We start from the raw sequence: 72089 nt of genomic DNA, 5'->3' as shown, positions 1-72089 counted from the left end.
GTTGATGAAGACGACGTCCACCTCCCGTTCCAGCGGGCAGCGGAAGTAGTAGCTCCTCTTGAATCCGACAGCACGACGGCGTGGTGTCGGTGGCGGTGGAGAACTCCGGCGGAGCTTCGCTAAGCGTGCGGGAGCTTATGGAGGAGAAGGGGGCGGCTAGGGTTTGGGAGGGGGTGGCCGGCCACTTGAGGGGGGCGGCCAGGCTGTGGTCTTGAGGTGGCCGGCCCCCTCCCCTTGTCCCTCATTATATAGGTGGAAGCCCCAAGGGTTGGACTACAAGTCTCCGAATAAGACCCGAACCCAAAACCTTCCATATGATAGGGAAACCTACCCAAGCTAGGACTCCCACTAGAGGTGGGAGTTCCACCTTCCATGGAGGGGGTGGCCGGCCCCCTTTGGGGGAGTCCACTTGGGACTCCTCCCCCTCTAGGGTTGGCCGGCCATGGAGCCGGGACTCCACCTTCCTTGGTGGTTTCTTCCGGACTTTTCTAGAACCTTCTAGAACCTTCCATAGAACCTTCCGCATCATTTTAAATCACATAAAATGACATCCTATATATGAATCTTATTCTCCGGACCATTCCGAAACTCCTCGTGATGTCCGGGATCTCATCCGGGACTCCGAACAAATATTCGAACTCCATTCCATATTCAAGTTCTACCATTTCAACATCCAACTTTAAGTGTGTCACCCTACGGTTAGCGAACTATGCGGACATGGTTGAGTACTCACTCCGACCAATAACCAATAGCGGGATCTGGAGATCCATAATGGCTCCCACATATTCAACGATGACTTTAGTGATCGAATGAACCATTCACATACGATACCAATTCCCTTTGTCACGCGATATTTTACTTGTCCGAGGTTTGATCTTCGGTATCACTCTACACCTTGTTCAACCTCGTCTCCTGACAAGTACTCTTTACTCGTACCGTGGTATGTGGTCTCTTATGAACTTATTCATATGCTTGCAAGACATTAGACGACATTCCACCGAGAGGGCCCAGAGTATATCTATCCGTCATCGGGATGGACAAATCCCACTGTTAATCCATATGCCTCAACTCATACTTTCCGGATACTTAATCTCACCTTTATAACCACCCATTTACGCAGTGGCGTTTGGTGTAATCAAAGTACCTTTCCGGTATAAGTGATTTACATGATCTCATGGTCATAAGGACTAGGTAACTATGTATCGAAAGCTTATAGCAAATAACTTAATGACGAGATCTTATGCTACGCTTAATTGGGTGTGTCCATTACATCATTCATATAATGATATAACCTTGTTATTAATAACATCCAATGTTCATGATTATGAAACTAATCATCCATTAATCAACAAGCTAGTTTAAGAGGCATACTAGGGACTCCTTGTTTGTCTACATATCACACATGTACTAATGTTTCGGTTAATACAATTATAGCATGACATATAAACATTTATCATAAACATAAAGATATAAATAATAACCACTTTATTATTGCCTCTAGGGCATATCTCCTTCAAAGGGGGGCTACATAAAGGGGAGGGGTAACATATTTTATTACACAGTGAACTTACTAATGTGACTAGTCATTACATGTCTCACTGAAACTGGGGCCCATAGTGTGGCACCCCAAATTCACTTGAACCTGCCCCACGGGACGCATTGGCGCGTCAAGAAAACCCCCGAATTGTAGCGGGGAAGTGAATCATTTCACAAAAATTCGAAATTCAAGCACACTGCCACGCGCCAAGCACGCAGGCTGTTCCTTCCTCTTCCTCGGTTCCTCCTCCCCTATCCGAAAAAACCCCAAATCCCAAGCTCAAACAACAACAACAAAAAACCAAATCCCCCGGCCGCCATGCATGTCCTCATTAACCCGCTGGAGATCGTTCCCGGACGAGGCGGACCCCCCGCCCTGAGATCCCAAGTTCGTCCGTCCCAAAAATGTGTAAATGATCTTCCACTACATGGTGAGGCCTCTTCTCACCATTCATACATGTGCAGCGCGGGCAATACACGTCCAGGTTGTGACCTTCGTGAGCTCTAATAAACCCCATAAAGGGTTGAACACCATTTATCCAAGTTCTGTCCATCTGTTTAATTATGAGATACAATGGTTGGTGATTAATTTAAGGCAAAGTAGGAAATGTATATATAGGGTTAGCTAGCTAGGGTTTTAGGGTTAGGGTTAGGGTTAATTAGGGTTTAGGGTCTATATAGGGTTTTTTAGGGTTTGGGGTTTAGTGTTTGGGGTTTATATTAGGGTCTAGCTAGGGTTAGGGTTTAGGGTTTAGTGTTTAGGGTTTAGGGTTTAGGGTGTAGTGTTTAGGGTTTAGGGTCTAGGGTTTAGGGTTTAGTGTTTAGGGTGTTTACGGGATTAGGGTTTTAGGGTTTAAGGTTTAGGGATCATCGATCGAGTGCACACAAACATTATTAGAGGCACCCGCGCCTTTGCGCATAAAGTGCATGCATATATATATAAGTGTGTTTCTTGGCCACCAACGATATATAGATCTAGAGAGAGATTGAAATATATTTAGGGTTTATGGTTTAGGGTTTAGTGTTTAGGGTTATGTTTATTAGGGTATAATTAGGGATTGGGGATTAGGGTTCATTTAGGGTTTAAGGTTTAGGGATCATCGATCGAGTGCGCACACACATTATTAGAGGCACCCGCCTTAATTTGCGCATAAAGTGCATGCGTATATATAAGTGTGTTTCTTGGCCACCAACGATATATAGATCGAGAGATAGAGATTGAAATCCCCAAGAATATGTTCAAATATACGCACACACATGAATTAATTATTAGAGGCACTCGCGCCTTTGCGCATAAAGTGCACGCATATATATAAGTGTGATTTTCTTGGCCACCAACGATATATAGATCGAGAGAGAGAGAGATGGAAATATATATATCCCCAAGAATATGTTCAAATATATATTGAAATATATGCACGAATGATATGCAAGGTATGCCATGCGCGCATGCACACTAATTATATATATATATTATGAGACTACTTAATCAAATGTGTTTTCATTCGAGATCGAGAACTTGTCAAAATTCAAGTTAATTAATTTATCAGCGCTAATTAGTTGGTCGCCTGCTTGATGCACAATTAAGTGTCGTTGGCCTATATATATATGTAGGGTTTAATTAGGGTTTAGGGTTAGCTAGCTAGGGTTTTAGGGTTAGGGTTAATTAGGGTTTAGGGTCTATATAGGGTTTAGGGTTTGGGGTTTAGTGTTTAGGGTTTAGGGTCTAGCTAGGGTTAGGGATTAGGGTTTAGTGTTTAGGGTTTAGGGTTTAGGGTTTAGTGTTTATGGTGTTTAGGGTGTACGTTTAGGGTATAATTAGGGATTAGGGATTAGGGTTTTAAGGTTTAGGGATCATCGATCGAGTGCACACACACATTATTAGAGGCACCCGCGCCTTTGCGCATAAAGTACATGCGTATATATAAGTGTATTTCTTGGCCACCAACGATATATAGATCTAGAGAGAGATTGAAATATATTTAGGGTTTATGGTTTAGGGTTTATGGTCTAGGGTTAGGGTTTAGGGTTTAGGGTTTAGTGTTTAGGGTTTAGGGTGCAGTGTTGAGGGTTTAGGGTCTAGGTTTTAGGGTTTAGTGTTTAGGGTGTACGTTTAGGGTATAATTATGGATTAGGGATTAGGGTTTTAGGGTTTAAGGTTTAGAGATCATCGATCGAGTGCACACACACATTATTAGAGGCACCTGCGCCTTTGCGCATAAAGTGCATGCATATATATATAAGTGTGTTTCTTGGCCACCAATGATATATAGATCGAGAGAGAGAGATTGATATATATACATATCCCCAAGAATATGTTCAAATATATATTGAAATATATGCACGAATGATATGCAAGGTATGCCATGCGCGCATGCACACTAATTATATATATATCATGAGACTACTTAATCAAATGAGTTTTCATTCGAGATCGAGAACTTGTCAAAATTCAAGTTAATTAATTTATCAGCGCTAATTAGATGGTCGCCTACTTCATGCGCAATTAAGTGTCATTGGCCTATATATATATGTAGGGTTTAATTAGGGCTAGGGTTAGGGTTAGTGTTAATTAGGGTATAGGGTCTAGGGTTTAGGGTTTAATGTTTAGGGTTTAGGGTTTAGGGTTTAGGGTTTAGTGTTTAGGGTTTAGGGTTTAGGGTGCAGTGTTGAGGGTTTAGGGTCTAGGGTTTAGGGTTTAGTGTTTAGGGTGTACGTTTAGGGTATAATTAGGGATTAGGGATTAGGGTTTTAGGGTTTAAGGTTTAGAGATCATCGATCGAGTGCACACACACATTATTAGAGGCACCTGCGCCTTTGCGCATAAAGTGCATGTGTATATATATATAAGTGTGTTTCTTGGCCACCAACGATATATAGATCGAGAGAGAGATTGATATATATACATATCCCAAAGAATATGTTCAAATATATATTGAAATATATGCACGAATGATATGCAAGGTATGCCATGCGCGCATGCACACTAATTATATATATATATCATGAGACTACTTAATCAAATGTGTTTTCATTCGAGATTGAGAACTTGTCAAAATTCAAGTTAATTAATTTATCAGCGCTAATTAGTGGTTGGTCGCCTGCTTGATGCGCAATTAAGTGTCATTGGCCTATATATATATGTAGGGTTTAATTAGGGCTAGGGTTAGGGTTAGTGTTAATTAGGGTATAGGGTCTAGGGTTTAGGGTTTAGTGTTTAGGGTTTAGGGTTTAGGGTTTAGTGTTTAGGGTTTAGGGTTTAGGGTGCAGTGTTGAGGGTTTAGGGTCTAGGGTTTAGGGTTTAGTGTTTAGGGTGTTTCGGGTGTACGTTTAGGGTATAATTAAGGATTAGGGATTAGGGTTTTAGGGTTTAAGGTTTAGAGATCATCGATCGAGTGCACACACACATTATTAGAGGCACCTGCGCCTTTGCGCATAAAGTGCATGCGTATATATATAAGTGTGTTTCTTGGCCACCAACGATATATAGATCGAGAGAGAGATTGATATATATACATATCCCCAAGAATATGTTCAAATATATATTAAAATATATGCACGAATGATATGCAAGGTATGCCATGCGCGCATGCACACTAATTATATATATATATATCATGAGACTACTTAATCAAATGTGTTTTCATTCGAGATCGAGAACTTGTCAAAATTCAAGTTAATTAATTTATCCGCGCTAATTAGTTGGTCGCCTGCTTGATGCGCAATTAAGTGTCATTGGCCTATATATATATGTAGGGTTTAATTAGGGCTAGGGTTAGGGTTAGTGTTAATTAGGGTATAGGGTCTAGGGTTTAGGGTTTAGGGTTTAGGGTTTGGGGTTTTTGGGTTTAGGGTTTAGTGTTTAGGGTTTAGGGTGTTTGGGGATTAGGGATTAGGGTGTTAGGGTTTTATGGTTTAAGGTTTAGGGATCATCGATCGAGTGCGCACACACATTATTAGAGGCACCCGCCTTAATTTGCGCATAAAGTGAAGGAGATATGCCCTAGAGGCAATAATAAAGTGGTCATTATTTATATCTTTATGTTTATGATAAATGTTTATATGTCATGCTATAATTGTATTAACCGAAACATTAGTACATGTGTGATATGTAGACAAACAAGGAGTCCCTAGTATGCCTCTTAAACTAGCTTGTTGATTAATGGATGATTAGTTTCATAATCATGAACATTGGATGATATTAATAACAAGGTTATATCATTATATGAATGATGTAATGGACACACCCAATTAAGCGTAGCATAAGATCTCGTCATTAAGTTATTTGCTATAAGCTTTCGATACATGGTTACCTAGTCCTTATGACCATGAGATCCTGTAAATCACTTATACCGGAAAGGTACTTTGATTACACCAAACGCCACTGCGTAAATGGGTAGTTATAAAGGTGGGATTAAGTATCCGGAAAGTATGAGTTGAGGCATATGGATCAACAATGGGATTTGTCCATCCCGATGACGGATAGATATACTCTGGGCCCTCTCGGTGGAATGTCGTCTAATGTCTTGCAAGCATATGAATAAGTTCATAAGAGACCACATACCACGGTACGAGTAAAGAGTACTTGTCAGGAGACGAGGTTGAACAAGGTATAGAGTGATACCGAAGATCAAACCTCGGACAAGTAAAATATCGCGTGACAAAGGGAATTGGTATCGTATGTGAATGGTTCATTCGATCACTAAAGTCATCGTTGAATATGTGGGAGCCATTATGGATCTCCAGATCCCGCTATTGGTTATTGGTCGGAGTGAGTACTCAACCATGTCCGCATAGTTCGCGAATCGTAGGGTGACACACTTAAAGTTGGATGTTGAAATGGTAGAACTTGAATATGGAATGGAGTTCGAATATTTGTTCGGAGTCCCGGATGAGATCCCGGACATCACGAGGAGTTCCGGAATGGTCCGGAGAATAAGATTCATATATAGGATGTCATTTTATGTGATTTAAAATGATGCGGAAGGTTCTAGAAGGTTCTAGAAAAGTCCGGAAGAAACCACCAAGGAAGGTGGAGTCCCGGAGGGACTCCACCTCCATGGCCGGCCAACCCTAGAGGGGGAGGAGTCCCAAGTGGACTCCCCCAAAGGGGGCCGGCCACCCCCTCCATGGAAGGTGGAACTCCCACCTCTAGTGGGAGTCCTAGCTTGGGTAGGTTTCCCTATCATATGGAAGGTTTTGGGTTCGGGTCTTATTCGGAGACTTGTAGTCCAACCCTTGGGGCTTCCACCTATATAATGAGGGACAAGGGGAGGGGGGCGGCCACCTCAAGACCACAGCCTGGCCGCCCCCCTCAAGTGGCCGGCCACCCCCTCCCAAACCCTAGCCGCCCCCCTCTCCTCCATAAGCTCCCGCACGCTTAGCGAAGCTCCGCCGGAGTTCTCCACCGCCACCGACACCACGCCATCGTGCTGTCGGATTCAAGAGGAGCTACTACTTCCGCTGCCCGCTGGAACGGGAGGTGGACGTCGTCTTCATCAACAACCGAACGTGTGACCGAGTACGGAGGTGCTGCCCGTTCGTGGCGCCGGAGGGATCGTGATCAAGATCTTCTACGCGCTTTTGCAAGCGGCAAGTGAACGTCTACCGCAGCAACAAGAGCCTCATCTTGTAGGCTTTGGAATCTCTTCAAGGGTGAGACTCGATAATCCCCTCGTTGCTACCGTCTTCTAGATTGCATCTTGGCTTGGATTGCGTGTTCGCGGTAGGAAATTTTTTGTTTTCTATGCAACGTTATCCTACAGTGGTATCAGAGCCGTGTCTTTGCATAGATGGTTGTACGAGTAGAACACAATGGTTTTGTGGGCGTTGATGCTCTCGTTGTCTTTAGTTTGAGTACTTTGCATCTTTGTGGCATAGTGGGATGAAGCGGCTCGGACTAACTTTACATGACCGCGTTCATGAGACTTGTTCCTCGTTCGACATGCAACTTGTATTGCATAAGAGGCTTTGCGGGTGTCTGTCTCTCCTACTATAGTGAAGATTCAATTTACTCTTCTATTGACAACATTAGTATCAACGTTGTGGTTCATGTTCGTAGGTAGATTAGATCTCTATCGAAAACCCTAAACCACGTAAAATATGCAAACCAAATTAGAGACGTCTAACTTGTTTTTGCAGGGTTTGGTGATGTGATATGGCCATAATGTGATGATGAATATGTATGAGATGATCATTATTGTATTGTGGCAACCGGCAGGAGCCTTATGGTTGTCTTTAAATTTCATGTTGAGTAGTATTTCAAAGTAGTTGTAATAGTTGCTACATGGAGGACAATCATGAAGACGGCGCCATTGACCTTGACGCTACGCCGACGATGATGGAGATCATGCCCGAAGATGATGGAGATCATGTCCGTGCTTTGGAGATGAAGATCAAAGGCGCAAAGACAAAAGGGCCATATCATATCACATATGAAGCGCATGTGATGTTAATCCTTTTATGCATCTTATTTTGCTTAGATCGCGACGGTAGCATTATAAGATGATCCCTCACTAAAATCTCAAGATAATAAAGTGTTCATCCTTAGTAGCACCGTTACCAAGACTTGTCGGTTCGAAGCATCTCGTGATGATCGGGTGTGATAGAATCAACTAGTACTACAACGGGTGCAAGACAGTTTTGCACATGCGGATACTAAGGTGGCCTTGACGAGCCTAGCATGTACAGACATGGTCTCGGAACACGTGATACCGAAAGGTAGAGCATGAATCATATGGTTGATATGATGAACACTTTGAGTGTTCGCCATTGAAATCACACCTTGTCTCGTGATGATCGGACTTAGGTGCGGTGGATTTGGTTCGTGTGATCACTAAGACAATGCGAGGGATATTGTTTTGAGTGGGAGTTCACCTAGATTTTTAATTATGTTGAATTAAAATTTGAACTCAATTTTGTCATAAACTTAGTCTAAACTTTTGCAAATATATGTTGTAGAGATGGCGTCCCCAATCAATTTTAACCAGTTCCTAGAGAAAGAAAAACTTAAGAGCAACGGTAGCAACTTCACCGACTGGTTCCGTCATGTGAGGATCTTCCTCTCTGGCGGAAATCTGCAATATGTGCTTGATGCACCGCTAGGTGACCCTCCTGCAGAAACTGAAACCGATGAAGTAAAAGCTGTTTACGAGACTCGGAAAATTCGGTACTCTCAAGTTCAGTGTGCCATCCTGTGCAGTCTGGAATCCGATCTTCAAAAACGTTTTGAGCACCACGATCCTCATGAGTTGATGAAAGAGCTGAAAGCTATTTTTGAGACTCATGCGGCCGTGGAATGCTATGAAGCATCGAAACAATTCTTCAGCTGCATGATGGAAGAAGGCAGCTCCGTTAGTGAGCACATGCTCGCCTTGACCGGGCATGCGAAGAAACTCAGTGACTTGGGAATAGTGATTCCTAACAGACTGGGGATTAATCGTGTCCTTCAATCACTGCCACCAAGTTACAAGAACTTTGTGATGAACTACAATATGCAGAACATGAACAAGGAGTTACCTGAACTCTTTGGCATGCTAAAAGCTGCTGAGATTGAGATCAAGAAAGAACACCAAGTGTTGATGGTCAACAAGACCACCAGTTTCAAGAAACAGGGCAAGTCTAAGGGAAAATTCAAGAAGGGTGGCAAGAAAGCTGCCACGCCTCCTATGAAACCTAAGAACGGCCCTAAGCACGATCTTGAGTGCTATTACCGCAAGGAGAAGGGACACTGGAAGCGTAATTGCTCCAAGTATCTGGCTGATCTGAAGAGCGGCCTTGTCAAGAAAAAGAAAGAAGGTATATCTGATATACATGTTATAGATGTTTATCTCACTGGTTCTCATTCTAGTACCTGGGTATTTGATACTGGTTCGGTTGCTCATATTTGTAACTCAAAACGGGAACTAAAGAATAAACGAAGACTACTGAAAGATGAAGTGACGATGCGCGTTGGAAATGGATCCAAGGTCAATGTGATCGCAGTCGGCACACTTCCTCTACATCTACCTTCGGGATTAGTTTTAAGCCTAAATAATTGTTATTTTGTACCCGCGTTGAGCATGAACATTATATCTGGATCTTGTTTAATGCAAGACAGTTATTCATTCAAGTCTGAGAATAATGGTTGTTCTATTTTTATGAATAATATCTTTTATGGTCGAGCACCAGAAAAGAATGGCTTATTTCTGTTAGATCTCGATAGTAGTGATACGCATATAAATAACATTGATGCTAAGCGAATTAAATTGAATGATAATTCTACTTATATGTGGCACTGTCGTCTAGTTCATATTGGAGTGAAACGCATGAAGAAACTCCATACTGATGGATTACTTGAATCACTTGACTTTGAGTCACCTGATAGATGCGAAGCATGTCTAATGGGAAAAATGACTAAGACTCCATTTTCTGGTATGATGGAGTGAGCTACTGACTTATTGGAAATCATACATACCGATTGTGCGGACCAATGAGCGTAGCATCGCGCGGTGGTTATCGTTATGTTCTAACCTTCACAGATGATCTGAGTAGATATGGGTATATCTATTTCATGAAACATAAATCCGAAACTTTCGAGAAGTTTAAGGAATTCCAAAGTGAAGTAGAAAATCAACGTAACAAGAAGATTAAATTTCTACGATCTGATCGTGGAGGTGAATATCTGAGTTATGAGTTTGGCATGCATTTAAAGAAATGCGGAATACTTTCACAATTGACACCGCCGGGAACACCACAACGAAACGGTGTGTCCGAACGTCATAATCGAACTCTTTTAGATATGGTTCGTTCTATGATGTCTCTTACTGATTTGCCATTATCATTTTGGAGTTATGCATTAGAGACAGCCGCATTCACTTTAAATAGAGCACCATCAAAATCCGTAGAAACGACACCGTATGAATTATGGTTTAATAAGAAACCTAAGCTGTCGTTCCTTAAAGTTTGGGGTTGCTAAGCCTATGTAAAGAAGTTACAACCGGACAAGCTAGAACCCAAAGCGGAGAAATGCGTCTTCATAGGATACCCTAAGGAAACTATAGGGTACACCTTCTATCACAGATCCGAAGGCAAAATCTTTGTTGCTAAGAACGGAACCTTTCTTGAGAAAGAATTTCTCACTAAAGAAGTGACTGGAAGAAAAGTAGAACTCGATGAGATTGATGAATCTATACTCGTTGATCAGTAGCCCGATCTGGGAAGTTGTACTGTACCGCCTACACCGGCAATAGAGGAAGCTAATGATAATGATCATGAAACTTGAACGAGCAAACTCCGGAACCTCGCAGATCGACAAGGGAACGTGCCACTCCTGATTGGTATGATCCTTGTCTAAATGTCATGATTGTGGATAACAATGATGAGGACCCTGCGACGTATGAAGAAGCGATGATGAGCCCAGATTCCAACAAATGGCAAGAAGCCATGAAATCCGAAATGGGATCCATGTATGATAACAAAGTATGGACTTTGGTAGACTTACCTGATAACCGAAAGGCTATCGAAAATAAATGGATCTTCAAGAGAAAAACAGATGCTGATGGTAATATTACTGTCTATAAAGCTCGACTTGTCGCAAAGGGTTTCCGACAAATTCAAGGAGTTGACTACGATGAGACTTTCTCACCTGTAGCGAAGCTAAAATCTGTGAGGATTTTGTTAGCAATAGCTGCATTTTTTGATTATGAGATTTGGCAGATGGATGTCAAAACGGCGTTCCTTAATGGAGACATTGAGGAAGAGTTGTATATGGTACAACCCAAAGGTTTTGTCGATCCTAAAAATGCTGACAAAGTATGCAAACTTCAGCGTTCAATCTATGGACTGAAGCAAGCATCGAGAAGTTGGAACCGACGCTTTGATAAGGTGATCAAAGACTTCAGGTTTATACAGTGTCATGGAGAGGCCTGTATTTACAAGAAAGTGAGTGGGAGCTCTGTAGCATTTCTGATATTATATGTAGATGACATATTATTGATCGGAAATGATATAGAACTATTAAGCAGTGTAAAAGGTTATTTGAATAATAGTTTTTCAATGAAAGACCTTGGTGAAGCATCGTATATATTAGGCATCAAGATTTATAGAGATAGATCAAGACGCCTAATAGGGCTATCACAGAGTACATATCTGGACAAGATTCTAAAGAAGTTTAGAATGGACGAAAGTAAGAAAGGGTTCTTACCTATGTTACTGGCAAGGTCTTGAGTAAGACTCAAGGACCGGCTACAGCAGAAGAAAGAGAAAGGATGAGTAATATCCCCTATGCCTCGGCGATAGGATCTATCATGTATGCCATGCTATGTACTAGACCGGATGTAGCACATGCTGTTAGTTTGACTAGCAGATATCAAAGTGATCCAGGAATGGAACACTGGACAGCGGTCAAGAATATCCTGAAGTACTTGAAAAGAACTAAGGATATGTTTCTTTGTTATGGAGGCGACCAAGAGCTCGTTGTAAGCGGTTACACCGATGCAAGTTGGAACACTGATCCTGATGACTCTAAGTCACAGTCTGGGTACGTGTTTATATTGAATGGTGCTGCAGTAAGCTGGGCAAGCTCGAAGCAGTGCACGGTGGCGAAGTCTCATGTAATCGAGTACATAGCGGCTTCGCAGGCTTCATCAGAAGCGGTATGGATGAAGAGGTTCATTGTAGAGCTCGGTGTGGTTCCTAGTGCATTGGACCCATTAATCATTTACTGTGATAACATGGGTGCCATCGCCAATGCACAAGAGCCAAGGTCACACAAGAGGCTGAAGCATATCAAGCTGCGTTACCACTCGATTCACGAGTACATCGAAGATGGAGAAGTAAAGATTTGCAAAGTACACACTGATCTAAATGTAGCAGATCCGTTGACTAAAGCTCTCCCTAGGGCAAAGCATGACCAACACCAGAATGCCATGGGTGTTAGGTATATTACAATGTAATCTAGATTATTGACTCTAGTGCAAGTGGGAGACTGAAGGAGATATGCCCTAGAGGCAATAATAAAGTGGTTATTATTTATATCTTTATGTTTATGATAAATGTTTATATGTCATGCTATAATTGTATTAACCGAAACATTAGTACATGTGTGATATGTAGACAAACAAGGAGTCCCTAGTATGCCTCTTAAACTAGCTTGTTGATTAATGGATGATTAGTTTCATAATCATGAACATTGGATGTTATTAATAACAAGGTTATATCATTATATGAATGATGTAATGGACACACCCAATTAAGCGTAGCATAAGATCTCGTCATTAAGTTATTTGCTATAAGCTTTCGATACATAGTTACCTAGTCCTTATGACCATGAGATCATGTAAATCACTTATACCGGAAAGGTACTTTGATTACACCAAACGCCACTGCGTAAATGGGTGGTTATAAAGGTGGGATTAAGTATCCGGAAAGTATGAGTTGAGGCATATGGATCAACAATGGGATTTGTCCATCCCGATGACGGATAGATATACTCTGGGCCCTCTCGGTGGAATGTCGTCTAATGTCTTGCAAGCATATGAATAAGTTCATAAGAGACCACATACCACGGTACAAGTAAAGAGTACTTGTCAGGAGACGAGGTTGAACAAGGTATAGAGTGATACCGAAGATCAAACCTCGGACAAGTAAAATATCGCGTGACAAAGGGAATTGGTATCGTATGTGAATGGTTCATTCGATCACTAAAGTCATCGTTGAATATGTGGGAGCCATTATGGATCTCCAGATCCCGCTATTGGTTATTGGTCGGAGTGAGTACTCAACCATGTCCGCATAGTTCGCGAACCGTAGGGTGACACACTTAAAGTTGGATGTTGAAATGGTAGAACTTGAATATGGAATGGAGTTCGAATATTTGTTCGGAGTCCCGGATGAGATCCCGGACATCACGAGGAGTTCTGGAATGGTCCGGAGAATAAGATTCATATATAGGAAGTCATTTTATGTGATTTAAAATGATGCGGAAGGTTCTAGAAGGTTCTAGAAAAGTCCGGAAGAAACCACCAAGGAAGGTGGAGTCCCGGAGGGACTCCACCTCCATGGCCGGCCAACCCTAGAGGGGGAGGAGTCCCAAGTGGACTCCCCCAAAGGGGGCCGGCCACCCCCTCCATGGAAGGTGGAACTCCCACCTCTAGTGGGAGTCCTAGGTTGGGTAGGTTTCCCTATCATATGGAAGGTTTTGGGTTCGGGTCTTATTCGGAGACTTGTAGTCCAACCCTTGGGGCTTCCACCTATATAATGAGGGACAAGGGGAGGGGGCCGGCCACCTCAAGACCACAGCCTGGCCGCCCCCCTCAAGTGGTCGGCCACCCCCTCCCAAACCCTAGCCGCCCCCCTCTCCTCCATAAGCTCCCGCACGCTTAGCGAAGCTCCACCAGAGTTCTCCACCGCCACCGACACCACGCCGTCGTGCTGTCGGATTCAAGAGGAGCTACTACTTCCGCTGCCCGCTGGAACGGGAGGTGGACGTCGTCTTCATCAACAACCGAACGTGTGACCGAGTACGGAGGTGTGATGACCCACAAGTATAGGGGGTGTATCGTAGTATCTTCGATAAGTAAGAATGTCGATCCCAACGAGGAGCAGAAGGTGTTGACAAGCAGTTTCGATGAAGGATTCACTGTAAATGCTCACAGACAAGTATTCAGGGGGGTTTGATGTAACAGTTGAATAAAGTACGAGTATGTAAAGTGCGAGAGTAATAATTGCAGCGAGTGGCCCAATCCTTTTTAGCACAAAGGACAAGCCGGTTTGTTTACTTATAATGACCAAACGTTCTCGAGGACACACGGGATTTTAGTCTAGTGCTTTCGCTACATACGGCTAAATAATCTTCATTGTTGTGATAAGTGTTGTGTGGGTGAACCTATGCTAATGTACCGCCCTTCCTAGGACTAATACATACTTGTGATTATACCCCTTGCAAGCATCCGCAACTACAAGAAAGTAATTAAGAATTAAATCTAACCACAGCCTTAAACTCTGAGATCCTGCGATCCCTCCTGCATCGATATACCAACGGGGGTTTAGGTTTCTGTCACTCCGGCAACCCCGCAATTGGCAAACGAGTACAAGATGCATTCCCCTAGGCCCATAAATGGTGAAGTGTCATGTAGTCGACGTTCACATGACACCACTAGAAGAATAACACCACAACTTAAATATCACACCATTGAATATTACTCAACCATAGTTCACTACTAACATTTAGACTTCACCCATGTCCTCAAGAACTAAACGAACTACTCACAAGACATCATACGGAACATGATCAGAGGTGATATGATGATGAATAACAATCTGAACATAAACTTGGTTCAATGGTTTCACTCAATAGCATCAACAACAAGTAGAAATCGATACCGGGAGAGTTTCCCCTATCAAACAATCAAGATCAAACCCAAATTGCTACGGCGGTGGCGGTGTCCAGCGGTGATGACGGAGGTGATGATGGTGGAGATGATGATGATGGTGATGGCGATGATGTCCAGCTCGATGACGGTGTCGATGGCGTCGATTTCCCCCTCCCGGAGGAATTTCCCCGGCGGATTCCCGCCCGCCGGAGAGCTCTTTTCTCTCTGGTGTTCTCCGCCCCGCAGAGGCGGTCAGAACTTTTCGCGAGGTACCCTCTCGTGGCTTAGGTCTTCGGGACGAAGGGTTTGGCGAAGAAAAGGAGGCGAAAAGGGTCGTGGGCCCCCAGGACCATAGGCCGGCGCGGCCAGGGGCCTGGGCCGCGCCGCCCTAGGGTGTGGGCCCACCTCGGCTGCTCCCGGCTCCTCCTTCGGCTTCCTTCGTCATCTTGAAAAATAGGATTTTTGGTATAATTTCCTTCCGTAGTTGATCTTCCGAAATATTGCGTTCGACGGTGCTTTTTCCAACAGAATCCTGGCTCCGGTGTTCGATCCTCCAATAATGATGAAACATGCAAAATAGATGAAATAACATAAGTATTGTGTCCCAATATGAAATATATCAATGAATAACAGCAAATTATGATATAAAATAGTGATGCAAATTGGACGTATCAACTCCCCCCAAGCTTAGACTTCGCTTGTCCCCAAGCGAAACTGAGCTCGATAGACATGACCACATGTTTATGGAGTGAAGAGTCGATAAATAAAATACGGACAAGAAGCATCATATTCATTCACACAGGACATTATAGTAAACAACCTCTTATAACTCATATTGAAACAAGTATAAGGTAATCACAAGTAAAGGTGCATGAGAAATCATGATTGGTGATGGCAAACTTCGTTCTTGGTCAGAGAACAATTAACAGATTATATTTATCTCATTGAGCAGCGCTCTCATGTTAGAGTTTATAAGGCACAACTTGCATACTCAATCGTAATGGTCTACTCATAATCATTGATAACTTGCAAAGCTATATTCATTCAAATAAAACTTGTACTAAACAAAGAAGAATAAAAGACATGATGTAGCAAATCACAATATAATGGTTTGATCACAACTACTCAAATGCTTGCTTGAGATGGAGGGAAATAGGTTTACTGACTCAACATAAAGTAAAAGACAGGCCCTTCACAGAGGGAAGCAGGGATTAAATCATGTGCTAGAGCTTTTTCAATTTTTGCAATCATATAAAGAGAATAAAAGTAACATTTTGAGAGGTGTTTGTTGTTGTCAACGACTGGTAGCGGGTACTCTAACCCCCTTGCCAGACAACCTCCTAAGAGCGGCTCCCATATTATTTTCATTTTGTGTGGCACTCCTTCCAACCTTTCTTTCACAAACCATGGCTAACCGAATCCTCGGGTGCCTGCCAACAATCTCATACCATTGTTGATCGCCAAAACCCACCGGCGGGCAGCGGCCTGTCAACACGGTAGAGCCGGGAAGAGCCTAGAGCTGCGGCTGGCTGAGACCCCTCCGAGCGACGGCCCGCAATGCTCTTCTGGTCACACGCGGCGATGCGAAGTGCAAGGGCGTGCCACCTGACCTATACCTGGTCAGGAAGGTGATGGGGATGCCTCGCTTAGTTCCTGCATGGCATACACGTAAACATTAAATCAGAGCCTCGATCGGCTCTCAGGTTATCCTGTGAATCGGCTCAAAGAGCCGATCCACCCAAGATCCGTACGGGGTGCACGAATACTTGGTGATCCTGCTTGATCAAGATAAAGCTAATGAGATCTACGACGATTTAGGGTTTTCACCGCATAATCGGATCATCCTACTCCAGGTTGGGCCTCGCGGCCACGCACGGTGCTCGTAAGCCGATCCTAAACAAGGCCACACAACCAACGTGACGTTGATCATCGGAACATCCTGTTTAGGACTTGCGAACGCCACCCTACGTGCCGCTGGATCCTCCCCCCCTTCGTAAGGCCTAACTATTGCAGATATTAAACTAATCCTTGCGGAGCAAGGAGCAATCGTAACGGATCAGATCTACTAGATGATGAACAAGCAGGGTGCCGCCCCCACGCCTGAGATAGGCGTGAGGGCGGCTAGACATGCGAGGGTTGCACTACGTAAGCATGTTTATACGAAGAGCTATGCTAACCCTAACACATCTATGATAACTACGTTGCCCGCCATCAAATACGCTTCGATGCGGGCAACGCATGAACAACGTGGGGCTTGTGCTGCCTAGATCGCAAGATGCGATCTAGGCAAGCATGTCGCTACTCCGATTGAAACCCTCGAGACGAAGGAGTTGGCGATGCGCCGAGATTGGTTTGTTTTTGGGGTGAACGTTGTGTTGTTGTTTATTCCATAAACCCTAGATACATATTTATAGTCCAGCGGACTTTCTAACGTGGGAATATCCCACCGTGCGCGATACAAATTCTAAACCTTGATCTAAGATATGACCTACTATAATTAAAGATACACGGGCAAACTAGCCCAAATTCTCCGTGCAAGGCCGCTTCGTAGATCTTCCACGTGTAGTCCTCTAAGCCCATCTCTCTTATGGCCCACCTCTGGATTTGTCCAAAATCTGGTGATAACACATGCCCCCCTGGTTTTGGAAATAATTTTTCCAAAATCATTATATTTTCCTCTCGAAGGGTCATGTCGTGGCAGGACAGAGCCATTTGCGCTTCCGTCATCATTACGCCCGTCCTCTCGGCTTCTCTCGCAAAAATTCGATAGCTCCGCGTCATCTCCTTGGAAACCGTAATGACAGAAATTTCCACCAGGCTCCTCATTATTTAACCGTGCCGATCGATTAGCTTTCTTCATCTCCTTCCTCTGTTCCAGCCATCGGCACCCAAAAAAACCCCTCTTCTCCCTCAGCAATGTCTTCCTCTTCCTCCTCCTTTTCAAACCTTTTCCCCCATTCTCGTCGAAGAAGAATGAGGACAAACCTTCTTCCGAAGTGAACCCTCCCCTCCGATGATGAGAAGAAAGAAGGAGAAGCAGCGAAGGCCAAGGCCTTCCTCCATCAAGCTCCCGCCGAAGAAGCGCTCCCGCATGTGGGCGGACAGCGAGGATGACGACGAAGAAGAAGAAGAGGAGGAAGAAGATGAATCTTCCTCTTCCGCCGGGTACCCGCCAACCAAGCGCTTCCGCTCCCGGGCGGACAGCGAGGACGATGATGATGACGAGGAGGAAGAGGCTCCGGCCACGTGCTGGGGTAGCAGCGACGAAGGGTTCCCGGGAGCAGCGCCGACAACATCGACGGCGGTGACGACGAGGACAGCGACGATTAGTAGAAATAGGACTAGCGAGTGGCAGGCGCTAGGCACTAGATCCCTCTTTTGAGAGCTATCGGCTCTTTCTTGTAAAGCCGCTCCTCCGACTTAATGAAATTGTTCTTTTGATTCATCTTTCAACTGCCCCAATTTCATTCCTTCCTCCTGCCATGTCAAGACCGATAGCAACGTATCGATTTTTTCCCTCCTTTTGGCCGCCCATGAAGCTGGATTCTTATGTCGATTAGCTCGAAGGCCAAGAACTTCTCAATTTCAGGCTGCGATTTGGTATCTGACCATATTTTTTCGCAAGCCCAATCCCTTAGCCGATGACTATTCATCGGCTATTTTGAGAATCCAATCCCTGTGCAAATGGCAGACGGTCCAAAACCTGTACAAGCCGACGGCCTCCCTTCCTGATTCCTCTCCATAGCTTCAGCAATCTTCTTTCGCGAACAGAACTGCTTCCAGAGAGGATCACAACGCAGGATCAATCGATGCAATTTCGACGTAGTCCGTTGCCCCCCGAGTCTTCATCAAGGCGAGGACAGTCGTGAGCTAACCACATGTGTCACCATCAGCCTCCGAATCGTAATGCCAGCCGATTCCATCAAAATCGGCTCTCTAAAGAACCTCTAGGGCGAGCTGCCCCCCGAGCCTTCATCAAGGCAAGAATACCGGCGAGGATGCATAAGTCGTTGATCAGCTTTCTTCTACTGAACATCGACGTCACTGTAAACCCTTGAACACATAGCCAGTAGGTCTTGGTCCCGTGCAACTGTACTAGAGTCGATGGCCGCGCATCGGCTTTGCTTCGTGCGAAATTTTGTTTTTATTTGGCCGATTTTTCTCCTTAATCGGCCCCCAATGTTCCACTGCACACAAGTCTGCACATGTTTATCTGCACACGTTCATCTGACTACATGCCCCCCGAGCCGAATCTGCCAAATGATTGCAGATATCGGCTTTCTTGGTAAGCCAGGGCACTGCACTTGCACGTCGTCTTCGCAAAGATTCATGCTGACTTCCATCTGCCGACGTGGCCGCTGCCCAAGAGATCGTTGCGACCATAAACGTAATATGTGCAGAAGATAATTTTGGCCGATTGCGGGAATCGGCCTCCACATTGCTTGCTCGATGAAGGTTTTGTAATGTTCCTCCATAAAATTTTTGGGGCCGATCACAAGGATCAGCCTCGCACGGTTTGCTCATTGGTTTAATCTTGCTACTCGGTTAGGCTGGATAAAACCAACCCAACCTCTGACTTGATGCGCCTGCTGTCATCCACCTTGAGTGCATCGTATAATCGTGGAGCACTAAGCTCTGTCGGCAAGACGAGCACCATGTTTGTGCCAGCCGATGTTTCATCATCGGCTCTCCTTTGTTTGGGGCGCCACTCCATTCTCCGTGGACGACCCTCTTCATTCAGGGCTCGCTGAACCTTTGCAGCCAGATCAGGCCGTGCCTTCCTTAGCGTATGCAAGTATAACCTTTCGGCTTCCTCCAGGCCGCGCAACCGCTGAACCCTGCGTTTCGTGAACGGCTGAGTCCGTCAGGCACCACCTTGGACGGTGGTACCTGTCTTCTTCTTCTTCTAGTCCCTCGCCTTCGAATCCTCAAGATCTGCCCAACGAGGTGACTCAGCGCGTTTGCTTGGTGGTGGGAGAGGCCCTAAGCGCTCAAACACGGACACGTTGGCTGCCTCCTTCTTCTTCTTGTTGCATTACGGGCAATTGCCGATTGTGGGCAATCGGCTCATTCTGAATCCCAGCAGTTGTCCGAAGAAAGGGCAATCCCGGTGTGCAGCGTTGTCATCTTGCTCCCTTGGCCTGTCCGTGGCACGGCGCTCGTGCTCCTCCTCATCGCGATCCCGCCGACGATGTCTTCGGCTTCTCTAGCCGGGCGATCTCCTTCATCATCATAGTTGGACCGTCGGCGTTGGTCATGCCGACTCACATATTTGTTGAGGAGGTGATCGAGAGAGGTCGCTGATATCTTATGTTCTTCACTTCTCCCTCTCGTGACGTAGCGCTTGCCATCATGATGGAGCCGATCGCGTGGAGCGGCCTCTTCGTGTCCTTGCTATGAGAGCAGCTGCCCTCATCTCCATCTTTGCCGAGTGGTTCCCGTGCCCCACCATGTTGATGCTGAACGTGGGACCTGGCTGGCAGCCCTCGGGGTAGATGACTTCTACCATGTTAACGGCGGGGAAGGGCTGGGTGTCTACCTTCATGGCGTATTGGTTGAAAATTAAACGCCCCTTCTCTATCGCCGCTTGGATGTGCCGACGCCACACCTGCGGTCGTTGGTGGCATGGGAAAGCGAGTTGTGGAATTTGCGATGCGGCTTTCCGTTTAGCTCTTGCGCCGTAGGGAACTTGAGACCTTCAGGAATCGTCAACCTGTTTCTCCTTAAGCAGGAGGTCGAAGATTTGTTCAGTCTTGGTCACGTCAAAATCAAATCCCCGGGCGGCCCTGGTGGCTTTACCCATTTGCGGGATACGGGGTTCCTCCCCGAGTCCACTCAGCCACCGCTATTTCTTGGTCTCCCGCAGCACTTCACCTTCCTCTGTATCGACCATGACTACCGCACGCTTGAACTTGTCTTGGTACAGTGTCCGGGTGGCGCCGTTCATATGCCGATAGTTTCGAACCATGTGCGCCGGCGAGGATAATCTGCTTGGGAGGCCATGTCCTTGAGCTGTGTTGCAAGGCCAGCTACCGCCAATTCGATCGCTTCCTTTTCGCTTATACGAACCGAATAACATCGGTTCCTAAGATTCCTGAAGCGCTGGATGTACTCATCACCGTTTCTCCGCGCTTCGACGTAGTTGTGCTAGATCGGCAATGCTAGACTCGGAAGCTTCGAATGGTATTGCGTATGGAACTGTTCTTCCAATTGCTTCCAAGACTGGATGGAATTTGCTTGGCAAAGAGGTATACCATCCAAAAGCTGATCCCGTGAGGGACTGTGAAAAGAGCCTCACGCGTAGCTGATCCGACACCGAAGCCGGTCCTAGTTGCGCCAAATATCGGCCGATGTGCTCGATGGAGTCGAGCCATCCGATCCACCGAATTTGGAGAAGTCGGGGAGCCGATATTTAGGTGGCAGCGGGATCATCTCGTACTCGTCGGGGTACGGCTTGGAATAGCCGATTGCCCTCCTTTTCGGCATAATGCCGAACTGGTCTCTCGATATGGTGCGATCTGATCCACCGTGCTGGCTGCAGGAGATGTATTCGAAGATTCGCCGGGGTGGCGTACTTAGCCAGCCATGTTTGCTTTTCCAGCTACGAGCCAACCGCAGGAGCTGGGCTCGGGAGTTTCGTCGGGGTGGCGTACTTAGTTAGCCACGTCCGCTTCTCAAGCTCTGTTGCCGACGTTCCTCCCGTTTGCGCCGGAGTCCCTGACGTTGTGGCCTGGTTTGAGAGTGGCCAGTTGCCACAATCTGGCACATACGTGCACGCGTATCCTTGAGGGATCTCCTTGGGCGTCTCAGCCAAGAACTGGTAGTCACTAGGGTCACCACCGATCTTGTAAACGACGAATGCCGGTGTAGCCGGCACTTTCAGCTGGTGCTGCCAACGCGTATGGCAGCGGTGGACGGGACTGGAGTGGCAACTCTCCTTGGTGCGTCCCGAGAGCTGGTCCCGACGGCGAGTACCGGTGGCTCATGATCTCCTCGGATCACGCGCAGAGCGAGACGCTCCAACACGTTGACCAAGTTTTCGTAGTGGCGGTGTAGCGAGTGAGCCACCAAGTAGTTGATCTCCTGCCGAAGGGCCCCGGTGCGTTCCTCCGACGGGGCAGAGATCTATCCCATCGAGTGCACCTTGTGGTGAGAACCCCTTCCATCCGATGCCATGGGTACGGGTTCTCTCGAAAAGAGCCGATGAGGTCGGCTTCGAGGGTGGCCTTGATCTCGTCATGTTTCTTCTTGAGCTCAGCAGGCAGCTCCTCGTAGGTGACTCGGCGTGCCGTCCGCCGCCATCTCGTATGTAGATGGCGATGTGGTTGATGTAGATGATGGTCCCACCGGGCGTGCGAGAATGTGTTGATCGCCAAAACCCACCGGCGGGCAGCGGCCTGTCAACACGGTAGAGCCGGAAGAGCCTAGAGCCGCGGCTGGCCGAGACCCCTCCGAGCGACGGCCCGCAATGCTCTTCTGGTCACACGCGGCGATGCGAAGTGCAAGGCGTGCCACCTGACCTATACCTGGTCGAAGGTGATGGGGATGCCTCGCTTAGTTCCTGCATGGCATACACGTAAACATTAAATCAGAGCCTCGATCGGCTCTCAGGTTATCCTGTGAATCGGCTCAAAGAGCCGATCCACCCAAGATCCGTACGGGGTGCACGAATACTTGGTGATCCTGCTTGATCAAGATAAAGCTAATGAGATCTACGACGATTTAGGGTTTTCACCGCATAATCGGATCATCCTACTCCAGGTTGGGCCTCGCGGCCACGCACGGTGCTCGTAAGCCGATCCTAAACAAGGCCACACAACCAACGTGACGTTGATCATCGGAACATCCTGTTTAGGACTTGCGAACGCCACCCTACGTGCCGCTGGATCCTCCCCCCCTTCGTAAGGCCTAACTATTGCAGATATTAAACTAATCCTTGCGGAGCAAGGAGCAATCGTAACGGATCAGATCTACTAGATGATGAACAAGCAGGGTGCCGCCCCCACGCCTGAGATAGGCGTGAGGGCGGCTAGACATGCGAGGGTTGCACTACGTAAGCATGTTTATACGAAGAGCTATGCTAACCCTAACACATCTATGATAACTACGTTGCCCGCCATCAAAGACGCTTCAGTACGGGCAACGCATGAACAACGTGGGGCTTGTGCTGCCTAGATCGCAAGATGCGATCTAGGCAGCATGTCGCTTACCTGATTGAAACCCTCGAGACGAAGGAGTTGGCGATGCGCCGAGATTGGTTTGTTTTTGGGGTGAACGTTGTGTTGTTGTTTATTCCATAAACCCTAGATACATATTTATAGTCCAGCGGACTTTCTAACGTGGGAATATCCCACCGTGCGCGATACAAATTCTAAACCTTGATCTAAGATATGACCTACTATAATTAAAGATACACGGGCAAACTAGCCCAAATTCTCCGTGCAAGGCCGCTTCAGAGATCTTCCACGTGTAGTCCTCTAAGCCCATCTCTCTTATGGCCCACCTCTGGATTTGTCCAAAATCTGGTGATAACAACCATGAAGGAGTGCCTTTTTATTTTAGCTTTATTATGATGATGACACTCCCCCCAACCTTTGCTTACACAAGCCATGGCTAACCGAATCCTTCGGGTGCCGTCCATCAATCACATACCATGGAGGAGTGTCTATTTAGTTTAATCAATTTGGGACTGGGAATCCCATTGCCAGCTCTTTTTGCAAAATTATTGGATAAGCGGGTGAAGCCACTAGTCCATTGGTGGAAGTTGCCCAACAAGATTGAAAGATAAAACACCACATACTTCCTCATGAGCTATGAAACATTGACACAAATAAGAGATACTAAGTTTTGAATTGTTTAAAGGTAGCACATGAAGTATTTACTTGGAATGGCAGAAAATACCATGTAGTAGGTAGGTATGGTGGACACAAATGGCATAGGTTTGGGTTAAGGTTTGGATGCACGAGAAGTATTCCCTCTCAGTACAGATCTTTGGCTAGCAAGGTTAATTAGCAAGCATAAGAGTCGAGGGAAACAAACAAATATACATGTGATAGAAACAATCATGCATCTTCCTTGTAAGTACAAACAATTTTAACTTCAGAATAATAAGCTATGAGCTAACAAGAAAGACAATGAAACATCTACATGTATTTCTCTTTTCTATTTAAACCTCAAAGTGTTGTTGCTATTGACCAATGCTAAGTTTGCCAAAACCAAATAGATTTATTCAATGCTCCCAAAGTGATACCAATACTAACAACAAGGTGAATCATATAGTAGAGATTGCAAACTAAAATAAGATGTGCAATATGTAAATGATAAGACTTCTCATTAATATTCCATAACGATAACTCACACCAAGGGATACATAGATAACCAACTAAAGGAGAGATACTTCCAAACGCAACCCATCTTATATGATAACTTCCCTACACATGATATGATACTACTCGACAATAAAAGTAAAAGGTAGTGATAATGTGATACCGCGGCACTCCCCCAAGCTTGGAACAAACCAAGGGGATGCCAATACCGATGATGAATTACTCCTTTGGCGATGATGGTGATGAACTCCTCCCGAGCTTCTTAATAAGCTCCTTCGTCTTCGCTCAGCTTGACAATTCTGCACTAAGATTCGAAGAGATTCATTGTTATCCGAAGTTGGCGATGACGACCTTGTGACGCGAATCGAGTGGTATTCAATCATTCTTCGGAGACGGCAATTCTCCTCCTGGAGTATCTCCACTTCTCTTCGTAGAGCCCGATATTGATCACAAAACTCATCGGTAATCCGTATGACTTCTTCCATCATGGGGAAAGAGTCGAGGCTAAGAGCGGGTGGTAAAGGTCCCTGCAGGTTATGAGAAAAAGAACGTCGAGTGTCAACAGATCCCACCAAGATTTGCTTGCTTCCTCCGGCTTGCTGCTCTTGTCTTGATGGCACCTCCTTCTCTTCCTCCAAAAGCCCCTTGCCCTTGTTGTTGGAGGCCATGGTGCTTCTAAACCGAAAACAGATCCTGGCAGAAACAGCTCGAAACAAAACACGTCGAGAAAACGATATACGGACCTCCAGGGGTCCGGGGGATTATATAGCAAAATTTTTCTCGTCAAAAGGAAAGCACCAGATCGAACCAGAGTCGGAAAGGGGCGACGAGGCGGCCAAACCATAGGCCGGCGCGGGCCCAGGTCAGGCCGCGCCGCCCTATGGTGGCACCCCCTCGTGCGTCCTTTCCACTCCGTTTCGAACTCGTAATTTCTCATATTTTCCAAAAACAGCAAAAATATAGTTCGGAAAGTAAATTGCGTACTTTTCATTACCAGTACTGTTACCTATTCGAAGTCGAGTTCTGGCGGACTGTCAATTTGCCCTTTGATGTAGGCCTCCGGTGCTTCCACTTGAATAATATCAACATCAACATTATAAGAATCACCCGAGATATAATGCTTGAGTCTTTGTCCATTCACCACTTGCGTAGCATTGCCTTGGAGAGAGCTAATTTTGATTGCTCCTGAACGATACACCTCCTCGACAACATATGGTCCTTCCCATTTCGAGAGTAATTTCCCTGCAAAGAATCTGAGACGAGACCGATACAATAGGACTTTATCCCCAATATTAAATTCTCTTTTGATAATCCTCCTATCATGCCATTTTTTAACTTTCTCTTTAAAGAGTTTAGCATTTTCATATGCTTCACTTCTCCATTCATCTAGAGAACTCAATTGCAACAACCTCTTATCACCGGCAAGTTTAGGATCTTTATTTAATTCTCTAACAGCCCAATAAGCTTTGTGCTCTAGTTCTAGAGGTAAATGACAAGCTTTCCCATAAACCATTTTATAAGGTGACATTCCCATGGGATTTTTATAAGCAGTTCTATAAGCCCAAAGTGCATCCTTCAATTTACTAGCCCAATTCTTTCTAGTTTTATTAACGGTCTTTCCCAAAATAGATTTAATCTCTCTATTTGATAATTCTACTTGACCACTAGTTTGAGGATGATAAGCAGAAGCAATTCTATGATTAATACCATACTTAGCAAGAGTTTTTCTAAAACCTCCATGAATAAAATGAGAACCTCCATCAGTCATAATATATCTAGGTACTCCAAATCTAGGAAAAATAATATCTAAGAGCATTCTTAAAGAGGTCTCACCATCAGCACTTTTTGTAGGTATAGCTTCCACCCATTTAGTAACATAATCAACAGCAACAAGTATATGAGTGTTACCTTCCGAAGACGGAAAAGGTCCCATAAAGTCAAATCCCCAACAATCAAACGGTTCAATAACAAGAGTATAATTCATAGGCATTTCATTGCGTCTGGAGATATTACCAACCCTTTGGCATTCATCACAAGATAAAATAAACTTTCTCGCATCCTTGAAGAGAGTTGGCCAATAAAAACCTGATTGTAGAACCTTTTGTGCGGTTCTTTCTCCGGCGTGATGTCCTCCATAAGCACTACCATGACATTTACTCAATATCTCCTGTTGTTCATATTCAGGGACACATCTTCGCATAATACCATCCACTCCTTCTTTATATAAGTGTGGGTCATCCCAGAAATAATGCCTCAAGTCATAAAAGAATTTCCTCCTTTGCTGAGCTGAAAAGGTTGGAGGCAAGTACTTGGAAACAATAAAGTTAGCATAATCGGCATACCAAGGACTGTCTCGCGAGTTCACCTTTATTATAGCCAATTGTTCATTTGGAAAACTATCATTAACAGGAACAGGATCATAAGCAATATTTTCCAATCTAGACAAATTATCAAGAACAGGATTATCAAGCACCTTTCCTATCTACAATATGTAAATCAAATTCTTGCAAAAGAAGTACCCATCTAATAAGCCTCGGCTTAGCATCTTTCTTTGTCATTAGGTATCTAATTGCAGGCATGATCAAGATGAATAGTAACTTTTGAATCAACAATATAAGATCTAAATTTATCACAAGCAAAGACTACAGCTAATAATTCTTTTTCAGTTGTAGCATAATTTCTTTGAGCAGCATCAAGAGTTTTACTAGCATAATGAATAACATTCAGTTTTTTATCTACTCGCTGTCCAAGAACAGCGCCTACAAAGAAAATCACTAGCATCACACATAATTTCAAAGGGTAAGTTCCAATCAGGGGGTTCAACTATAGGAGCAGTTGTTAAGGCTTTTTTAAGAGTTTCAAAAGCTTCCTTACAATCGTCATCAAAAACAAATGGTACATCTTTTTGAAGAAGATTAGTAAGAGGCTTTGAAATCTTGGAGAAATCTTTAATAAATCTCCTATAAAACCCAGCATGACCAAGAACACTACGAATACCTTTAACATCCCTCGGATAGGGCATCTTCTCAATTGCTTCAACTTTAGCTCTATCAACTTCAATACCTCTCTCGTAAATTTTATGTCCCAATACAATTCCTTCATTAACCATAAAGTGGCATTTCTCCCAATTAAGAACAAGGTTAGTTTCTTCACATCTCTCGCAAAACTTTATCAAGGTTTCAAGCAACTATCAAAAGAATTCCCATAGACGGAAAAATCATCCATGAATACCTCTACAATACTTTCACAAAAACCATGAAAAATAGCAGACATGCATCTTTGAAAAGTAGCAGAGCATTACATAAACCAAAAGGCATGCGTCTATAAGCATAAGTTCCATAAGGACAAGTAAAGGTGGTTTTCTCTTGATCTTTAGCTTTAACAAGAATTTGTGAAAACCAGAATAACCATCAAGAAAGCAAAAATGAGTATTTTTAGACAATCTTTCTAGCATTTGATCAATAAATGGTAAAGGGTAATGATCTTTCTTAGTAACTTTATTAACTTTTCGAAAATCAATGCACATTCTATACCCTACAACTACTCTTTGAGGAATGAGCTCATCATTATCATTAGGCACAAATCATACCTCCTTTCTTGGGAACGCAATGCACAGGACTAACCCATCTACTATCAGCAATAGGATATATAATACCAGCTTCAAGAAGTCGTAATACCTCATTCCTTACCACTTCCTTCATCTTCGGAATTAGACGACGCTGAGGTTCAACAACAGGCTTTGCATCATCTTCCATATTAATAGCATGTTGGCATATAGACGGAGAAATCCCCTTCAAATCATCAAGAGTGTAGCCAATAGCGCCTCGATGCTTCTTCAATATTTCCAATAACCTTTCTTCCTCAATCTCTGAAAGCTTAGAACTAATAATAACAGGATATATTTTCTTATCATCAATATGAGCATATTTAAGATTATCAGGTAAAGGCTTTAAATCAAAAACAAGATCTTCCTTTGGTGGCGGTGTTGTACCCAAATCTTCCACCGGTAAATCATGCTTGAGAATAGGTTGGCGAAGAAAAATTTCCTCAAGCTCATCTCTTTCTTTCCTAAAAATTTCGCTCTCGCTATCCTCCAAATGTTGCTGCAAAGGATTATTAGGAACAAGAACAATAGATGCACATTGCTCCATTTTAAAATCATTACTAGGCAAATCAGCTTTATAAGGAGTTTTAGTAAATTTAGAGAAGTTAAACTCATAAGATTCACCAGTGAATTTAGTCAAAATTTTCTCTTTCTTGCAATCTATAATAGCTCCACAAGTATTTAGAAAAGGTCTACCAAAAATAATAGGACAATAATCACTAGCAGCAGAACCAAGTACCAAAAAGTCAGCAGGATATTTAATCTTACCGCATAAAACTTCCACATCTCGAACAATACCAATTGGAGAAATAGTTTCTCTATTAGCCAGCTGAATAACCACATCAATATCTTCAAGTTCACAAGAATCAATTTCGTGCATAATCTCCGTGTAAAGCTCATACGGAATAGCACTAACACTTGCACCAATATCACATAATCCATAATAACAATGATCACCAATTTTAACAGATATCATAGGAACACTAGCTTGTTTGGGTTTATTAGGATGTGAAACAATATTAGAAGCATCTTCACGAGAAAATAATATGACCATCCTCCACATTTTCAGTCACAAGATCTTTAACTATTGCAACTTGCAGGTTCAACTTTTATTTGTTCTTCAGGTTCTACAGGTTTCTTTTCACTTTTATGAACCGCACTATTTATAACAGAGTACTCTTTCATTTTAGCAGGGAAAGGAGTTTTTTCAATATAAGCTTCAGGAATAACACGATCAGCAGTTTCAACTACAACGCATTTATTAATAGATGAATCAATTTTATCTTTATACGGTTCATGATACTTATCAAAATTCTTCTTTGGCAATTCATAATGAGAGGCAAAAGCTTTATAAAGATTTACAAGAACTTGAGAATCAAGACCATATATAGCACTCATATTACGAAATTTATCAGTATCCATAAAAGCTTCAATGCATTTATAATCATAAATTATACCTGATTCTCTATCCTTGTCGTTCTCCCAACCTTCAGTATTTTTTTGGATCCGATCAAGAAGGTCCCTTTTAAACTCTTCTTTGTTGCGTGTAAATGATCCAGAACAAGAAGTATCCTGCAAGGTCTTGTCTTGAAAAGAAAGTCTTGCATAGAAATTATCAATAATAACATTACCAGGAAGCTCATGAATGGGGCATTTGAGCATTAAAGACTTCAATCTCCCCCAAGCTTGGGCGATGCTCTCTCCATCATGAGGCCAAAAATTATATATGCGATTCCGATCCTTATGAATTTCACTTGGAGGATAGAACTTAGAATAAAACCGGGGCACAATATCATTCCATTCAAGAGAATCCCCATTATCCAAGAATTTATACCAATGCGCCGCCTTACCGGACAGCGACAAAGAGAATAGTTTCTTCCTCACTTCATCCATAGCAATACCTGCACATTTGAATAACCCGCATAATTCATGCAAAAACAAGAATGATCACCAGGATGGACAGTTCCATCCCCTTCATAGCGGTTATCCATAACACGTTCAATAATTTTCATAGGTATTTTATATGGTATCACTTCCTCACCTGGCGCCTCATCCACTACCGTTGCAGTAGTAGTAGATTTCCCAAATAGAAATTGAAGAGAAGATCTCTCCATAATGACTTATAGCAGCAGAAAATCAGCACAACAGTAAAGGTTTTCCTTACCAATTCCACTTACCAATAGCGCTTCACTCCCCGGCAACGGCGCCAGAAAATAGTCTTGATGACCCACAAGTATAGGGGGTGTATCGTAGTATCTTCGATAAGTAAGAATGTCGATCCCAACGAGGAGCAGAAGGTGTTGACAAGCAGTTTCGATGAAGGATTCACCGTAAATGCTCACGTACAAGTATTCGTGGGGTTTGATGTAAGAGTTGAATAAAGTACGAGTATGTAAAGTGCGAGAGTAATAATTGCAGCGAGTGGCCCAATCCTTTTTAGCACAAAGGACAAGCCGGTTTGTTTACTTATAATGACCAAACGTTCTCGAGGACACACGGGATTTTAGTCTAGTGCTTTCGCTACATACGGCTAAATAATCTTCATTGTTGTGATAAGTGTTGTGTGGGTGAACCTATGCTAATGTACCGCCCTTCCTAGGACTAATACATACTTGTGATTATACCCCTTGCAAGCATCCGCAACTACAAGAAAGTAATTAAGAATTAAATCTAACCACAGCCTTAAACTCGAGATCCTGCGATCCCTCCTGCATCGATATACCAACGGGGTTTAGGTTTCTGTCACTCCGGCAACCCCGCAATTGGCAAACGAGTACAAGATGCATTCCCCTAGGCCCATAAATGGTGAAGTGTCATGTAGTCGACGTTCACATGACACCACTAGAAGAATAACACCACAACTTAAATATCACACCATTGAATATTACTCAACCATAGTTCACTACTAACATTTAGACTTCACCCATGTCCTCAAGAACTAAACGAACTACTCACAAGACATCATACGGAACATGATCAGAGGTGATATGATGATGAATAACAATCTGAACATAAACTTGGTTCAATGGTTTCACTCAATAGCATCAACAACAAGTAGAAATCGATACCGGGAGAGTTTCCCCTATCAAACAATCAAGATCAAACCCAAATTGCTACGGCGGTGGCGGTGTCCAGCGGTGATGACGGCGGTGATGATGGTGGAGATGATGATGATGGTGATGGCGATGATGTCCAGCTCGATGACGGTGTCGATGGCGTCGATTTCCCCCTCCCGGAGGGAATTTCCCCAGCGGATTCCTGCCCGCCGGAGAGCTCTTTTCTCTCTGGTGTTCTCCGCCCCGCAGAGGCGGCTGTAACTTTTCGCGAGGTACCCTCTGTGGCTTAGGTCTTCGGGACGAAGGGTTTGGCGAAGAAAAGGAGGCGAAAAGGGTCGTGGGCCCCCCAGACCATAGGCCGGCGCGGCCAGGGCCTGGGCCGCGCCGCCCTAGGGTGTGGGCCCACCCTGGCTGCTCCTGGCTCCTCCTTCTGGCTTCCTTCATCATCTTGAAAAATAGGATTTTTGGTATAATTTCCTTCCAGAGTTGATCTTCCGAAATATTGCGTTCTGACGGTGCTTTTTCCAGCAGAATCCTGGCTCCGGTGTTCGATCCTCCAATAATGATGAAACATGCAAAATAGATGAAATAACATAAGTATTGTGTCCCAATATGAAATATATCAATGAATAACAGCAAATTATGATATAAAATAGTGATGCAAATTGGACGTATCAAGGTGCTGCCCGTTCGTGGCGCTGGAGGGATCGTGATCAAGATCTTCTACGCGCTTTTGCAAGCGGCAAGTGAACGTCTACCGCAGCAACAAGAGCCTCATCTTGTAGGCTTTGGAATCTCTTCAAGGGTGAGACTCGATAATCCCCTCGTTGCTACCGTCTTCTAGATTGCATCTTGGCTTGGATTGCGTGTTCGCGGTAGGAAAATTTTTGTTTTCTATGCAACGTTATCCTACATAAAGTACGTGCATGCGTATATATAAGTGTGTTTCTTGGCCACCAACGATATATAGATCGAGAGATAGCGATTGAAATCCCCAAGAATATGTTCAAATATACGCACACACATGAATTATTAGACGCACCCGCGCCTTTGCGCATAAAGTGCATGTGTATATATATAAGTGTGCTTCTTGGCCACCAATGATATATAGATCGAGAGAGAGAGATTGATATATATACATATCCCCAAGAATATGTTCAAATATATATTGAAATATATGCACGAATGATATGCAAGGTATGCCATGCGCGCATGCACACTAATTATATATATATATATTATGAGACTACTTAATCAAATGTGTTTTCATTCGAGATCGAGAACTTGTCAAAATTCAAGTTAATTAATTTATCAGCGCTAATTAGTTGGTCGCCTGCTTGATGCGTAATTAAGTGTCGTTGGCCTATATATGTAGGGTTTAATTAGGGCTAGGGTTAGGGTTAGTGTTAATTAGGGTATAGCTAGGGTCTAGGGTTTAGGGTTTAATGTTTAGGGTTTGATACGTCTCCGACGTATCGATAATTTCTTATGTTCCATGCCACATTATTGATGATATCTACATGTTTTATGCACACTTTATGTCATATTCGTGCATTTTCTGGAACTAACTGATGCGTGTGGTTGGCACGTCCGTTGGGAACCCCAAGAGGAAGGTGTGATGCGCACAGCGGCAAGTTTCCCTCAGTAAGAAACCAAGGTTTAATCGGACCAGTAGGAGTCAAGAAGCACGTTGAAGGTTGATGGCAGCGGGATGTAGTGCGGCGCAACACCAGGGATTCCGGCGCCAACGTGGAACCTGCACAACACAACCAAAGTACTTTGCCCCAACGAAATAGTGAGGTTGTCAATCTCACCGGCTTGCTGTAACAAAGGATTAACCGTATTGTGTGGAAGATGATTGTTTGCAGAAAACAGTAGAACAAGTATTGCAGTAGATTGTATTTCAGTAAAGAGAATTGGACCGGGGTCCACAGTTCACTAGAGGTGTCTCTCCCATAAGACAAGCAGCATGTTGGGTGAACAAATTACAGTTGGGCAATTGACAAATAAAGAGAGCATGACCATGCACATACATATCATGATGAGTATAGTGAGATTTAATTGGGCATTACGACAAAGTACATAGACCGCCATCCAACTGCATCTATGCCTAAAAAGTCCACCTTCAGGTTATCATCCGAACCCCCTCCAGTATTAAGTTGCAAAGCAACAGACAATTGCATTAAGTATGGTGCGTAATGTAATCAACAACTACATCCTTAGACATAGCATCAATGTTTTATCCCTAGTGGCAACAGCACAACACAACCTTAGAACTTTATGTCACTGTCCCAGGTGTCAATGCAGGCATGAACCCACTATCGAGCATAAGTACTCCCTCTTGGAGTTACAAGCATCTACTTGGCCAGAGCATCTACTAGTAACGGAAAGCATGCAAGATCATAAACAACACGTAGATATAACTTTGATAATCAACATAACAAGTATTCTCTATTCATCGGATCCCAACAAACGCAACATATAGAATTACAGATAGATGATCTTGATCATGTTAGGCAGCTCACAAGATCCGACAATGATAGCACAATGGGGAGAAGACAACCATCTAGCTACTGCTATGGACCCATAGTCCAGGGGTAGACTACTCACACATCACACCGGAGGCGACCATGGCGGCGTAGAGTCCTCCGGGAGATGATTCCCCTCTCCGGCAGGGTGCCGGAGGCGATCTCCTGGATCCCCCGAGATGGGATCAGCGTTGGCGGCGTCTCTGGAAGGTTTTCCGGATCGTGGCTCTCGGTGCGGGGGTTTCGTCACGGAGGCTTTAAGTAGGCGGACGGGTAGGTCAAGAGGCGGCGCGAGGGGCCCAGACCATAGGGCCGCGCGGCCAGGGCAGGGGCCGCGCCGCCCTATGCTCTGGCTGCCTCGTGGCCCCTCTTCGTTTCGTCTTCGGACTTCTGGAAGCTTCGTGGCCCCTGGGCTTTGATTTCGTCCAATTCCGAGAATATTTCCTTACTAGGATTTCTGAAACCAAAAACAGCAGAAAACAGCAACTGGCACTTCGGCATCTTGTTAATAGGTTAGTTCCAGAAAATGCACGAATATGACATAAAGTGTGCATAAAACATGTAGATAACATCAATAATGTGGCATGGAACATAAGAAATTTTCGATACGTCGGAGACGTATCACTAACCTATTAACAAGATGCCGAAGAGCCAGTTGCTGTTTTCTGCTATTTTTGGTTTCAGAAATCCTAGTAACGAAATATTCTCGGAATTGGACGAAATCAACGCCCAGGGTCCTATTTTGCCACGAAGCTTCCAGAAGACCGAAGAGGAGATGAAGTGGGGCCACGAGGTGGCCAGACTACAGGGCGGCGCGGCCCAAGCCCTGGCCGCGCCGGCCTGTGGTGTGGGCCCCTCGTGCCGCCTCTTGACCTACCCTTCCGCCTACTTAAAGCCTCCGTCGCGAAACCCCCAGTACCGAGAGCCACGATACGAAAAACCTTCCAGAGACGCCGCCGCCGCCAATCCCATCTCGGGGGATTCAGGAGATCGCCTCCGGCACCCTGCCGGAGAGGGGAATCATCTCCCGGAGGACTCTACGCCGCCATGGTCGCCTCCGGAGTGATGTGTGAGTAGTCTACCCCTGGACTATGGGTCCATAGCAGTAGCTAGATGGTTGTCTTCTCCCCATTGTGCTTAATTGTCGGGTCTTGTGAGCTGCCTAACATGATCAAGATCATCTATCTGTAATTCTATATGTTGCGTTTGTTGGGATCCGATGAATAGAGAATACTATATTATGTTGATTATCAAAGTTATGCCTATGTGTTGTTTATGATCTTGCATGCTCTCCGTTATTAGTAGATGCTTTGGCCAAGTTGATGCTAGTAACTCCAAGAGGGAGTATTTATGCTCGATAGTGGGTTCATGTCTCCGTGAATCTGGAGGAGTGACAAGAACCTCTAAGGTTATGGATGTGCTGTTGCCACTAGGGATAAAACATTGGTGCTATGTTCGAGGATGTAGTCACTGATTACATTACGCGCAATACTTAATGCAATTGTCTGTTGTTAGCAACTTAATACTGGAGGGGGTTCGGATGATAACCTGAAGGTGGACTTTTTAGGCATAGATGCATGCTGGATAGCGGTCTATGTACTTTGTCGTAATGCCCAATTAAATCTCACAATACTCATCATATCATGTATGTGCATTGTCATGCCCTCTTTATTTGTCAATTGCCCAACTGTAATTTGTTCACCCAACATGCTGTTTATCTTATGGGAGAGACACCTCTAGTGAACTGTGGACCCCGGTCCAATTCTCTATACTGAAATACAATCTACTGCAATCGTTTCTACGTTTTCTGCAAACAATCATCTTCCACACAATACGGTTAATCCTTTGTTACAGCAAGCCGGTGAGATTGACAACCTCACTATTTCGTTGGGGCAAAGTACTTTGGTTGTGTTGTGCAGGTTCCACGTTGGCGCCGGAATCTCTGGTGTTGCGCCGCACTACATCCCGCCGCCATCAACCTTCAACGTGCTTCTTGACTCCTACTGGTTCGATTAAACCTTGGTTTCTTACTGAGGGAAACTTGCCGCTGTGCGCATCACACCTTCCTCTTGGGGTTCCCAACGGACGTGTCAACTGCACGCATCAAGCAAATTTCTGGCGCCGTTGCCGGGGAGATCAAGACACGCTGCAAGGGGAGTCTCCACATCCCAATCTCTTTACTTTGTTTTTGTCTTGCTTAGTTTTATTTACTACTTTGTTTGCTGCACTAAATCAAAATACAAAAAAATTAGTTGCTAGTTTTACTTTATTTGCTATCTTGTTTGCTATATCAAAAACACAAAAAAATTAGTTACTTGCATTTACTTTATCTAGTTTGCTTTATTTACTACTGCTAAAATGGCCACCCCTGAAAACACTAAGTTGTGTGACTTCACAACCACAAATAATAATGATTTCTTATGCACACCTATTGCTCCACCTGCTACTACAGCAGAATTCTTTGAAATTAAACCTGCTTTACTGAATCTTGTTATGCGAGAGCAATTTTCTGGTGTTAGTTCTGATGATGCTGCTGCCCATCTTAATAATTTTGTTGAATTGTGTGAAATGCAAAAATATAAAGATGGAGATGGTGACATTATAAAATTAAAATTGTTCCCTTTCTCATTAAGAGGAAGAGCTAAAGATTGGTTGCTATCTCTGCCTAAGAATAGTATTGATTCATGGACTAAATGCAAGGATGCTTTTATTGGTAGATATTATCCCCCTGCTAAAATTATATCTTTGAGGAGTAGCATAATGAATTTTAAACAATTAGATACTGAGCATGTTGCACAAGCATGGGAAAGAATGAAATCTTTGGTTAAAAATTGCCCAACCCATGGACTGACTACTTGGATGATCATCCAAACCTTTTATGCAGGACTGAATTTTTCTTCACGGAACCTATTGGATTCAGCTGCTAGAGGTACCTTTATGTCCATCACTCTTGGAGAGGCAACAAAGCTTCTCGATAATATGATGATCAACTACTCTGAATGGCACACGAAAAGAGCTCCACAAGGTAAGAAGGTAAATTCTGTCGAAGAAACCTCTTCCTTGAATGATAAGATTGATGCTATTATGTCTATGCTTGTGAATGATAGGACTAATATTGATCCTAATAATGTTCCATTAGCTTCATTGGTTGCACAAGAAGAACATGTTGATGTAAACTTCATTAAAAATAATAATTTCAACAACAATGCTTACCGGAACAATTCTAGTAATAACTATAGGCCATATCCTTCTGCTAATGGTAATGGTTATGGTAATTCTTATGGGAATTCTTACAACAATAATAGGAGTGTACCCCCTGGACTTGAAGCCATGCTTAAAGAATTTATTAGTACACAAACTGCTTTTAACAAATCTGTTGAAGAAAAGCTTGGGAAAATTGATATACTTGCTTCTAAAGTTGATAGTCTTGCCTCTGATGTTGATCTTCTGAAATCGAAAGTTATGCCTAATAGGGATATTGAAAATAAAATTGTTACTACAGCAAATGCCATCCAAGTTAGAATTAATGAGAATATAAGATTGATGGCCGAATTGCGTGCTAGGTGGGATAGAGAAAAAAATGAAAAACTAGCTAAAGAGAAAAATGTAGCTAAAGTTTGGACTATTACCACCACAAGTAATGTTGATTCTTCACATGTTGCTGCACCTCCTACTATTAATGGTAAAATAATTGGTGTTGGCAATGTTTCTACTCCTAGTGCAAAGCGTACAAAACTGCCTGAAACTGCTAAAACTGCTGAAACTGCCTGTGATAAAACTGCTGAAATTTTCTCCAACATGGGGGATGATGATCCCATTGCTTTAGATTATAATGGTTTGAATTTTGATGATTGCCACATCTCTGAAGTTATAAAGTTCTTGCAAAAACTTGCTAAAAGTCCTAATGCTAGTGCTATAAATTTGGCTTTCACGCAACATATTACAAATGCTCTCATAAAAGCTAGAGAAGAGAAACTAGAGCGCGAAGCCTCTATTCCTAGAAAGCTAGAGGATGGTTGGGAGCCCATCATTAAGATGAAGGTTAAAGATTTTGATTGTAATGCTTTATGTGATCTTGGTGCAAGTATTTCCGTTATGCCTAAGAAAATCTATAATATGCTTGACTTGCCACCGCTGAAAAATTGTTATTTGGATGTTAATCTTGCTGATCATTCTACAAAGAAACCTTTGGGGAAATTGATAATGTTCATATTATGGTTAACAATAACCTTGTCCCCATTGATTTTGTTGTCTTGGATATTGAATGCAATGCATCTTGTCCCATTATATTGGGAAGACCTTTTCTTCGAACTGTTGGTGCTATCATTGATATGAAGGAAGGTAATATAAAATATCAATTTCCTCTCAAGAAAGGTATGGAACACTTCCCTAGAAAGAGAATGAAGTTACCTTTTGATTCTATTATTAGAACAAATTATGATGTTGACACTTCGTCTCTTGATAATACTTGATACACACTTTCTGCGCCTAGCTGAAAGGCGTTAAAGAAAAGCGCTTATGGGAGACAACCCATGGTTTTTACTACAGTACTTTGTTTTTATTTTGTGTCTTGGAAGTTGTTTACTACTGTAGCAACCTCTCCTTATCTTAGTTTAGTGTTTTATTGTGCCAAGTAAAGTCGTTGATAGTAAAGTTCATACTAGATTTGGATTACTGCGCAGAAACAGATTTCTTTGCTGTCACGAATCTGGGCTGTTTTCTCTGTAGGTAACTCAGAAAATTATGCCAATTTACGTGAGTGATCCTCAGATATGTACGCAACTTTCATTCAATTTGAGCATTTTCATTTGAGCAAGTCTGGTGCCTCGATAAAATTCGTCAATACAAACTTTTCTGTTTTGACAGATTCTGCCTTTATTTCGCATTGCCTCTTTTGCTATGTTGGATGAATTCCTTTGATCCATTAATGTCCAGTAGCTTTATGCAATGTCCAGAAGTGTTAAGAATGATTATGTCACCTCTGAACATGTTAATTTTTATTGTCCACTAACCCTCTAATGAGTTGTTCTAAGTTTGGTGTGGAGGAAGTTTTCAAGGATCAAGAGAGGAGTATGATGCAACATGATCAAGGAGAGTGAAAGCTCTAAGCTTGGGGATGCCCCGGTGGTTCACCCCTGCATATATCAAGAAGACTCAAGCGTCTAAGCTTGGGGATGCCCAAGGCATCCCCTTCTTCATCGACAACATTATCAGGTTCCTCCCCTGAAACTATATTTTTATTCCATCACATCTTATGTGCTTTGCTTGGAGCGTCGGTTTGTTTTTGTTTTTGTTTTGTTTGAATAAAATGGATCCTAGCATTCACTTTGTGGGAGAGAGACACGCTCCACTGTAGCATATGGACAAGTATGTCCTTAGGCTCTACTCATAGTATTCATGGCGAAGTTTCTTCTTCGTTAAATTGTTATATGGTTGGAATTGGAAAATGATACATGTAGTAAATTGCTAAAATGTCTTGGATAATGTGATACTTGGCAATTGTTGTGCTCATGTTTAAGCTCTTGCATCATATACTTTGCACCCATTAATGAAGAATTACATAGAGCATGCTAAAATTTGGTTTGCATATTTGGTTTCTCTAAGGTCTAGATAATTTCTAGTATTGAGTTTGAACAACAAGGAAGACGGTGTAGAGTCTTATAATGTTTACAATATGTCTTTTATGTGAGTTTTGCTGCACCGGTTCATCCTTGTGTTTGTTTCAAATAAGCCTTGCTAGCCTAAACCTTGTATCGAGAGGGAATACCTCTGATGCATCCAAAATACTTGAGCCAACCACTATGCCATTTGTGTCCACCATATCTACCTACTACATGGTATTTCTCCGCCATTCCAAAGTAAATTGCTTGAGTGCTACCTTTAAAATTCCATCATTCACCTTTGCAATATATAGCTCATGGGACAAATAGCTTAAAAACTATTGTGGTATTGAATATGTACTTATGCACTTTATCTCTTATTAAGTTGCTTATTGTGCGATAACCATGTTTCTGGGGACGCCATCAACTATTCTTTGTTGAATATCATGTGAGTTGCTATGCATGTTCGTCTTGTCTGAAGTAAGGGAGATCTACCACCATATGGTTAAGCATGCATATTGTTAGAGAAGAACATTGGGCCGCTAACTAAAGCCATGATCCATGGTGGAAGTTTCAGTTTTGGACATATATCCTCAATCTCATATGAGAATAATAATTGTTGCCACATGCTTATGCATTAAAGAGGAGTCCATTATCTGTTGTCCATGTTGTCCCGGTATGGATGTCTAAGTTGAGAATAATCAATAGCGAGAAATCCAAAATGCGAGCTTTCTCCTTAGACCTTTGTACAGGCGGCATGGAGGTACCCCATTGTGACACTTGGTTAAAACATGTGTATTGCGATGATCCGGTAGTCCAAGCTAATTAGGACAAGGTGCGGGCACTATTAGTATACTATGCATGAGGCTTGCAACTTGTAAGATATAATTTACATGATACATATGCTTTATTACTACCGTTGACAAAATTGTTTCATGTTTTCAAAATAAAAGCTCTAGCACAAATATAGCAATCGATGCTTTCCTCTATGGAGGACCATTCTTTTACTTTTATGTTGAGTCAGTTCACCTATTTCTCTCCACCTCAAGAAGCAAACACTTGTGTGAACTGTGCATTGATTCCTACATACTTGCATATTGCACTTATTATATTACTCTATGTTGACAATTATCCATGAGATATACATGTTACAAGTTGAAAGCAACCGCTGAAACTTAATCTTCCTTTGTGTTGCTTCAATGCCTTTACTTTGAATTATTGCTTTATGAGTTAACTCTTATGCAAGACTTATTGATGCTTGTCTTGAAGTGCTATTCATGAAAAGGCTTTGCTTTATGATTCACTTGTTTACTCATGTCATTTACATTGTTTTGATCGCTGCATTCACCGCATATGCTTTACAAATAGTATGATCATGGTTATGATGGCATGTCACTCCAGAAATTATCTTTGTTATCGTTTTACCTGCTCGGGACGAGCAGAATTAAGCTTGGGGATGCTGATACGTCTCCGACGTATCGATAATTTCTTATGTTCCATGCCACATTATTGATGATATCTACATGTTTTATGCACACTTTATGTCATATTCGTGCATTTTCTGGAACTAACCTATTAACAAGATGCCGAAGAGCCGATTCTTTGTTTCTTGCTGTTTTTGGTTTCAGAAATCCTAGTAACGAAATATTCTCGGAATTGGACGAAATCAACGCCCAGGGTCCTATTTTGCCACGAAGCTTCCAGAAGACCGAAGAGGAGACGAAGTGGGGCCACGAGGTGGCCAGACTACAGGGCGGCGCGGCCCAAGCCCTGGCCACGCCGGCCTGTGGTGTGGGCCCCTCGTGTCGCCTCTTGACCTGCCCTTCCGCCTACTTAAAGCCTCCATCGCGAAACCCCCAGTACCGAGAGCCACGATACGGAAAACCTTCCAGAGACGCCGCCGCCGCCAATCCCATCTCAGGGGATTTAGGAGATCGCCTCCGGCACCCTGCCGGAGAGGGGAATCATCTCCCGGAGGACTCTACGCTGCCATGGTCGCCTCCGGAGTGATGTGTGAGTAGTCTACCCCTGGACTATGGGTCCATAGCAGTAGCTAGATGGTTGTCTTCTCCCCATTGTGCTTAATTGTCGGGTCTTGTGAGCTGCCTAACATGATCAAGATCATCTATCTGTAATTCTATATGTTGCATTTGTTGGGATCCGATGAATAGAGAATACTATATTATGTTGATTATCAAAGTTATGCCTATGTGTTGTTTATAATCTTGCATGCTCTCCGTTATTAGTAGATCCTTTGGCCAAGTTGATGCTAGTAACTCCAAGAGGGAGTATTTATGCTCGATAGTGGGTTCATGTCTCCGTGAATCTGGAGGAGTGACAAGAACCTCTAAGGTTATGGATGTGCTGTTGCCACTAGGGATAAAACATTGGTGCTATGTTCGAGGATGTAGTCACTGATTACATTACGCGCAATACTTAATGCAATTGTCAATTGTTAGCAACTTAATACTGGAGGGGGTTCGGATGATAACCTGAAGGTGGACTTTTTAGGCATAGATGCATGCTGGATAGCGGTCTATGTACTTTGTCGTAATGCCCAATTAAATCTCACAATACTCATCATAATATGTATGTGCATGGTCATGCCCTCTTTATTTGTCATTTGCCCAACTGTAATTTGTTCACCCAACATGCTGTTTATCTTATGGGAGAGACACCTCTAGTGAACTGTGGACCCCAGTCCAATTCTCTATACTAAAATACAATCTACTGCCAATCGTTCTCTTGTTTCTGCAAACAATCATCTTCCACACAATACGGTTAATCCTTTGTTACAGCAAGCTGGTGAGACTGACAACCTCACTGTTTCGTTGGGGCAAAGTACTTTGGTTGTGTTGTGCAGGTTCCACGTTGGCGCCGGAATCTCTGGTGTTGCGCCGCACTACATCCCGCCGCCATCAACCTTCAACATGCTTCTTGACTCCTACTGGTTCGATTAAACCTTGGTTTCTTACTGAGGGAAACTTGCCGCTGTGCACATCACACCTTCCTCTTGGGGTTCCCAACGGACGTGTCAACTGCACGCATCAGGGTTTAGTGTTTAGTTTTTAGGGTTTAGGGTTTAGTGTTTAGGGTTTTTGGGTTTATGGTTTAGTGTTTAGGGTGATTAGGGATTAGGGTTTTAGGGTTTTATGGTTTAAGGTTTAGGGATCATCGATCGAGTGCGCACACACATTATTAGAGGCACTGATACGTCTCCGACGTATCGATAATTTCTTATGTTCCATGCCACATTATTGATGTTATCTACATGTTTTATGCACACTTTATGCATTTTCTGGAACTAACCTATTAACAAGATGCCGAAGTGCCAGTTGCTGTTTTCTGCTGTTTTTGGTTTCAGAAATCCTAGTAAGGAAATATTCTCGGAATTGGACGAAATCAAAGCCCAGGGGCCTATTTTCTCACGAAGCTTCCAGAAGTCCGAAGGAGAGACGAAGAGGGGCCACGGAGGGGCCACACCCTAGGGCGGCGCGGCCCCCCCGTGGCCGCGCGGCCCTGTGGTGTGGGGCCCCCGTGCCGCCTCTTGACCTGCCCGTCCGCCTATAAAAAGTCTCCGTGACGAAACCCCCAGTACCGAGAACCACGATACGGAAAACCTTCCAGAGACGCCGCCGCCGCCGATCCCATCTCGGGGGATCCATGAGATCGCCTCCGGCACCCTGCCGGAGAGGGGAATCATCTCCCGGAGGACTCTACGCCGCCATGGTCGCCTCCGGTGTGATGTGTGAGTAGTCTACCCCTGGACTATGGGTCCATAGCAGTAGCTAGATGGTTGTCTTCTCCCCATTGTGCTATCATTGTCGGATCTTGTGAGCTGCCTAACATGATCAAGATCATCTATCTGTAATTCTATATGTTGCGTTTGTTGGGATCCGATGAATAGAGAATACTTGTTATGTTGATTATCAAAGTTATGCTTATGTGTTGTTTATGATCTTGCATGCTCTCCGTTACTAGTAGATGCTCTGGCCAAGTAGATGCTTGTAACTCCAAGAGGGAGTACTTATGCTCGATAGTGGGTTCATGCCTGCATTGACACCTGGGACAGTGACAGAAAGTTCTAAGGTTGTGTTGTGCTGTTGCCACTAGGGATAAAACATTAGTGCTATGTTCAAGGATGTAGTCACTAGTTACATTACGCACCATACTTAATGCAATTGTCTGTTGTTTGCAACTTAATACTGGAGGGGGTTCGGATGATAACCTGAAGGTGGACTTTTTAGGCATAGATGCAGTTGGATGACGGTCTATGTACTTTGTCGTAATGCCCAATTAAATCTCACTATATTCATCATGATATGTATATGCATGGTCATGCCCTCTCTATTTGTCAATTGCCCAACTGTAATTTGTTCACCCAACATGCTGTTCGTCTTATGGGAGAGACACCTCTAGTGAACTGTGGACCCCGGTCCAATTCTCTTTACTGAAATACAATCTACTGCAATACTTGTTTTACTGTTTTCTGCAAACAATCATCTTCCACACAATACGGTTAACTCTTTGTTACAGCAAGCCGGTGAGATTGACAACCTCACTGTTTCGTTGGGGCAAAGTACTTTGGTTGTGTTGTGCAGGTTCCACGTTGGCGCTGGAATCACTGGTGTTGCGCCGCACTACATCCCGCCGCCATCAACCTTCAACGTGCTTCTTGGCTCCTCCTGGTTCGATAAACCTTGGTTTCTTTCTGAGGGAAAACTTGCTGCTGTGCGCATCATACCTTCCTCTTGGGGTTGCCCAACGAACGTGTGAAATACACGCCATCAAGCATAGATTTCTGGCGCCGTTGCCGGGGAGATCAAGACACGCTGCAAGGGGAGTCTCCACTTCTCAATCTCTTTACTTTGTTTTTGTCTTGCTTAGTTTTATTTACTACTTTGTTTGCTGCACTAAATCAAAATACAAAAAAATTAGTTGCTAGTTTTACTTTATTTGCTATCTTGTTTGCTATATCGAAAACACAAAAAAATTAGTTTACTTGCATTTACTTTATCTAGTTTGCTTTATTTACTGTTGCTAAAATGGCCAACCCTGAAAATACTAAGTTGTGTGACTTCACAACCACAAATAATAATGATTTCTTATGCACACCTATTGCTCCACCTGCTACTACAGCAGAATTCTTTGAAATTAAACCTGCTTTACTGAATCTTGTTATGCGAGAGCAATTTTCTGGTGTTAGTTCTGATGATGCTGCTACCCATCTTAATAATTTTGTTGAACTATGTGAAATGCAAAAATATAAAGATGTAGATGGTGATATTATTAAACTAAAATTGTTCCCTTTCTCATTAAGAGGAAGAGCTAAAGATTGGTTGCTATCTCTGCCTAAGAATAGTATTGATTCATGGACTAAATGCAAGGATGCTTTTATTGGTAGATATTATCCCCCTGCTAAAATTATATCTTTGAGGAGTAGCATAATGAATTTTAAATAATTAGATACTGAACATGTTGCTCAAGCTTGGGAAAGAATGAAATCTCTGGTTAAAAATTGCCCAACCCATGGACTGACTACTTGGATGATCATCCAAACCTTCTATGTAGGACTAAATTTTTCTTCACGGAATTTATTGGATTCAGCTGCTGGAGGTACCTTTATGTCCATCACTCTTGGTGAAGCAACAAAGCTTCTTGATAATATGATGATCAACTACTCTGAATGGCACACGGAAAGGGCTCCACAAGGTAAGAAGGTAAATTCTGTCGAAGAAACCTCTTCCTTGAGTGATAAGATTGATGCTATTATGTCTATGCTTGTGAATGATAGGACTAATATTGATCCTAATAATGTTCCGTTAGCTTCATTGGTTGCACAAGAAGAACATGTTGATGTAAACTTCATTAAAAATAATAATTTCAACAACAATGCTTACCGGAACAATTCTAGTAACAACTATAGGCCATATCCTTATAATAATGGCAACGGCTATGGTAATTCTTATGGGAATTCTTACAACAATAATAGGAATTCACCCCCTGGACTTGAAGCCATGCTTAAAGAATTTATTAGTACACAAACTGCTTTTAACAAATCTGTTGAAGAAAAGCTTGGGAAAATTGATATACTTGCTTCTAAAGTCGATAGTCTTGCTGCTGATGTTGATCTTTTGAAATCAAAAGTTTTGCCTAATGAGAATCATCATAATAAAATTACTACTACAGCAAATGCCATTCAAGTTAGAATTAATGAGAATATAAGATTAATGGCTGAACTGCGTGCTAGGTGGGATAGAGAAGAAAATGAAAAACTAGCTAAAAAAAAGAATATAGCTAAAGTTTGGACTATTACCACCACTAGTAATGCTAATGCTACACATGTTGCTGCACCTCCTACTAATACTAATAAAAGAATTGGTGTTAGCAATGTTTCCACTTCTAATGCAAAGCGAAAAACTGCCCGAAATCGCTAAAAGCTGAAACTGCTCGTGATAAAGCTGCTGAAATTTTTTCCAACATTGGGGATGATGATCCCATTGCTTTAGATTATAATGATTTGAATTTTGATGATTGCCACATCTCTGAAGTTATAAAGTTCTTGCAAAAACTTGCTAAAAGTCCTAATGCTAGTGCTATAAATTTGGCTTTTACACATCATATTACAAATGCTCTTATAAAAGCTAGAGAAGAGAAACTAGAGCGCGAAGCCTCTATTCCTAAAAAGTTAGAGGATGGTTGGGAGCCCATCATTAAGATGAAGATTAAAGATTTTGATTGTAATGCTTTATGTGATCTTGGTGCAAATATTTCTGTTATGCCTAAGAAAATTTATAATATGCTTGACTTGCCACCGCTGAAAAATTGTTATTTGGATGTTAATCTTGCTGATCATTCTACAAAGAAACCTTTGGGGAAAGTTGATAATGTTCGCATTACCGTTAACAATAACCTTGTTACCGTTGATTTTGTTGTCTTGGATATTGAATGCAATGCATCTTGTCCCATTATATTGGGAAGACCTTTTCTTCGAACTGTTGGTGCTGTTATTGATATGAAGGAAGGTAATATAAAATATCAATTTCCTCTCAAGAAAGGTATGGAACACTTCCCTAGAAAGAGAATGAAGGTACCTTTTGACTCTATTATGAGAACAAATTATGATGTTGACACTTCGTCTCTTGATAATACTTGATACACACTTTCTGCGCCTAGCTGAAAGGCGTTAAAGAAAAGCGCTTATGGGAGACAACCCATATTTTTACCTACAGTACTTTGTTTTTATTTTGTGTCTTGGAAGTTGTTTACTACTGTAGCAACCTCTCCTTATCTTAGTTTTGTGTTTTGTTGTGCCAAGTTAAGCCGTTGATAGAAAAGTAAGTACTAGATTTGGATTACTGCACAGTTCCAGATTTCTTTGCTGTCACGAATCTGAGTCCACCTCCCTGTAGGTAGCTCAGAAAATTAAGCCAATTTACGTGCATGATCCTCAGATATGTACGCAACTTTCATTCAATTTGAGCATTTTCATTTGAGCAAGTCTGGTGCCATTTTAAAATTCGTCAATACGAACTGTTCTGTTTTGACAGATTCTGCCTTTTATTTCGCATTGCCTCTTTCGCTATGTTGGATGAATTTCTTTGATCCATTAATGTCCAGTAGCATTATGCAATGTACAGAAGTGTTAAGAATGATTGTGTCACCTCTGAATATGTCAATTTATATTGTGCACTAACCCTCTAATGAGTTGTTTCGAGTTTGGTGTGGAGGAAGTTTTCAAGGATCAAGAGAGGAGTATGATGCAACATGATCAAGGAGAGTGAAAGCTCTAAGCTTGGGGATGCACCCGGTGGTTCACCCCTGCATATATCAAGAAGACTCAAGCATCTAAGCTTGGGGATGCCCAAGGCATCCCCTTCTTCATCGACAACATTATCAGGTTCCTCCCCTGAAACTATATTTTTATTCCATCACATCTTATGTGCTTTTTCTTGGAGCGTCGGTTTGTTGTTGTTTTTTGTTTTGTTTGAATAAAATGGATCCTAGCATTCACTTTATGGGAGAGAGACACGCTCCGCTGTAGCATATGGACAAGTATGTCCTTGGTTTCTACTCATAGTATTCATGGCGAAGTTTCTCCTTCGTTAAATTGTTATATGGTTGGAATTGGAAAATGATACATGTAGTAATTGCTATAAATGTCTTGGGTAATGTGATACTTGGCAATTGTTGTGCTCATGTTTAAGCTCTTGCATCATATGCTTTGCACCCATTAATGAAGAAATACATAGAGCATGCTAAAATTTGGTTTGCATATTTGGTTTCTCTAAGGTCTAGATAATTTCTAGTATTGAGTTTGAACAACAAGGAAGACGGTGTAGAGTCTTATAATGTTTTCAATATGTCTTTTATGTGAGTTTTGCTGCACCGGTTCATCCTTGTGTTTGTTTCAAATAAGCCTTGCTAGCCTAAACCTTGTATCGAGAGGGAATACTTCTCATGCATCCAAAATACTTGAGCCAACCACTATGCCATTTGTGTCCACCATACCTACCTACTACATGGTATTTTCCGCCATTCCAAAGTAAATTGCTTGAGTGCTACCTTTAAAATTCCATCATTCACCTTTGCAATATATAGCTCATGGGACAAATAGCTTAAAAACTATTGTGGTATTGAATATGTAATTATGCACTTTATCTCTTATTAAGTTGCTTGTTGTGCGATAACCATGTTCACTGGGGACGCCATCAACTTTTCATTGTTGAATTTCATGTGAGTTGCTATGCATGTTCGTCTTGTCTCAAGTAAGAGAGATCTACCACCATATGGTTAAGCATGCATATGTTAGAGAAGAACATTGGGCCGCTAACTAAAGCCATGATCCATGGTGGAAGTTTCAGTTTTGGACAACAATCCTCAAATCTCAAATGAGAAAATTATTAATTGTTGTTATATGCTTATGCATAAAAGAGGAGTCCATTATCTCGTTGTCTATGTTGTCCCGGTATGGATGTCTAAGTTGAAGAATAATCAATAGCGAGAAATCCAATGCGAGCTTTCTCCTTAGACCTTTGTACAAAGTGCATAGAGGTACCCCTTTGTGACACTTGGTAAAAACAATGCATTGTGATGACCCGGTAGTCCAAGCTAATTAGGACAAGGTGCGGGCACTATTAGTACACTATGCATGAGGCTTGCAACTTATAAGATATAATTTACATGATGCATATGCTTTATTACTACCGTTGACAAAATTGTTTCATGTTTTCAAAATCAAAGCTCTAGCACAAATATAGCAATCGATGCTTTTCCTCTATGGAGGACCATTCTTTTACTTTCAATGTTGAGTCAGTTCACCTATTTCTCTCCACCTCAAGAAGCAAACACTTGTGTGAACTGTGCATTGATTCCTACATACTTGCTTATTGCACTTATTATATTACTCTATGTTGACAATATCCATGAGATATACATGTTACAAGTTGAAAGCAACCGCTGAAACTTAATCTTCTTTTGTGTTGCTTCAATATCTCTACTTTGAATTATTGCTTTATGAGTTAACTCTTATGCAAGACTTATTGATGCTTGTCTTGAAGTGCTATTCATGAAAAGTCTTTGCTATATGATTCACTTGTTTACTCATGTCATATACATTGTTTCGATCGCTGCATTCACTACATATGCTTTACAAATAGTATGATCAAGATTATGATGGCATGTCACTCCAGAAATTATCTGTGTTATCGTTTTACCTGCTCGGGACGAGCAGAACTAAGCTTGGGGATGCTGATACGTCTCCGACGTATCGATAATTTCTTATGTTCCATGCCACATTATTGATGTTATCTACATGTTTTATGCACACTTTATGCATTTTCTGGAACTAACCTATTAACAAGATGCCGAAGTGCCAGTTGCTATTTTCTGCTGTTTTTGGTTTCAGAAATCCTAGTAAGGAAATATTCTCGGAATTGGACGAAATCAAAGCCCAGGGGCCTATTTTCTCACGAAGCTTCCGTAAGTCCGAAGGAGAGACGAAGAGGGGCCACGGAGGGGCCACACCCTAGGGCGGCGCGCCCCCTTGGCCGCGCGGCCCGTGGTGTGGGGCCCCGTGCCGCCTCTTGACCTGCCCTTCCGCCTATAAAAAGTCTCCGTGACGAAACCCCCGCACCGAGAACCACGATACGGAAAACCTTCCCGGAGACGCCGCCGCCGATCCCATCTCGGGGGATCCAGAGATCGCCTCCGCACCCTGCCGGAGAGGGGAATCATCTCCCGGAGGACTCTACGCCGCCATGGTCGCCTCCGGTGTGATGTGTGAGTAGTCTACCCCTGGACTATGGGTCCATAGCAGTAGCTAGATGGTTGTCTTCTCCCCATTGTGCTATCATTGTCGGATCTTGTGAGCTGCCTAACATGATCAAGATCATCTATCTGTAATTCTATATGTTGCGTTTGTTGGGATCCGATGAATAGAGAATACTTGTTATGTTGATTATCAAAGTTATGCTTATGTGTTGTTTATGATCTTGCATGCTCTCCGTTACTAGTAGATGCTCTGGCCAAGTAGATGCTTGTAACTCCAAGAGGGAGTACTTATGCTCGATAGTGGGTTCATGCCTCGCATTGACACCGGGACAAGGATGTAAAGTTCTAAGGTTGTGTTGTGCTGTTGCCACTAGGGATAAAACATTAGTGCTATGTTCAAGGATGTAGTCACTAGTTACATTACGCACCATACTTAATGCAATTGTCTGTTGTTTGCAACTTAATACTGGAGGGGGTTCGGATGATAACCTGAAGGTGGACTTTTTAGGCATAGATGCAGTTGGATGACGGTCTATGTACTTTGTCGTAATGCCCAATTAAATCTCACTATATTCATCATGATATGTATGTGCATGGTCATGCCCTCTCTATTTGTCAATTGCCCAACTGTAATTTGTTCACCCAACATGCTGTTCGTCTTATGGGAGAGACACCTCTAGTGAACTGTGGACCCCGGTCCAATTCTCTTTACTGAAATACACCCATCACTGCAATACTTGTTTTATCGTTTTCGCAAACAATCATCTTCCACACAATACGGTTAACTCTTTGTTACAGCAAGCCGGTGAGATTGACAACCTCACTGTTTCGTTGGGGCAAAGTACTTTGGTTGTGTTGTGCAGGTTCCACGTTGGCGCTGGAATCACTGGTGTTGCGCCGCACTACATCCCGCCGCCATCAACCTTCAACGTGCTTCTTGGCTCCTCCTGGTTCGATAAACCTTGGTTTCTTTCTGAGGGAAAACTTGCTGCTGTGCGCATCATACCTTCCTCTTGGGGTTGCCCAACGAACGTGTGAAATACACGCCATCAGGCACCCACCTTAATTTGCGCGTAAAGTGCATGCGTATATATATAAGTGTGTTTCTTGGCCACCAACGATATATAGATCGAGAGATAGAGATTGAAATCCCCAAGAATATGTTCAATATACGCACATACATGAATTATTAGAGGCACCCGCGCCTTTGCTCATAAAGTGCATGCATATGTGTGTTGTTCTGGCCACCAACGATAGATCGAGAGAGAGAGAGAGAGAGATTGAAATCCCCAAGAATTAGAGGACCCCCTTGCACAAGTGTTGGCCATCTATATATAATATGAATCCCAATAATGTTCATACATGATAGGGCATATGTGTGAAGCAATTTTATTTCGAGAACTTGTAAAGATTCAAATTTATCAGTGCTAATGGAAACTAGTGCACATTAGAGGGACCCCCTTGCACACGTGTTGGCCATCTATGTATAGTTTGAATCCCAATAATGTTCATACATGATAGGCTATATGTGAATCAATTTTTTCTTCAAAGAACTTGTCAAGATTCAAATTTATCGGTGCTAATGGAAACTAGTGCGCACTAGACGAGCCCCTTGCGCAAGTGCTGGCCATTACATATAGTTTAAATCTCAAGAATGATCATACATGATAGTCCATATGTGCAAAGGAATTTTTTTCCCCATGAACTTGTCAAAATTCAAGTTTATCGGTGCAAATGGACACTAGTCCAAAAAATTACATAGAGGTCCAAAAGAACTAGACAACTAATAGGACCTGCAACTTTACAAAAAGGACCCCAAAACATATAGAAGAAAATCAATCGAGTCCTTCTAGACCGCACATCAGATCTCTGCTCCGCATCCTTTCCAGCAACTACGTCACCGGGGACGCACCACTTGGGACGGTGTCGCCGGTAGTCGCCAGGACGAAGGAGAAGAAGGGCCTCAGCAACGGCATATTGGCTCTGAGAAGGGCCGCTGAAAGGCCAAGATGTTCACGGGCAAGACGGATGACGCCGTCGTATGCCCCGAGCTTGTGAACGTTAGCAGCTTGACTTCCCCATTGGCCAGATCTGAAGCACTAACCAAAGCAAGCCTCACCGTTAGCGCCATCACCTTGATGGCACCAGATCGGGGTTTGGCCGGCAAGATCCGCCAGATCTGATCCGCCAGATTCACCATAGTCCAGATCTGAAGCCGATGACGAGATCCCCGACTCCATTGCGCCATTCTGCTCATGGGAAACACTGGATCTAAGCTTACAACAACACTAACTCCCTCGGATCCAAATTAGCTGACTCAACTTTGCTTATTTAAATATGGGTGTATCCACACATGTTTTTACTCTAGATACATACACGTCTAAGGATAGTTGAATCAATTAATTTAGTTCGGAGGGTGTGCGATATACAGAGAGAAGTCGGCCTCGTCTCCGGCCGGTGAGACCGCCGGAGAGAAGGGGGAGAGGAGCCGGGGGAGTGGGAGACACTCGAGAGAGAAAGAGAAGAGGTAGAAATGAGAGCTCCCTGGGGAAGAACATTATTTTTGTCGTTCTGCTCGTAGCTTGAAACTAAAAATTTCGGCCGCGCGCCAAATCATCCCGCCGCATCCATTCGAAAATCGCGTGACCAGTTTTACCCTTTTAACCCTGGTCCGGAAGCTACAACCCACCGACCATGGAGGGCTCTTTCGGTAACAATGAAATATCTTGCCTAGATCCCGAACCCTCCCCACAGGCCAACACCCACCCACCAACCATTCGCCCCATTAGCTCAAAAATACTCTCACACACCAAAGCTCTGACTCTCTACAGTACTATATCTGCTTCGCCGTCGGCATACTCCTCCATAGCGTAGCCTTGATCGTGTTGGCTGTCCACCCACCTGATCCGCTCCCCCGCCGCCCTCGCCACCGAAGGTTCTGCTTCACCGCCGACCTCGCCACCGACGGATCTGCTTCACCACCGACCTCGCCACCGACGGATCTGCTTCACCGCCGACCTCGCCACCGACAGATCTGCTTCACCGCCGACCTCATCCACAGCGTAGCAATCAACGCCTTTCATGTCGACGCACCGGATCCTCTCCAACGGAACCTGGTCTACTTCACCGCCCCCCCCCCCCCTCCATAGAAGCCGATCTATTCCACCGACTACCTCGGCGCAGCGGCTGTATCAACTTCACCGAATCCCTTGCCAGCCAACCAGATCTGCTTCACTAACGCGTACTTCTACTGAAACAGGGTCGACTCATCGTCTCCCGCGTTCGCCGCCACTGGAATGCAAGTTGCCGCCCCCGTCCACCCCGCCACAGCTTGGTTAGTACGCTGGCCCGTTAGATCGCCATGTTTTGTGTAGTTATTTGCAGATCTCATTGCCATTAACTTTCTTGATGTGTTACTTCGCATGAAGTTCGTTTAAATATTGTACAGTACAAAAGCATTATCCGGTCGCTACCATCCTGTTCATTCTACTGACACCTGTGTGCATCCACATATTTATAGCCTTATACCCATTCATTTGCTGCCAACTGTTTTTATACTGCATGCTATTCCTTTTATAGTCATGCTATGGGCATTTCCAATCTGGTTGTTCTTATACCACGTCATTAGCTCACCGCTAGCCGCTAGCTGTTTTCCCGTGCCTGCTATTCTCACACTGCTTTTATAATCATGCTATGTGCATTTCCAATCTGCTTGCTCTTATACCTCGTCTTTAGCTTATAGATATTTTTTTCCATGAATGCTCCTGTCGTACAGCTTGTATAGTTATTGCTGCGTGCATGTCTTGTCTTTGTATTATCGTTCACAAACTTGTCAATGTTATTTTTCCTAGGGATTGATCATGTGAACCACTTATTAGAAGATCCAACATTAACAGCGGCGACGCTAGGGAAGGTTGGAATCTGAGTTCTTGGTTGGTAACTCGCGCTTACTTCATATTATCTATAACCTATATGCATTGTTCCTTATGCAAGAGATTAACACTTGGAACCCCGCCATAGCAATGCCATCCATGCTTTACTATGTTTCGCCTATTTGATATGCTTGTCTTGGAGCAAGCTGCGAAGGTGATTTGAACTCGACATTTGGTCATTCTTAATGCCAGTTTACTTTATGTGGAAAACCTTGGCATTACCCTACTCTAAATCTGAATGTCTGAAATTCGTATCTCATGCAAAGCAACATCTAGTTGGTTTTAATCTGATATCTGGTAAATATTGGCTTATTCATTTGGCAGCTCAAGTTTTTTGTTATTTGAAACCAGCTGACTTGGTCTTAAAATTGATATCTAAACACAGATTAAGGACAATGGAGCAGGAGGATTAGCATTTCACTTGATGGCTGAACCTAAAATGACAGGCATGTCGACCACGACTAGTGCACGCAAGAGAAGGACCTGGAGCGAGCCAGTATGTGCTTAGTACATGCATCTTATCTTATCTTGTGCTTATTTCTGCTACATGCTGTTATCTGATCTCTACATTGCGTAATACATTTTTGAATAGTTAATTGTTGTAACTATGTTTGCAATATTACCAGAATGCAGTTTTAGTGAAGCAGTCATCATTAGAAGATACTCGCCAAAGCGACCCTGTGCAACATTATGATGTAAGTCTGCTTAGTACAAGTTCCATACATTGTCTTATTTATGCAACTTGTTATTATCTTTTATCTACATTGCATAATAAATGTTTGAATAGTTCACTGTTGTAACTATGTTTGCAATATTACTAGAATGCAGTTGTAATGAAGAAGTCCTTAGTAGAAGATAGAGCGCAAAAAAGGTTCCGGGGTGAGCCTATGCAACGATATAATGTAAGTCTGTGCTTAGTACTTGTGACTATCTCATATCGACAATGCTTAATACATGTTTGCATAGTTCATCGTTTAACTCTTTTTGCATTATTATTAGAATGCAGTTGTGATGAAGCAATCTTCATCAGAGAGAGGCCCACAAAAAGTTCTGATCTTTCTTCTGATGCATCCTCTCATAGCCGTCAACCTAGACCGTTCTTTTCATCAAACAGTAAATATCTCAAGGCTGTACTTTATAAAAGACATGGTATTGCTGCTTTAAGATCTGTAGCTGATATGTTGACCAAGAGTACACAAGATTCAATCAAGCCGATTGCCAAATGTCAACGTGTTATTGATGATGCTAATAGAAGTCTTCAATGATTCTATGTATTTTTTTTATTTGGGCACATTAATTGCCTTGTAATTTTCCTGTTATTTTATTTGTGTATGTAATTGTGTGTATCATTGATATCAGATTGTAGGCTCATGAAATTTAATGCAATTTGACTAGTCAAACAACCAGGGCCCTACAACAGATTGGGCCGGCCTATTCACAGTAGTGTGGGACCCACTTTCATTTTGGGCCGACTCACTTACTTATTGGGCCGCCCCGTTAACACGATAGTGGGCCCACCTGCTTGTTGGGCCGGCCCACTTGTTATATGGTGGACCCCACATACAAAATGGGCCGGCCCTTTAACAGGAAAGTGGGACCCACCTGTGTTTTTGGCCCGGCCTACTATCTTGCTGGGCCGGCCCACTGGCTATATGGTGGACCCCACATACTAAATGGGCCGGCCCTTTAACAGGAAAGTGGGACCCACCCGTATTTTTGGCCTGGCCTACTATCTTGCTGGGCCGGCCCACTGGCTATGTGGTGGGCCCCACATACTAAATGGGCCGGCCCTTTAACAGGGAAGTGGGACCCACCCCTGTTTTTGGCCCGGCCCACTATCTTGCTGGGACGGCCCACTTGCTATATGGTGGACCCCACAAACTAAATGGGCCGGCCCTTTAACAGGAAAGTGGGACCCACCCATGTTTTTGGCCCGGCCCACTTTTTTTGTTGGGCCAGCCCATTTGATCTATTGTGGACCCCACGTACTAAATGGGCCGGCCCGGTAGCAGGAAAGTGGGACCCACAGGCTAATTGGGCCGGCCCAATAACTTCTTGGGCTGGCCCACTTGCTTTAAGGTGGACCCCACTTGTAAAATGGGCCGGCCCGATAACAGGAAAGTGGGTCCCACATGTCTTGTGGGCCGGCCTTTTTGCCTGTTGACCGGTCAACGAGTACATTCGGCCCGGCCCACATGCTTAGTGGGCCGGCCCATTAATGTTTTGACCAGTCAACCTTAGAGGTTAGGCCCGGCCCACGTAACTAATGGTCCAGCCCAGCTATATAGTTGACCGGTCAAACTAAGTCAGCTGGCCCAGCCCGCAAACTTAATGGGCCGGCCCGCTTAAGATTTGGCAGGCCTCGTGTGGGCCTACCATCTACCACGGGGTTTCAGCCGGTTAACGCCGTTAACTGACAGTTAACGGCGTCTGCCACGTGGCAGTTTGCATGACGTCAGCAGTCAACGGGCTCCCGGAAACACTTCTGCAACGGTCCGATTTTCCGTGGCGGAAGGGCGCCCAAGCGCGACGGACCGAAAAAAACGTGGTAGGACTTTGCCTGACGCAGTTTCGACAACAGAACCCATATCGTCGGGTTAGGCCCATAGGCGACGAAAAATACCCCTTAGCGGACGATTTTGAGACGTTGCCTATCAGAACTTTTCTTGTAGTGTCTATTGAATCATATCTATCATGCCTATGTTAGACTACTTAGATCACAGCTCACAATGCTTTACATGTTTGATCAAGACTGTGTTGGCTTCATGTCACCTTAAAAATTATTTTTGTTACCACTTACCTACTCGAGGACGAGAAGGAGTTAAGCTTGGGGATGCTGATACGTCTCAAACGTATCTATAATTTTTGATGCTCCATGCTTGTTTTACACCAATTCATATGTGTTTTGTTTATACTTCGTTGCACTTTTACATGATTTCTGGCACTAACCTATTAACAAGATGTCGCAGTGCCATTCCCTGTTTCTGCTGTTTTTGTATTTCAGAAAAGTTGTACAGAAAATATTCTTGGATTTTTACAAAACAAAAGGCGAAGTCAATATTTTACCGAAACGAAGATGAAGTCCAGAGGGGGACGGAGAGGCGCACCAGGGCGCCCACACCACCCCTAGGCGCGGCCTAGGGCTGGTCCGCGCCTAGGGTACGTGTGGGGCCACCAGGCCTCCACCGACCTCGTCCTTCCTCCTATATAAAGCTCCCGACGCAAAAATCCTAAATATACAAGCCTCCGTCCACGAAATTTCCGTAGCTCCACCGTCGCCGCAGACAAGATCTGGGGGACAAAAGTCTCTGTTCCGGCATCCTGCCGGGACAGGGAATTGCCCCCGGAGGCATCTCCATCGACTCCACTGCCATCTCCACCGTCGTGTTGACTCCCATGATGAGGAGGGAGTAGTTCTCCCCCGGGGCTGAGGGCTCTACCGGTAGCTATGTGGTCTGGCTCTCTCTCCCATGGTGTGATCTTTATGTGACCATGAGCTTTGTAATCTAGATGTCGTTATGCTACTCAAGTGGATTTTACTTATGTGATCTCCGGAGAATCCTTGTCCCACGTGTGTAAAGGTGGAGTGTGTGCACCGTGTGGATCTCTTAGGCGTCAACGCACGCTTCTATTCCTGTAGACAGTGTTGGGCCTCCAAGAGCAGAGGTTTGTAGAACAGCAGCAAGTTTCCTTAAGTGAATCACCCAAGGTTTATCGAACTCAGGGAGGTAGAGGTCAAAGATATCCCTCTCAAGCAACCCTGCAATTACGATACAAGAAGTCTCTTGTGTCCCCAACACACCTAATACACTTGTCAGATGTATAGGTGCACTAGTTCGGCGAAGAGATAGTAAAATACAAGTAATATGGATGAATATGAGTGGTAATAGCAATCTGAAATAAATATGGCAGCAAGTAAACATGCAACAGAACAGTAAATAAACGGAGATTCAATGTTCGGAAACAAGGCCTAGGGATCATACTTTCACTAGTGGACACTCTCAACATTGATCACATAACTGAAACTACTCTACACTCTCTTGTTGGATAACAAACACCATTCATTGTGTAGGGCTACAAGAGCTCCCTCAAGCCGGAGTTAACAAGCTCCACAACATCCGGAGTTCATATTTAAGTAACCTTTAGAGTGCATGATAGACCATTGCAATTTAAACCGAGTACTAACATATCATGCACACCGTCACCGTCAGGCTATGAAAGGGGGAATAGATCACATCAATACTATCATAGTAATAGTTAACTTCATAATCTACAAGAGATCACAATCATAGCTTATACCAAGTACTACATGATGCACACACTGTCAACATTACATCATGGAGGAGGAATAGACTACTTTAATAACATCACTAGAGTAGCACATAGATGATATTCAACTAGATCACAAAGAGAGAGAGATGAACCACATAGCTACGGTAGAGCCCTCAGCCTCGGGGGAGAACTACTCCCTCCTCATCATGGGAGACAGCCGCGGCGATGAAGATGGCGGTGGTGTCGATGGAGATGCCTTCCGGGGCACTTCCCCGTCCCGGCGGCGTGCCGGAACAGAGACTTCTGTCCCCCGAATCTTGGCTTCGCGATGCCGGCGGCTCTGGAAGGTTTTCCGTATCGTGGCTTATTGGCCTCGAAGTTTTAGGTCACGGGGGGTCTTATAGGCGAAGAGGCGGAGTCGGAGGGGTCCTGGGGGGCCCACACACTAGCGGGGCGCGCCCCCCCTTGGCCGCGCCGCCATGTGGGGTGGGGCCCCCTGGCTCCCCTATGGTCCCTCTTCGGTGCTCTGGAAGCTTCCGGGAAAAATAAGATATTGGGCGTTGATTTCGTCCGATTCCGAGAATATTTCCTTTGTAGGATTTCTGAAACCAAAAACAGCAGAAAACAGCAACTGGCTCTTCGGCATCTCGTTAATAGGTTAGTGCCGGAAAATGCATAATAATGACATAAAGTGTGTATAAAACATGTGAGTATCATCATAAAAGTAGCATGGAACATAAGAAATTATAGATACGTTGGAGACGTATCATGGACCTAAACATATGACAAGTGTATTGGGTGTGTGGGGACACAAGAGACTTCTTGTATCGTAATTGCTGGGTTGCTTGAGAGGGATACCTTTGACCTCTACCTCCCTGAGTTCGATAAACCTTGGGTGATCCACTTAAGGGAAACTTGATGTTGTTCTACAAACCTCTGCACTTGGAGGCCCAACACTATCTACAAAGAATAGAAGCGTGTGTAGACATAAAACGGGCCAACCGACCCCAGATGTAGAAGGGGAATAAAGAGGTGGCAGAGGGGGGAGCGGTGTGGAGAAAGGTGACAAGCGTACAACACGCGTCCGTTGGGAACCCCAAGAGAAAGGTGTGATGCGTACAGCAGCAAGTTTTCCCTCAGTAAGAAACCAAGGTTTATCGAACCAGTAGGAGTCAAGAAGCACGTTGAAGGTTGATGGCGGCGGAGTGTAGTGCGGCGGAACACCAGGGATTCCGGCGCCAACGTGGAACCTGCACAACACAACCAAAATACTTTATCCCAACGTAACAGTGAGGTTGTTAATCTCACCGGCTTGCTGTAACAAAGGATTAGATGTATAGTGTGGATGATGATGTTTGCAGAGAACAGTAAGAACAAGTATTGCAGTAGATTGTATTCGATGTAAAAGAATGGACCGGGGTCCACAGTTCACTAGTGGTGTCTCTCCAATAAGAAATAGCATGTTGGGTGAACAAATTACAGTTGGGCAATTGACAAATAGAGATGGCATGACAATGCACATACATATTATGATGAGTAGTGTGAGATTTAATTGGGCATTACGACAAAGTACATAGACCGCTATCCAGCATGCATCTATGCCTAAAAAGTCCACCTTCGGGTTAGCATATGCACCCCTTCCAGTATTAAGTTGCAAACAACAGAAAATTGTATTAAGTATGGTGCGTAATGTAATCAACACAAATATCCTTAGACATAGCATTGATGTTTTATCCTTAGTTACAACAGCACATCCACAACCTTAGAACTTTCTGTCACTGTCCCAGATTTAATGGAGCCATGAACCCACTATCGAGCATAAATACTCCCTCTTGGAGTTACAAGTAACGACTTGGCCAGAGCCTCTACTAGCAACGGAGAGCATGCAAGATCATAAACAACACATAGATGATAGATTGATAATCAACATAACATAGTATTCCATATTCATCGGTGAAGGAGATATGCCCTAGAGGCAATAATAAAGTGGTTATTATTTATATCTTTATGTTTATGATAAATGTTTATATATCATGCTATAATTGTATTAACCGAAACATTAGTACATGTATGATATGTAGACAACAAGAAGTCCCTAGTATGCCTCTTAAACTAGCTTGTTGATTAATAGATGATTAGTTTCATAATCATGAACATTGGATGTTATTAATAACAAGGTTATATCATTATATGAATGATGTAATGGACACACCCAATTAAGCGTAGCATAAGATCTCGTCATTAAGTTATTTGCTATAAGCTTTCGATACATAGTTACCTAGTCCTTATGACCATGAGATCATGTAAATCACTTATACCGGAAAGGTACTTTGATTACACCAAACACCACTGCGTAAATGGGTGGCTATAAAGGTGGGATTAAGTATCCGGAAAGTATGAGTTGAGGCATATGGATCAACAGTGGGATTTGTCCATCCCGATGACGGATAGATATACTCTGGGCCCTCTCGGTGGAATGTCGTCTAATGTCTTGCAAGCATATGAATGAGTTCATAAGAGACCACATACCACGGTACGAGTAAAGAGTACTTGTCAGGAGACGAGGTTGAACAAGGTATAGAGTGATTGACATGGGCATACCCTTCGGGTACCCATTATTAGTATACCTGGCTCGGCCCAATATGGAGAAGACCAAATATGGAGAAGGCCCAACAAGGCAACCCGAAGAAGTAGTCGACTAGAACTCTTGTAAAACCCTAGGCTGGTTGCATATATAAAGCTAGCCAGGGCACCCGAAATAGGGGGGGACAACAGATAGACAGAATATAGACAACATAGCTCCGCTACGGCGGCACCCTGTAAACACATCTATGATCATATACTGGATTGCTAGCAGCATGTAGGGATCCTCCACCGAGGGGACCCGAAGCTGGGTACGTCGTGTGCCTAATCTCGTCCCCGGAATCTCCATCGTCGCTCTTCCCGAAACCCAAGTCTACAATATGTAGGCATTGCCGAGGTGTTCCCTCGTCAATTGGCGCCGTCTGTGGGAATTGGCGACAGCTGGATTTTGTCATCCGGGCGAGATCCATCAAATTCATCATCAACAATCGCCAGATTTGGTGGACAGCGGTCACGGCAACTCAACAAGAACAAGGTACACGAGCCTGTTTCCTTAAGCCAGCACAAGTACGGAGGCCTAGCGGCAAGCATATGCAGGCAACAGATCAACAACCGTCATGATTTTTTTTGATAAGATCGGTAACCTGCACCTTCCTTACATTTTTTATTCCGTATTCCATGACTAATCCATGGAGTGCACGAATCTGCACATATTTCTTTTTCTTCGTTTGAGGTATCTTTTGATACCAATCCCTTTGAAACTAAACTATATACGATGGAATCGACTGTTTGAGGCGTAGCATGGTATCTAGAAGAATTTCACGATGGATTGATTTAGTACAGGTTCTCTTGAAAACGCGAGTGAGCTGCGTCGCGGACTGCTTACTACTCTTTGCAAATTTAATTTGGATAAATATTTTTTCGGCCCGTACTATTACTTGCGCCCTATTTTTTGCGCGGCAATATAACTGCAGATTGAAACAAAGCTTCGACTACTCTGCTCGGTCGACCACGCCCGCTATCATGAACTCGTCATACTCGGGGGCACGCCTGTCGATATACTCGGGTGTTCGCCAGTTGCGGATCCGCCAAATCAACTACGTCTTCTTCATTGACTACTTCCAGCCAGGCGCCACACGACCATCTCGGTTGTGTCCACCGCTTCGACTGCGTCTGCCGGATGACCTACTCGGCCACACCCGATAAAGAGCTAAGTGTTCCTCTTCCGAGAATTAGTTATTATTTATTTTTGCCACACCAGAATACCCGGGGGTTGCACCACTACAATATTACAGTTAATACACCCGACACTCGGGGAGGCGCCATTACATCATCACCGCAAATACATTATATTACTCGGTGGATTTAACTTCTTCGGCTATGGATATATCTTCTCCGGCTTAGTAGATTTACTTTCTTCGGATCAGTGGATTTATCTTCTTCGGCTTGCTGGATTATTTCTCTTCGGGTTATTATTGGTTCACTCTTATACAATATTACCCGATGCGTTTCCGGGTCAATGGATTCATCTTCTATGGTTATTACTGGAACTATTTTCTTCGGGTCAATGGATTCATCCTCTATGATATCAATGGATTCATCTTCTATGGTTATTACTGGAACTATTTCTTCGGGTCAATGGATTCATCCTCTATTATATCAGCGGATTATCTTCTATGGTTATTACTGGAACTATTTTCTTTCAATGAATTCATCCTCTATGATATCAACGGATTCATCTTCTATGGTTATTACTGGATTCTTCGGGTCAACGGATTCATCCTCTAAGATATCGGTGGATTCGTATACTTCATATTTAATGGCGTAATATCCAATGTCGATTCATCTCAAATACCTCATCTTGGCTTCCTCTTCATGGATTTATAGTATATTATTGTCTATGGCTTCATCTTAAATGGCTTCACCAAATATGACGCCGCGACTCCATCAACTTATTTCGACGTCACGCCTAACGCTCGGGGGCTCGACAACGATTTCGCCTCGGGTCAAGACTGCGACACAACAATCATGACATCACCTCAGCAACGCTCGGGGGCTCGGCTATTTCTTCATCAACAATTTCGCGGCATCCACTTTTTCTATTTGGTGGTTTATACTTTGGCTAGACTTCTTATCTACACTCGAAGACTTCATCTTCCATCGACTTCGTCGTGTTTAAAAAGCTAAGTGTTCCTTTATTTCACATAAAGTTGATTATCATTTAATTTCGCCGCACCCGACGCTCGGGGGCTGTGCGGCATATATTCACTTTACATATCATCGAATCTGAGCATCTGACACCACATGCGAAAAAGAGAGTCAAGGAAAAGATAGAAAAAGTTTGTTTATTTGTGCAGGAGAAAGCAAAATTCAAAGTATATAAGAGAGAACCCGACGAAATTGTTTTCAAAAGAGAACTCGACAAATTCCCGAGAACCCGACGAAATCTTCTTCAGGGAGGAACCCGACGAAATTTTGAGAGAACCCGACGAAATTGTCTTCAAGAGAGGACAGGACCCGACGAAATTTTTCCTCAAGGAGAATCCGAAAAAATTTCCTGAAGGAGGAACCCGAAGTATTTTCCTGAAGGAGGAACCCGAAGAATTATCTTCAAGGAGGTGCCGAAGAATTATCTTCAAGGAGGTGCCGAAAAATTATCTTCAAGGAGGTCCCGAAGAATTATCTTTAAGGAGGTCCCGAAAAATTATCTTCAAGGAGGTCCCGAAGAATTATCTTCAAGGAGGTCCCGAAAAATTATCTTCAAGGAGGTCCCGAAGAATTATCCTCAGGGAGGTCTCGAAGAATTATCTTCAAAGAGGACCCAAAGAATTGTCCTCAAAGAGGACCCGAAGAATTGTCCTCAAAGAGGACCCGAAGAAATTTTCCTGAAGGAGGAACTCGACGAAATTTTCATCAAGGAGGAACCCCCCCCCCAAAAAAAAGAGAGGTGGACAAATCTTCGGGTTCATTGACTCGCCATATTGTTCCGAGCAAGAGCATCGGTGATGTACCCGACAATATAGAAGAACCCAATATATTTGGCTGTCTCATCAAGCCCGAGAGAAAAATAGAAGAACCCGCAAAATGGGTCATTGCATCAGCCGAATAAGGCACTTGACAAAATATTCTCAGAGCGCCAAAGTCGCGAACAATCTCTGAATGCCGCAAAACTCTGCGAAGGTAAGACCCCAGATCCGTTCTGTGTGGAGTGGCATCGCCAAAGACTGCGCTCTGCTACTTCTATCCGTATCAACAGATACGAAGAAAAATCCTAACGGACGCGTTAGGTACCCGATAAAATATGACTGGGACTCGACAGAATGGTAAGACCTTAAGCGGCACCTGTCGAGTTTACACCAGTATCCCGAGATCATGTCCGGGGACGTGATCTTGAAGTAGGTTTTTGCGGATTGCCACTAGAGCAGTTAACTAGTACCTGATCCGTCAGATGAACTAGCCCCAACTACCATTATCCCTGTACAATATAGATATGGATGTCAAATAAAAATAGCAACGGCTTGGAGTCGATAAAAAGAGGGGCTGCGCCAAGTTCTTTATTGAGTAGTACAACTTGAGCCTATGCCAGGTGCAAGCACCTGCTCATAGGCTCGGGGGCTACTCTTATCGAGAGCATTGTTTACCCTCTTGATAAGATACAAGAAAGAGAAAAATTGTGGAGTCGATTAAAAGCAAGTTGAGCCTACACCCAAGTGCAAACACCTGGCTGTAGCCTCGGGGGCTACTCCCATCGGGAGCGCTGATCGCGCACCCGATAAATGTGAAAAGCTCAAGAAAGAATGACAATATAGCGGCATAAAGCGTTGAGCCTACAACCAAGCACAAGTCCTTGGCTGTAGCCTCGGGGGCTACTCCCATCGGGAGCGCTGGTCGCGCACCCGATAGAAAAAAAAAACTTCGACTGCATCTACGACAATCAAGGTTTGTAGACTCAACTCGATTCTTCGACTCGAGTGGAGCCTACTCCCATCGGGAGTGTTGGATTTCATTAAGTCCTGTAACAGGAGTCGATAAAAAAAGGGGGCTGCGCCCAGAAGTACAGTCAAATTCTTCATCGAGTAGTACAACTTGAGTCTATGCCCAAGTACAAGCACTTGCCCATAGACTCGGGGGCTACTCCCATCGGGAGCGCTGCCGCGCACCCGATAATTTCAAGAATCGTCGACATCATCTACGCTACACATGATCTATGACATGGACCTCGCCTTGTATTTCTTCGACTTCGGAGATGGTTATGCTTGGAGTTTCTACGCAAGTCTTCGACTTCCCTATAAACTCGGGGGCTACTGACATGGGCATACCCTTCGGGTACCCATTATTAGTATACCTGGCTTGGCCCAATATGGAGAAGACCAAATATGGAGAAGGCCCAACAAGGCAACCCGAAGAAGTAGTCGACTAGGACTCTTGTAAAACCCTAGGCTGGTTGCATATATAAAGCTAGCCAGGGCACCCGAAATAGGGGGGGACAACAGATAGACAGAATATAGACAACATAGCTCCGCTACGGCGGCACCCTGTAAACACATCTATGATCATATACTGGATTGCTAGCAGCATGTAGGGATCCTCCACCGAGGGGACCCGAAGCTGGGTACGTCGTGTGCCTAATCTCGTCCCCAGAATCTCCATCGTCGCTCTTCCCGAAACCCAAGTCTACAATATGTAGGCATTGCCGAGGTGTTCCCTCGTCAGTGATACCGAAGATCAAACCTCGGACAAGTAAAATATCACGTGACAAAGGGAATTGGTATTGTATGTGAATGGTTCATTCGATCACTAAAGTCATCGTTGAATATGTGGGAGCCATTATGGATCTCCAGATCCCGCTATTGGTTATTGGTCGGAGTGAGTACTCAACCATGTCCGCATAGTTCACGAACCGTAGGATGACACACTTAAAGTTGGATGTTGAAATGGTAGAACTTGAATATGGAATGGAGTTCGAATATTTGTTCGGAGTCCCGGATAAGATCCCGGACATCACGAGGAGTTCCGGAATGGTCCGGAGAATAAGATTCATATATAGGATGTCATTTTATGTGAATTAAAATGTCGCGGAAGGTTCTATGGAAGGTTCTAGAAGGTTCTAGAAAAGTCCGGAAGAAACCACCAAGGAAGGTGGAGTCCACATGGGACTCCACCTCCATGGCCGGCCAACCCTAGTGGGGGAGGAGTCCCAAGTGGACTCCCCCTTAGGGGGCCGGCCACCCCCCCATATGGGAGGTGGAACTCCCACCTCTAGTGGGAGTCCTAGCTTGGCTAGGTTTCCCCTCCATATGGAAGGTTTTTGGTTCGGGTCTTATTCGAAGACTTGGAGACCAACTCTTGGGGATCCACCTATATAATGAGGGGCCAAGGGAGGGGGCCGACCACCCCAAGACCACAAGCTGGCCGCCCCCCTTGAAGTGGCCGGCCACCCCCTCCCAAACCCTAGCCGCCCCCTCTCCTCCATATCTCCCGTGTAGCTTTAGCGAATCTCCGCCGGAGTTCTCCACCACCACCGACACCACGCCGTCGTGCTGTCGGATTCAAGAGGAGCTACTACTTCTGCTGCCCACTGGAACGGGAGGTGGACGTCGTCTTCATCAACAACCGAACGTGTGACCGAGTACGGAGGTGCTGCCCGTTCGTGGCGCCGGAACCGATCGTGATCAAGATCTTCTACGCGCTTTTGCAAGCGGCAAGTGAACGTCTACCGCAGCAACAAGAGCCTCCTCTTGTAGCCTTTGGAATCTCTTCAAGGGTGAGACTCGATACCCCCTCGTTGCTACCGTCTTCTAGATTGCTGTTATCACCAGATTTTGGCCAAATCAGGAAGTGGGCCGTAAAGGAGATGGGCTTGAAAGATTACATGTGGAGGATCTCTGAAACGGCCTTGCACGAAGAGTTTGGGCTAGATTGCCCGTGTATCTTTAATTATAGTAGATTGTATCGTAGATTAAAAGTTAGAGTTTGTCTCGTGCACGGTGGGATTATTCCCTCGTTAGAAAGTCCCTTGGACTATAAATATGTATCTAGGGTTTATGGAATAAACAACAACACAACGTTCACCCAAACAAACCAATCTCGGCGCATCGCCAACTCCTTCGTCTCGAGGGTTTCTATCCGGTAAGCGACATGCTGCCTAGATCGCATCTTGCGATCTAGGCAGCACAAGCTCCACGTTGTTCATGCGTTGCTCGTACTGAAGCCTTGTTGATGGCGAGCAACGTAGTTATCATAGATGTGTTAGGGTTAGCATAGTGCTTCGTATAACATGCTTACGTAGTGCAACCCTTGCATGTCTAGCCGCCCTCACACCTATCTCAGGTGTGGGGGCGGCACCCCGCTTGATCTTTATTTAGTAGATCTGATCCGTTACGATTGCTCCTTGTTCTACACGGATTAGTTTAATATCTGCAATAGTTAGGCCTTACAAAGGGGGGAGGATCCAGCGGCACGTAGGGTGGCGTTCGCAAGTCCTAAACAGGATGTTCCGGGGATCAACTTCGTGTTGGTTTTTAGGCCTTGTTTAGGATCGGCTTACGAGCACCGTGCGTGGTCGCGAGGCCCAACCTGGAGTAGGATGATCCGATTATGCGGTGAAAACCCTAAATCGTCGTAGATCTCATTAGCTTTATCTTGATCAAGCAGGACCACCATATATTCGTGCACCCCGTACGAATCATGGGTGGATCGGCTCCTTGAGCCGATTCACAGGATAACCTGAGAGCCGATCGAGGCTCGTATTTAATGTTTACGTGTATGCCATGCAGGAAATTAAGCGAGGCATCTCCATCACCTTCCTGGCCAGGTATAGGTCAGGTGGCACGCCCTTGCACCCAGCATCGGACGTGTGACCAGAAGTGCTTTGCGGGCCGTCGCTCGGAGGGGTCTCAGCCAGCCGCAGCTCTAGGCTCTTCCCGGCTCTACGGTGTTGACCCGTCGCTGCCCGTCGGTGGGTTTCTGACGTCAACACATTCTGGCACGCCCGGTGGGACAATCGTCTACATCAACCACATCGCCATCTACATCCGAGATGGCGGACGGCACGCCAGTCACCTACGAGGAGCTGCCTGACGAACTCAAGAAGAGATATGACGAGATCAAGGCCACCCTCGAAGCCGACCTCATCGGCTCTTTTCAGAGAACCCGTTCCCATGGCATCAGATGGAAGGGATTCTCACCAGAAGGTGCACTCGATGGGATAGACCTCTCTGCCCCGTCGGAGGAACGCACTAGGGGCCTGCGGCAGGAGATCAACTACTTGGTGGCTCATTCGCTACACCGCCACTCTGAGAACCTGGTCAACACGTTGGAGCGTGTCGCTCTTCGCGTGATCCAGGAGATCATGAGGCACCAGTACTCGCCGTCAGGACTAGCTCTCGGGACACATCAAGGAGAGTTGCCACTCCAGTCCCGTCCACCGCTGCCATATGCGTTGGCAGCACCAGAAGTGCCGGCTACACCGGCATTCGTCGTCTACAAGATCGGTGGTGACCCTAGTGACTACCAGTTCTTGACCGAGGCGCCTAAGGAGATCCCTCACGGATACGCGTGCACGTATGTGCCGGATTGTGGCAACTGGGCACTCACAAACCAGGCCACAACATCAGGGACCTCTGGGAAGACAGGAGGAACGTCAGCAACAGAGCTTGAGAAGTAGACGTGGCTAGCTAAGTATGCCACCCCGACGAACCTCCAGAGCTCAGCTCCTGCAGTTGGCTCAGAGCTGGAAAAGCAAACATGGCTGGCTAAGTACGCCACCCCGGCGAATCTTCAGAGTTCAACTCCTACAGCCAGCACAGCGGATCAGATCAGTACTATCGAGAGACCAGTTCGGCATGGTGCCGAAAAGGAGGGCAATCGGCTAGTCCAAGCCGTGCCCCGTCGAGGCCGCGATGATCCCGCTGCCACCTAAGTATCGGCTCCCTGATTTCTCCAAATTCAGTGGATCAGATGGCTCCAGCTCCATCGAGCACGTCGGCCGATATTTGGCACAACTAGGACCGGCTTCAGTGTCGGATCAGCTACGCGTGAGGCTCTTCTCACAGTCCCTCACGGGATCGGCTTTTGGATGGTATACCTCTTTGCCATCAAACTCCATCCAGACTTGGAAGCGCTTGGAAGAGCAAGCCCATATGCGGTACCATTCGTGAGGCTTCCGAGTCTGGCATTGCCGATCTAGCACAACTACGTCAGAAGCGCGGAGAAACTGTGACAGAATACATCCAGCGCTTCAGGAATCTTAGGAACCAATGTTATTCGGTTCGTATAACTGAAAAAGAAGCAGTCGAGTTGGCAGTAGCAGGCCTTGCAACACAGCTCAAGGATATGGCCTCCCAAGCAGATTATCCCTCATTGGCGCACATGGTTCAGAAACTATCGGCATATGAACAGCGCCACCCGGACCTGTACCAAGACAAGTTCAAGCGTGCAGTAGTCCTGGTCGATGCAGAGGAAGACGAAGTTCCTGCGGGAGACCAAGAGGTAGCAGTGGCTGAATGGACTCGGGGAGGAACCCCAGTGCCCTGCAAATGGGTAAAGCCACCAGGCCCACCCAGGGGATTTGATTTTGACGTGACCAAGACTGAACAAATCTTCGACCTCCTGCTCAAGGAGAAATAGTTGACGATTCCTGAAGGTCTCAAATTCCCCACGGTGCAAGAGCTGAACGGAAAGCCATACTGCAAATGGCACAACTCGCTCTCCCATGCCACCAACGACTGCAGGGTATGGCGTCAGCACATCCAAGCGGCGATAGAGAAGGGGCGTCTAATTTTCAACCAGTACGCCATGAAGGTCGACACCCAGCCCTTCCCCGCCGTTAACATGGTAGAGTTCACCTACCCTGAAGGTTGCCAGCCAGGATCCTCGTTCAGCATCAACATGGTAGGACCTGGGAACCACTCTGGCAAAGATGGAGACGAGGGCAGCTGCTCTCGTAGCAAGGACACAGAGGAGGCCGCTCCACGCGATCGGCTCCGTCATGATGGCAAGCGCTACGTCACAGAGGGAGAAGTGAAGAACATAAGATATCAGCGACCCCTCTCTGACCACCTCCTCAACAAATATGTGAGTCAGTATGACCAACGCCGACGGTCCAGTTATGATGATGAAGGAGATCGTCTGGCTAGAGAAGCCAGAAGACATCGTCGGCACGATCGCGATGAGGAGGAGCACGAGCGCCGCACCACGGAAGGATCAAGGGAGCAAGATGACAACGCCAGCATCGGGACTGCCCCTTCTTCAGACACTGCTGGGATTCAGGAATGAGCCGATTGCCCACAATCGGCAATTGCCCAGAATGCAACAAGAAGAAGAAGGAGGCAGCCAACGTGTCTGTATTCAAGCGCTTAGGGCCTCTCCCGCCACAAAGCAAACGCGCTGAGTCCCCTCGGTGGGCAGATCTCGAGGATTCCGAAGACGAGGGACAAGAAGAAGAAGAAGAAGACAGGTACCACCGTCCAAGGTGGTGCCCTGACGGATTCAGCCGTTCACAAAAGCGCAGGGTTCAGCGATTGCGCGGCCTGGAGGAAGCTGAAAGGTTATACCTGCATACGCTAAGCAAGGCACGGCCTGATCTGGCTGCAAAAGTTCAGCGAACCCTGGATAAAGAGGGTCGTCCACGGAGAATGGAGTGGCGTCCCAAGCAAAAGAAAGCCGATGATGAAACATCGGCTGGCACAAACGTGGTGCTCGTCCTTCCGACGGAGCTTAGTGCTCCACGATTATACGATGCACTCAAGGTGGACGACGGCAAGCGCATAAAGTCAGAGGTTGGGTTGGTTTTATCCAGCCTGACCGAGTAGCAAGAACACACCAATGAGCAAACAAGGCGAGGCTGATCCTTGTGATCGGCCCCAAAAATTATGAAGGGACATTACAGAACCTTCAGTCAGCGCTCCAATGGATATGGAGGCCGATTCCAGCAATCGGCCAAAATTATCTTCACCGCATATTCAGCACATGTTTTGCTTGTGTTCAGCAACGATCCACTGGGCAGCGGCCACGTCGGCAGATGAAAGTCAGCATGAATCCTTACGGAGCCGACGTGCAAGTGCAGTGCCCTGACTAACCATAGAAGCCGATATCTGCAATCATTTGGCAGATTTGGCTCGGGGGGCATACAGTCAGATGAACATGTGCGGATAAATGTGTGTAAACATGCGTGCAGTGAAACATTGGGGGCCGATTAAGAAAAATCGGCCAAATAAAAAAAAATTCGCAAGAAGCGAAGCCGATGCGCAGCCATCGACTTTAGTACAGTTACACAAGACCAAGACCTACTGGCTATGTGCTCAAGGTTTACATCAACGTCGACGTTCGCAGAAGAAAGCTGATCGGCCGACCGGTGCATCCTTGCCGGGCTCGGGGGGCAGCTCGCCTTAAAAAATTCTCTGGAGAGCCGATTTTGATAGAATCGGCTGATTCTGCATTACGATTCGGAGGCCGATGGTGGCACATGTGGTTGGCTCACTACTGTTCTCGCCTTGATGAAGGCTCGGGGGGCAACGGACTGCATGGATATTTGGTTCTTAAGAAACCGATTGGAGTTGCATCGACTGATCCTGCATCGTGATCCTCTCCGGAAGCGCCCGGTCGCGAAAGAAGATTGCTGAAGCTATGAAGAGGAATCAGGAAAGGAGGCCGTCGGCTTTTACAGATTTTGGACTGTCCTATCGCTGCAAAGGGATTGGATTCTCAAAATAGCCGATGAGCAGTCATCGGCTAAGGGATTGCGAAGAATTGTGGTCAGATATCAAATCGCAGCCTGAAATTGAGAAGTGCTTGACCGACGGGCTAATCGACATGAGAGTCCGGCTTCACGGGCGTCCAAAAGAAAAGAAATCCGATACGTTGCTATCGGTCTTGGCGAGACAAAGGAAGGAATGAAATTGGATTGATTGAAAGAACAATTTCATTAATTCAAAGGAGCGGCTTTACAAGAAAGAGCCGATGGCTCTCAAAAGGGGGATCTGGTGCCTAGTGCACTGCTACTACTAGTCCTATTCTACTAGTCGTCGCTGTCCTCGTCATCACCGCCGTCGATGTCGTCGGCGCTGCTCCCAGGGAGCTCCTCGTCGCTGCTGCCCCAGCCCGTGGCCGGAGCCTCTTCCTCCTCGTCATCATCATCATCCTCGCTGTCCGCCCAGGAGCGGAAGCGCTTGGTTGGCGGGTACCCGGCGGAAGAGGAAGATTCATCTTCCTCCTCCTCTTCTCCTTCTTCGTCGTCATCTTCGTCCTCGCTGTCCGCCCACATGCGGGAGCGCTTCTTCGGCGGGAGCTTGGCGGAGGGGGAGGCCTTGGCCTTCGCTACTTCTCCTTCTTTCTTCTCATTGGCGGAGGAAAGGGGGTTCACCTCGGAGTGAAGGCTGTCCTCGTTCTTCTTCTTCGGCGAGGATTGGGGGAAGAGGCTTGAGAAGGAAGAGGAAGAGGAAGACATGGCTGAGGGAGAAGAGGGTTTTTTGGGTGCCGATGGCTGGAACAGAGGAAGGGGATGAAAAGAGCTAATCAATCGGCACAGTTAAATAATGAGAAGCCTGGTGACAGGGCATAATGATAACGGATACTGCAACAGCTCTGCTCTGCCACGACATGACCCTTCAGAGGAAAAAAACAGAGTGGTTTTGGAATTATCATTGCCAAAACCAGGGGGGCATGTGTTATCACCAGATTTTGGCCAAATCAGGAAGTGGGCCGTAAAGGAGATGGGCTTGAAAGATTACATGTGGAGGATCTCTGAAACGGCCTTGCACGAAGAGTTTGGGCTAGATTGCCCGTGTATCTTTAATTATAGTAGATTGTATCGTAGATTAAAAGTTAGAGTTTGTCTCGTGCACGGTGGGATTATTCCCTCGTTAGAAAGTCCCTTGGACTATAAATATGTATCTAGGGTTTATGGAATAAACAACAACACAACGTTCACCCAAACAAACCAATCTCGGCGCATCGCCAACTCCTTCGTCTCGAGGGTTTCTATCCGGTAAGCGACATGCTGCCTAGATCGCATCTTGCGATCTAGGCA

This window comes from Lolium perenne, chromosome 3 (genome assembly GCF_019359855.2).
Source record: "Lolium perenne isolate Kyuss_39 chromosome 3, Kyuss_2.0, whole genome shotgun sequence".
NCBI lineage: Eukaryota > Viridiplantae > Streptophyta > Magnoliopsida > Poales > Poaceae > Lolium > Lolium perenne.
This window is presented reverse-complemented; position numbering follows the sequence as displayed.